The sequence below is a fragment of the Scyliorhinus torazame genome, chromosome 12 (assembly GCF_047496885.1).
Source record: "Scyliorhinus torazame isolate Kashiwa2021f chromosome 12, sScyTor2.1, whole genome shotgun sequence".
Taxonomy (NCBI): Eukaryota; Metazoa; Chordata; class Chondrichthyes; order Carcharhiniformes; family Scyliorhinidae; genus Scyliorhinus; species Scyliorhinus torazame.
The window spans coordinates 199,121,056-199,193,144 of NC_092718.1; the positions used below are offsets into that span (position 1 = coordinate 199,121,056).

At 49.1% G+C, this 72,089-nt stretch overlaps 1 protein-coding gene across 2 annotated transcripts; it reads left to right on the forward strand.

The window, feature by feature from the left end:
- The first annotated feature begins 4,011 nt into the window (after nucleotides 1-4,011).
- Nucleotides 4,012-51,596, forward strand: trarg1a (trafficking regulator of GLUT4 (SLC2A4) 1a). 2 transcript variants are annotated; one of them, XM_072469648.1, is made up of 3 exons: nucleotides 4,014-4,972; nucleotides 14,072-14,204; nucleotides 47,889-51,596. In XM_072469648.1, exons 1-3 carry the CDS (start codon nucleotides 4,562-4,564, stop codon nucleotides 47,897-47,899), a joined length of 555 nt encoding a protein of 184 aa, XP_072325749.1. In that variant the 5' UTR covers nucleotides 4,014-4,561; the 3' UTR covers nucleotides 47,900-51,596. The 2 variants fall into 2 exon arrangements, with proteins under 2 accessions (XP_072325748.1, XP_072325749.1); XM_072469647.1 differs by lacking the exon at nucleotides 47,889-51,596 and having other exon boundaries at nucleotides 4,012-4,972; nucleotides 14,072-16,240.
- Nucleotides 51,597-72,089: the final 20,493 nt, after the last annotated feature.

Consider the following 72,089-nt stretch of genomic DNA (forward strand, 5'->3'; position numbering starts at 1 on the left):
AGCAGTGGTCTGGACCAACTGACATTCATACAAGGTCATACAAGTTTAGAAAGCCAAAAGAGCCCTGCAGCAGTCAGGTCTTGAGGTGACAAAGGTTTGGATGAGGATTCCGTCAGCAGGTGGGCTGACGTAGAAGCAGAAACAGGTGGAAATTGAGTGCCCTGGATATGAGTTTTGAATCTCCTTTCGAGGTTGAATTGGCTGCCAAGATTGTGAAATGTCTAATTCCAGCTGAGATACACTGCAGGGAAGAGAGATGGAATTGGTGTTTTCAGGAGTATGGTGGGGGCAGAAGACAATTGCTGTTGGAAGTGAGGGTGTACGGGGTGTGGAAGAGGGTTCCAAGAAGAGAAATGAGCTCAGCTGGCCACCTTAGTTTGCCACCATGATCCTAAAGAAATGGACAGTTTTGGTAGAGCAGTGGGAGACTTGATAGCACTTGATGTGGTATAGTCCGATCTGGCGATAGCTTGTTATGTGTGTCATATATATTCCTCTGTCCTCTCTGGACATCAGGGAGTCAAGCTAAATATTAGCAGTTTGTGAATCATGGCGTTTATCACAATCAGATCCAAGTCTGTCCTTATCCTGCATCCAAACTTCAAAATGGGCAGCAGAATGCTTGCCTAACTCTTGCCTTCCTATCTCCTACAATGGTGGACTACATCCCAACCAGTGCTCTGGTTACGATTTATTTGGAATCACTATCATCAAGTATCATCTTGCATCATTGGCTTTGACTATATATGCTGTGTTTGTGTAAACTACCTCTTCACTCACCTGATGAAGGAACTACGCTCCAAAAGCTAGTGATTCCAAATATACCTGTTGGACTTTAACCTGGTGTTGTCAGACTTCTTACTGTGCTCACCCCAGTCCAACACCAACATCTCCACATCCTGGTTAAGATTGGCTAACAAGACAAACCATAGACCAGACTTGGGGTCCTCCTGGTTTTAATGGTTCAACGTTACAAAGTGCTGAGCCCAAGACAGGCTGAACTATTTTAATTTAGATTAGAGTATAACAATATTGAATTAATACCAAAGTAATGATCAAAATGCAGAAGACAATAAGAGGTGTTGTTACATGATAGATGGAGGGGGGTTCACGGATCAGGCCATGAAGAGTTGGGCTATCTGGTTCCTTTGTATTTGTTAGCCACACAAAGCCATTGACAGTCTGTTAATACAGAACACATCTCCCAGCTTTTTCACTGTAGTTGAAGATTCCAGGTACAGAAGGAATTCTCATTTTTGATGAGTTACCAATGGCATTGAAGCTGTAAAACGGAGGATATTTTGAAATGTGGGTCTTGTGAACACCAATTCTTCTCTCTTCCCAGCAGAGCCTGAGAATCACCATATAACGCTCTTCCCCAACAACCTTTCCCAACACATACTGCTCACCAAGTTGTCTTTTTCACTCTTCCCAGCAGCTCAACAAGCAGACTGCATCCATCCCAATAGGATCTTGTCTGTCAACAGTTTCACCATCTTCAGACAATGGAACCAATGTGTGTGCGGCAGACATAAGGAATAATCTCCCCATAGTGACATTATTCCACAATTGTGAGCGATCCTGAAAGATGTACATCAGTTTCATATGATAGTTAAAGCTTTAGCCCAAAATGTCAGCAAGAATCAAAATATAGAAGGGTTTGTGGGAGTGGGGTTGGAAGGAAGGGGGATGTGTCTGGGAGGTCCATCATCTTGAAAGTATATTAATATCAGTGAACAACCCAGCTCTAGTAGCTGAGTATATGACTCACATTTCCATAGTTTAATTCTGTTTATCAGAAGTTACAGCTACCTGCCTTTTATTTGGGCAATTTGGGAGTTGCTCAGAACATCAATACTTGGATTTGGATTTGGTTATTGTCACGTGTACCGAATTACAGTGAAAAATATTATTCTGCTATACAGTTCAGACAGGTCATTCCACACATGGAAAATACATAGGGCAAACATAAATACACAATGTAAATACACAGACACAGGCATTGGGTGAAACACACAGGAGTGTAGTCCTACTCGGTAGAGAAGATGTGCGACGAGATCAGACCAGTCCATAAGAGGGTTGTTTAAGAGTCTGGTAGCAGCGGGGAAGAAGCTTTTGAATCTGTTAGTGGGTGTTCTCAGACTTTTGTATCTCCAGCCCGATCGAAGAATTTGATATTAGCTCCAGTCTGCTGTTGAGTAAAGAGTGAAGTCCTGCTCCTTTCGCAAACACCTTTATTTTCCTTGAACATACTCTATACAAAACTCCATCACCACCACAAGTGCCACCTGCAACCCCTTTACATATCAGTGTCAATTATTGGATGCTTAACATCAATTTGACATGTAATTGGAATGTCTCTTAACCCATTCCTAACAGTTGGAAGAGTACACATTACAATAGCGGGCAACAATTAAAATGAAAGTTGTTTTAATGGTAAGAAAGAATCTTCTGTAAACAAAAGTGTGAATGAGGGTTCCAGCAATAGTGGAATGGATGGATGTAGAGACTGGCATCAACAAAGGGGATGAATGTAAGCAGTCATGGTGAAGGCTGGTTGCTGTGTTGACTGTGTTCAGCTGCAGAAAGCTCTTATTACTGATGACGTTAAGTCTTACGGCTTAGCAACAGTTTCAGAATCAACATTGTCGTTGGAGGTCTGGATACAGTTGGCATATTGAACATATGAAGCACGCTCCTGTGCTAATAAACGGCAAAAGGCATCATATAAATGAAAATGAGAAAGTGGAGGGGAGGGGGGCTCAAGGGATGGGGCACAGTGGGGGTGGTTGTGCCAGTATGGTGGAAGAATGCATTGGTGGCTGTGTTGGAGGGAACGGGGACAAGAGTCATGTGGGGTGTGCCACCATGGAGGAGACTCAAAGAGGAATCACAGTGAGAGAGGGTGGTGCAATTGATAATCTGCAGTGAGGCCAAACAGACGAGAGCATAATAGTTCTGGAGTGGCAAGGTGGCACAGTAGTTAGCACTGCTGCCTCACAGCACCAGGGACCCAGGTTCCATTCCGGCCTTCGGTGACTGTGTGGAGTTTGCATGTTCTCTCGATGTCTGCATGGGGTTTCCTCCGGGTGCTCCGGTTCCCTCTCAGTCCAAAGATGTAGAGGTTCGGCGGATTGGCCGTGATCACTGCAAAAAGTTAGGGGGATAGGGCAGGGGAGTGGGCTTAGGTAGGGTGTTCTTTCAGAGGGTCTGTGCTGACTCCATGGACCAAATGGCTTCCTTCTGCGCTGTAGGGATTCTATGGATTAACCTATCAACTGAATCCATTTTACAATATATATTCCGGTGCTATCAATCAACGGACACTAATATAGATCATAGATCATAGAATGTACAGTGCAGAAGGTGAGAGATATATGATGAAGTACCTTGGGAGGGAAAGAAAACTTAAGTGGTTTATTTGAAATTCAAATCATTCCGATAGGTGTCGCAATCTTACTCCATCTTCACTGTGTGCAAAAATGACAACCCAGTAGGGTTCTTTGTAAGCGGAATAGTGGTCCATCTGATCCGATTAACTGGTGTGTTTGACAAGCCCATATCAAAACAGGGCATTGACATAATTCTATCTGACAGAACCACCACTTACCTCGAATTGAAACCGACTTTCAGAAGGAAAGTTCAGGACAATTTTGTTGCAGATAGTCAGTCAGGTTCCAACGATCGGGGTTGTGTTTATATATATATACATATTTTAAAAAACGGATCCCATCCGTCCGAATGCATTAGCGGAAGCTATTTGTAATATCGATTTTAATTTTAATGCATGTTCCGATTCGCTGCAAATACAATAGTATAAATTATGCACAGAGCGATTAAAGTGTTGAGAGAGAATCTGTGTGTGTGTGTATTGGGGGGGGGGGGGCGGGGGGAGGGACAGGAGCCTGGAGTAGGGGGGGGGGGGGGGGGGAGAGATGCATGTTGTAGGTGTATGCATTCCCCAGTGTACAGCAAATGAAGGGATCAGCCAGGCAGCAAACCAACTGCATCACCGCCCGCCTTGCCTTGCTGCTTTCCCAAAAGCTTTTGGGCAAAGGCATTTGCGCAGGTAGGGAGGTGGGCAAGGCAGGCAGACAGGGCGCCGGCCACGCACAGCTCCCGATGGGGCTCCGATTGGAAAGCGGTTGAGGCAGGGCTGGTGAAGCAGGGGAGGGGCGAGAGGAGGGGAGTTAGGAGGGGAGTTGTGGTGCGCCTTGAGAGGGAGGCGACACCCCCTCAGCATCGCTCCGCTATTTGTGCCGGTGGATATGAATGGTGTGGTCCAGCGCATCTCCTTGGCTTGGACCCCAGTGTATCCACAACCCACACTGTGTGGGGGCTGCTGCTGCTACTTCAGGAAGCTGCCGCATTTCTATCTCCAAAGCTAGGGAACTCCAAACCTTTCAATCTGGCAATTTTCTTTGACCATTCTTAACTTTTCAGGCAAGTTTTTAAAAAATATATTGTTTTTACTTTTTGTGTGTGTCCGTCTCGTCCCCACATTGGAAAATGAAACTGTAACCCTCCTCCACCCCCACATTTTTTTCCTGAGAGACGAGAGATGGCATTAAACACGGACGTCGCGTTCGAGAAGAACTTGGGCGGATGCGGGGACACGGCCACGGCCGCGGGGCACCGCCAGGAGACCCAGAAGCTGCTCAGCACCTCCGAGGGCAGCCTGGAGAACGGCGTCAAGAACTCCAAGTCGTTCGCCGCCGGCCTGCCGGGCGGGAAGGGGGCGGACAGCGAGCCGAACGGCCACGGCCTGCTGGCCTTCTCCTCGGAGACCGTGTCCAAAGTGGGCGCCCCGCCGACCTCCCCGTCCCGCCTGAGCGTGGGCAGGGCGTCGTCCACCGCCACCACCAGCGGCCAGGACCAGGCCCCGCCCAGAGACTACCTGGTGCTGGCCATCGTCTCCTGCTTCTGCCCGATATGGCCCATCAACATCGTGGCGCTGGTCTACTCCATCTTGGTGAGTGAGTGTGAGTTAGTGAGTGTGAATGAGTGTTAGTGAGTGTGAATGAGTGTCAGTTAGTGAGTGTGAGTTGGTGAGTGAGTGGGACAAGGTCCAGAATCCGCGACTTTGCTCAATTTGCCCGCCAGCAAGGTGGGGAGGGGAGGGAGGGAGGGGAGGGGAGGGGAGGGGGGGGGGGGGAATAAAGTTACATCTTAACCGGTCTTCCTTTTTTTCCCCCTCCCCACACCCAAACAGCCGGCTATTTGGCCCAACCCATCCCTACTGCCCCCAATGCCGCCATCCAGATCTAACTCCCTCTGTCCTAGCCTATCATCCCACTCTCCCTCAGCCACTCTCTGGGCCACATTCTCACATCCAGAGAAAAGCGTTTGACTGCGGATGCTGGAATCTGAAAGCCAAACAAAAAAACGCAGGGCAATCTGGGCAGCTCTGAGGCAGCATCTGTGCCAAGGGGGAGAGAGGAGGGGGAGAGAGAGGGGGGGGGGGAGAGAGAGGGGGGGGGAGAGAGAGGGGGGGGGGAGAGAGAGGGGGGAGAGAGAGGGGGGGAGAGAAAGAGAGGAGGGTGAGAGAGAGGAGGGGGGGAGAGAGAGAGAGGAGAGGAGGAGGGGATGAGGGGGGGAGAGAGGAAAGGAGGCGGGGAAAGGACAGAGAGGGGGAGGGAAGGAGAGAGAGAGAGGAGAGGGGGAGGGAGGGAGAGAGAGGGGGGAGAGAGAGAGGAGAGGGGGAGGGGACGGAGGAGGAGGGAGAGAGAGAGGAGGGGGGAGAGAGAGAGAGGAGGGGGGGAGTGAGAGAGGAGGGGGGGAGTGAGAGAGGAGGGGGGGAGTGAGAGAGGAGGGGGGAGTGAGAGAGGAGGGGGGGAGTGAGAGAGGAGGGGGGGAGTGAGAGAGGAGGGGGGGAGTGAGAGAGGAGGGGGGGAGTGAGAGAGGAGGGGGGGAGTGAGAGAGGAGGGGGGAGTGAGAGAGGAGGGGGGAGTGAGAGAGGAGGGGGGAGAGAGAGAGGAGGGAGAGGGGGGAGAGAGAGAGGAGGGAGAGGGGGGGGGAGAGAGGAGGGAGAGAGGGGGGAGAGAGAGGGAGAGAGGAGGGGGGAGAGAGGAGGGGGAGAGGAGGGGGGAGAGAGAGAGAGAGAAGAGGGGGGAGAGAGAGAGAAGAGGGGGGAGAGAGAGAGAAGAGGGGGGAGAGAGAGAGGGGGGAGAGAGAGAGAAGAGGGGGAGAGAGAGGGGGAGAGGAGGGGGGAGAGAGAGAGAGAAGAGGGGGGAGAGAGAGAGAAGAGGGGGAGAGAGAGGGGGAGAGAGAGATAAGAGGGGGAGAGAGAGAGAAGAGGGGGGAGAGAGAGAAGAGGGGGGAGAGAGAGAGAAGAGGGGAGAGAGAGAAAGAAGAGGGGGGGGAGGAGGGAGGGAGAGAAAGAGGAGGGAGCTAACGATTCCACTCAGGGTGCCTTCCTCAAAGAGTGACCCGGACCTGCTGAGATTGTCCAGTATTCTCTGTCTGTGTTCCAACTTCCCGGCCCCGTGTTCTCCAATCTCAAGCCCCAGAAGTTATGTGGAAAGGTGTGGGGGTTTTTTTTTGGGGGGGGGGCAGGCAGGTCTTGTCCTTGCCCCGGGGATGTACAGAATATAAATCCGGCTGGAGAGGGGCAGTGGAATGAGACATGGTGAGACCCTCCTTTGCTCAGAGCTGCATTTCACTGGGCAATGTCCCGATGCACCACAATCTTTAGTGTGTGTGGGATGGGATGGGGGGGGGGGGGGGATTTCCCATTTGACGTTCGGGGGGGGGGATTTCCCATTTGACGTTCAGCGGAATATCCCCCCCCCCCCCCCCCCCCAATGGGAAACACACTTTTGAAACCCTCTATTTGGAAAATCTCAACCGCAAAATTTTCTTTCCAGGAATAATTTCTCTCACCACCAGCTCTCCCCCCCCCCCTCCCCCACCCCCACCCCCACACACACACACACTCCTCCCAAACACACCCGGGGGGGAAATGCGTCCAAGTGATGTTAAGGCTGTCACCAAAGAGAAAATGCTGGAAGATCTCAGCAGGTCTGACGTGTTAAATTACACCAAAGGCAGGCAGGCTGCGGCGGTCTGTTTTTATTCATTATTATTTTTTAATGCAGACAGGATAACAAAATAACAGCCCGGGTGGGTATTGGCCGAATCTGGGCTGGGCTGAGGGGAGGCTGCGGCGGTGTCTCTGCTGCTGGGGTCACCCCCAGGTGAGGGTGTTTGCAGCGAGAGGCGGATTAAAATCTGACGTTGACTCTTCCTTCACTGCTGCTGACTGCACAGCTGGAAGTGGCAGAAGTTGTGGTGTTTTCATGTTGCATGTGGCAGCGTGCAAATGTCAATTAAAAGGGTGGGTGGGGGGGTTGGCTGACCCTTCAGATCTTGCTGTTTTTCCAGCTCAGGGATGCGGAGGGCGGGGCTGCTGTTCGCAGGCGCTCCCCCAACGGGGGATTTTCCGCCTCTTCCCCACACGGGGATTTCCCTCCCGCCCCGCGAAGTCTTTTGCGGCGGCCCGCAATGTGGTAGTCTTCCGGTCCCGCCGCTGTCAACGAGGGGGGGGGGGGGGGTCCGCCCGCCGACGGCGGGACCGGAAAATCGCGCGCGTCGGCGGGAGCGGCTGGAAAAATTTGCGGCTGGAAAATTTCCACTTGGCTCACGTTTCCTCCCGACTGCTGGGAGTTCCTCACCCCACACCTGGCGCCTATCATTGGTTTAAGGTTGCTTTCCAAGTCCGCCCCCAGGAAAGAGTGGGCGGCATAGAGCCTGAATCAGCAATGGAAACAATAGTCGCCCCCCCCCCCCCCCTTGAAAGGTTGGGGAGAATTTTCCAGCCGTTTGCGCCGGCGGGGTCTTCCGGTCCCGCCACTGGTTTCATAGCTGTGTGTGTGGTTGGTGGTGTGGGGGCATAAAACAGGAAACCCGTCCCACCGCCGGCTAACCCTGTTTCCCTCTCCACAGACGTCGCCAGACCCTGCCGAGTTTCCCCCAGCATTTTCTGTTTTTGTTTCAGATTTCCAGCATCCGCAGCATTTTGCTTTTGTGTCCCTGAATCCCAAACTGCCCCGCCTAGCGGCAGGTTGGCCTCAGGATCGCAACAAGGGACGTTGAAAGGTCGAGCAGCTTTTCCTGCTGGTCATTCCTGTCTATCGACCCCCACCCTCCCTGGACGATCAGCTGGTTGGCACTTTGAGGGGGGGACGGCTTGGGCTCCTCAGTGGTGTTGTCTGCAGGAGATGGGCCCTCAAGCCTCCTGGCTCGTTTATGTGAATGGGGGGGGGGGGGGGGGTGTTGATGAGATACTGGGGATTACATGTCCACGGATCTGAATTCCAACACACATCAGCACCATCTGAAACCTAGGGGTGGGGCACAATCCTGATTTTTTAAATAAATTTACTAGGTTGAGGTTATTCTTTAAAACATTCCTTTGTCTTGCTCCTCCCCCTTAAGCTTAATTACCCATTCCACAATTGGGACTAGCAGGTAATAACAAAACAAGCACTTAAAAGGAATTGCAAAATGTTCATCAGTTTGTCTCTTTAAAGTAACATTGTTTATTATTAACTTTGTAGAGATTTATTGTTGCAGGTTTCCATTATACCTCTGCCAAGGTTCTCCCAATACTATAGAGCAGACAAGATCTTCTGTGTTCCAGAGCACTTCAGCTATTTTAGTGGGGATCAGCATTTAGCTCAAATTCAGAAGCCACACAACCTCACAAAAAATCAGACTGGTTGTGCATCCAGTTAGATCTTATTTTCCCAGGTTCAGTTCCCGTACCAGCTGAGGTTATTCATGAAGGCCCCGTCTTCTCAATCTTGGCCCGTCGCCTGAAGTGTGGTGATCCTCAGGTTAAATCACCACCAATCATCTCTCCCCGCCCCCCCCCCCCCAACTCAAAGGGGAATGCAGTTTATGGTTATCTGCGACTGGTGACTTTACTTTTTACTTTCCTGGTACAGGTGGTTTCAGATCACCCCTCTCTTTCCCCCTATCCACCACCTGTCTCTGCAGATTGTTGATTGCTACATCCCTACAGGGACTCGGGTGCACAGCAGAAACTCGAGGTAGTAGTTCTTCACAAAACTAAAATTATGATTTTAAAAATTGAGATACTCGCTCGAGGTTGGTAGATAGTGTCCATTCCTTTAAATAGACTAGATTGGGGGATAGAAAGTGCTTATTCGATCTTCCTTTAACAAAAAACTATAATGCAATCTATCTATGATTTGACACGGAAATGAGTGAGCATCTAAAATTTGCAGCTCGTTGTGAAACATTTGAATGAATAAGCCATTTTGCGGTTCTGTTTAGCAGGATTGAACGGAGATCAATTTGGAAAATTAGAAATTCTGTGCTTGGAATAATTATTCATTGATTGGCCCTTAACTCGGTGATAATTGCACGCAAGGACAGTATATCTAATTTGCTGGTTCTAAACCAGTACATTACCCAGGTTGCCACTAAATGTCAACATGACACGAGGACAAGAGATGGCATGATATGACTGGTTTACAGTTACAAGGTACATGGCAAGTGAAGCATGTTACAGCTTCTGTTTACTTGGCCTACAGGCAGGTGCATAATAAAGGCTGACAGCTCCCTATTGAAGGAAAGATGTGCCATTTAATAAGTAATATAATCTCATGTTTGTAAACTGACATCTGACCACAGTTATGAACTTTTTAAAGGATTGATCTATAGATGAGTTAATTGCTCAGATATTTACATTTTTCTTAGCTGTTTGTGTGATTAATTTGAACATACAGGTTAAATGGAAAGTGACTGAAATATGTGTCACTCCAGTGATGAAACAACTTTGCTCAGCTATCAGTAAAAATGCAGGGATGTATTTTCTAACATTTTGAATTGAACGATTTTGTAATCAGAAGAGTGAGGCAGTAATTATTATTGAGTCATAAAGGACAAGGAAGATAAAGTTAGGATGTGGTAACGTTAGATCAAAGGTGTTCCAGCAAAATCATCAAAACAGAAGTATTTCTGACAAATGGGATTACCCATTTCCAGGCTTTGAAAGTTACAAAGCACTGCCATTAACCTTAGTGTCCCTTGATCAAAGTGTAGGAAACTTGGTCAGGGCTCCTGCTCCTAATTGATATCCCATGCATGGTCTCCGCTGAAATGTGTACTGACAGTGGGAGTTTTGCTGTGATGTCCTCATCATGTTAAATAGCTTGATACCTGTCAAGTCTTGTCATTTAAGGCAGCAGGTGGCGCAGTGGTTAGCACTGGGACTACAGCGCAGAGGACCCGGGTTCGAATCCCGGCCCTGGGTCACTTGCCATGTGGAGTTTGCACATTCTCCCCGTGTCTGCGTGGGTTTCACCTCCGCAACCCAAAGATGTGCAGGTTAGGTGGATTGGCCATGTTAAATTGCCCCTTAATGGGGGAAAAAAAGTCTTGTCATTTAGCAAAATGAAGGATACCAGATAAATGCTGGTCAATGCTTGTGAAACTGTGCTCTATCGCGGAATCAGGTATTTCCATAAGAGGAAAGTTGGGTGTAAACATTCCGTTGAGTTCTATAATATAAAATTTATTTGTGGAGTGAAAAATAATCTTGCATACGATTAAGAACAAATGTACATTTTGTTTAATTACACCTTGATTAATATTTCATTTTATTCTAATCTGTGCATCAGTAATAAAGAAGATACCCCCCCAGGTTCATTGGGGATTTTAGCACACAGGGGTTCTGTTGTAAAGTTAGGGCTGCCGTTAGCCCCAATGTGCTAAATCCTCAATAAACAATACAGCTTCTAGCCCAATGTTGCCTTTAAAATGAACTATTTATGTTCACTGCTTTTCAAAAAACAATCCTGGTGCTTTGTTTGGTAATTCTGACAGCACAGTCTTTACGTTGAACAAGTTAGTAACGTTCAGACTCGATGAACTTCTACTCACAGGAGCTCCTTTAATATTTTTCAGCTAGTTGGATAATGTCCAACTTAATGTTAACATGCAGGTTCAGTGGGCAGTTCAGAAGGCAAATTCAATGTTAGCATTCATCTCGAGAGGGCTAGAATACAAGACCAGGGATGTACTTCTGAGGCTGTATAAGGCTCTGGTCGGACCCCATTTGGAGTATTGTGAGCAATTTTGGGTCCGATCCTGTATCTAAGGAAGGATGTGCTGGCCTTGGAAAGGGTCCAGAGGAGGTTCACAAGAATGATCCCTGGAGTGAAGAGCTTGTCGTATGAGGAACGGTTGAGGACGCTGGGTCTGTACTCGTTGAAGTTTAGAAGGATGAGGGGGGATCTTACTAAAACTTACAGGATACTGCGAGGCCTGGAAAGAATGGACGTGGAGAGGATGGTTCCACTTGTAGGAAAAACTAAAATCAGAGGACATCATCTCAGACTAAAGGGGCGATCCTGTAAAACAGAGATGAGGAGGAATTTCTTCAGCCAGAGGGTGGTGAATCTGTGGAACTCTTTGCTGCAGAAGGCTGTGGAGGCCAAATCACTTGAGTGTCTTTAAGACAGAGATAGATAGGTTCTTGATTAATAAGGGGATCAGGGGTTATGGGGAGAAGGCAGGAGAAACGGGATGAGAAAAATATCAGCCATGATTGAATGGCGGAGCAGACTCGATGGGCCGAGTGGCCTAATTCTGATCCTATGTCTTATGGTCTAAGACCACCTCTAATTTAACACAGTGGTCATTATTCAACTTCTTTCCATCCTGTGGTACAAGTACTCCCAGCAACATAACTGTTAATGAGGAGCACTTATCTGTTCTCCAAAAATTTGCAAGGAAGTGCAAAATTGTGAATCCAGACTGCTTGGCTGAAGTGATGTTACAGTAATGAGTGTATTGATTTACTGTAATGACCAGCTGCATCAACCAGTCCTGATTTAATCTCTAATGCAGTGTTTTGTGTCTTGGCCAAACATACCACACCCTTTCCCACCACCAGCTGCAACCATACATTTTGAAATTGAGATTAATAAATAAATATTTTACTTCATGCGAGAGATAAAATCAACCAAAAATATCACAAAAATCTCCTGTTAGCAATTTTTCTGAAAAAAATCATTCTGTTTAAAAAAAACTCTCCATTTTGTTTCCTTTGCCTCCTTGTTCCTTTTAGAGGCCTTTTCCTGATTGAGAGATTGGGGATGTACCCTTCTCCCCATGCTACAAGCAGTATAGGGTTCTTTCTGACCAACTCTATCAAAATGGTCCAAAGTGGCATAGGTTTCCTTGTCTTGCAAGTGACTTTGAGCATATGCGATAAATTTGGACACATCAGGCAATGGTTTCAGTATGGATAAATTAATTTTACTTAAGACCCTTTCACTATTTGACACATTCATCCAATTGTTCTGAGCTAAAATGAAATTCAGGACCGGGAGGTGCAGCAATAGTACACGCAATGACCCACTGAGCCACCACATTCTTAGCAACCTTTATCTCAAGATGATAGTTGATGGTGAACTTCTTTAATGGCCTTATCCGAAAGCCTCTTTAATATTAATGAAACTTGGATGTCTTTAAATTCTGATCAAGGAGTTTAAAGTGAACATATTAAAATGTCCATAGTCCCTGGCTGCCCTGATGGGTGGAGCCTTTATTTTTATTCCAGGAGGGAGACTGAAGCTCTGAATGAAATGAAAATCACTTATTGTCACAAGTATGCTTCAAATGAAGTTACTGTGAAAAGCCCCTAGTCGCCACATTCCAGCACCTGTTCGGGGAGGCTGGTATGGGAATTGAACCGTGCTGCTGGCCTGCCGTGGTCTGCTTTCAAAACCAGCAATTTAGCTCAGTGTGCTAAACAGCCCCTAAGTCATGTCATTAAGTGCTTGTCCAAGCATTTGTTGCAATTCTGAGCAAGAGAGAGGACCCACAGACCAACCAGCTCCAAATTCACTTTGATATCATACTGATACTAATGTTAAGATTTTGAAGATCCAGTCAATAGAGGTGAGCATTATGTAAATCAGAGTCTATTCTGCAGCGTGTCAGCAAAATGCAAAAACACTTAATGCCCCTCTATAAAGATTGAATCCACCCAGTGATCCCATAAAAAAATTCTTCAAGTCTAATCATAAAATAAAAGTGACTTGATGATTTGAACGCACGCCTTTGTTCTGTCTATGGAATGACGCATAAACAGTTCAGACAGCAGGCAGAGCAGCAGGAAGATTCAGCCAGGCGTAAAAGTGTTGTAGCTCAGTGACTCAGCTATCCCTAGAAACAGGGAATCACCAGGAGAATGACAGATCAGATCGCGGGGCCAACCTCATTATAGGGCAATTTTCACAAGTTTAGATTAGAATCCTTTTGTATTAATGAATGAGAGACTGTATCAATACAATTGCAAATCCAGAAAAAGGCTGGAGAGTTTTTCTTTGCACCTCTGACTGGGTTTTGTAGTTTCCGAGGGGCCGTTCCGTCCCTTGTATGAAATTGCAACGCTGCTGAGCAATCAATTAGCCAGCAGTCTTGTAAATTGATTGGAAAATCGGAACATAATAAAAGTTATATTATTACGAACCTGTTATTTCCTTAAGTTATACAGTAATGACTTTTGAGAGAAGATACAATTATATGGATTCCTCTTTGAGGTTCTGTAATCGTATCATTTCAATTTACTTGAAGGTTCTTTTTTCAATTACATTACACCAATCCATTTAGTAAAATCAAGTCCAGTGCAGGACGATCATTGGTCCATTTAAAATGCTTTAAAATCCATTCAGAAGCCTGCAATTATTGTGGGGACACTATAATATTAATGTTTCTGGACCCAAGTGTAAAATAAATGAATTAGCCTTTTATAACACACTTAAGTGGCTGCAAAAATAAAGACCAAACAGACTCGTCCCTTCCTCGCTTTGCATTCTTTTAATGGATAGTGGATTTATGCTTTAGCAATAATATGCTCAAATATTGGATTTGTTCACCAGGACTGTACCTGAATGGTTTTACTTGCAAAAGGTTCAAGAATATTGCCATAACTTTAATCCATATTTAGCTACCTAATGAAAGAGTTGCTCACAATTTCAAATGTGTTTAAAAAAAAAAATCTAACGCTTTTTTTTATTTATTCACCCACAAGTCCAGAAACAGTTTGCAACAAGGTGACACAGATGGAGCCAGGAGACTGGGACGGCTTGCCAGATTACTGAGTATTGTAGCAATAGTCCTGGGAGCACTCATCATTATCACCTCCTGTATTGTCAACTATGCAGGTAAAAGAGATTAGGAAATAGGATACATCTGAGGCACTGTGCATTTGAGCAGCCTTACATTTAATAAAAGAAATAAAACAGCTTTCAGGTTCACTTCAGCTAATTTTGTAAAATCGATATGCATTGTTGTAAATCTAGGACCACTGGAGGTGTGTGGGGTGGGGGGGGGGGAATTAAATGTGAAATCGGGTACTTGATAACTGTATAGCAATTTCAGTAACGCACGTTTCGCATCCAAAGGTTTTACTCTCCAGAATGTTCATCATTATAATTGCACTGTATCTAAACGAGTCATTGAATAATTGTTCACCATTTGCAACTGGAGATGTGTGTACAGAAGATGCTCACCTGAATAGAATGGGGTTTTGATTTGCTTGACTTGAGGCTGACTTGCAAATGGAATGAGAAACCTGCACCACAGGGAGCCACTGGGTATTTTGTTGTTCCCACTTACTGTGCTTTACTTGCATTTTAAAAATAAGTCTTATTTCTTTCATATCAGATAAGCAACACTGAAAACCAATAGGTCATGTAAAGATTTATATTATAGAAAGTATTTCCATGGTTGCCGGTTACCATATGCGATTATAATGCCGTGTCTAGCTGAAAACACTCTGTTAAAGGGTTAAATGATGCAAATTAAGAAATAAAATCAGTGTTTTTAATTAAATAAGGGAGAGCCGTCTAAGATCAACTTAATTCAGAGTTTCTTTAATGGTGGAACCCTTGCCTGCCACAGAAATGTGAGATAATGACCACCTTCAACAAAAGGTCCAAGTACCTGCCCCCTGAGATTCAATAATGTCAGCATTGCTGAATCCTGCACCAGCAAGGTTCTAGGGGTAATCATTGACTGGATCAGCCATACCAACAATGTGGCTCGAAAAAGCAGGCCAGAGGCTGGGTATTCTAAAATGATTGACTCATTTTTTGATCATTTGATGCCACTCCACTGTCCGCAAGCCTCAAATCAGGAATGTGATGTGTACAGCTGCAGTAACACTCGAGAACCCTGCCAACATCTAGAATGAAGAACCTGCTTGATCAGCACCCTCTACCGAACTTAATATCCATCCCTTGCACCGCCACTATGATTATAACATGTATGGTGTACAGGATGCATTGCAGCTGTGACCTCCGCCATCCGAGAACATGAAGGCAGCAATGCAATCACCTGAAAGATTCTCTTAGTTACATACTACGTCACAATGGCTGGACTATCCTTTCAATCGCCAATGTGGAAGTACCATTAGCACAAGCACTCAGTGGTTCCAAGACAAGGCCCATTGCACAGAAGGACAACTATTGATAACAGTAAATGTGTGACCTTACCAGTGTTGCTCACAATTTGAGAATAAATGAACACAGGGTTATGGAAATGTTAGCATAGTGGTTCTCTCACTGGACTAGTCATCCAGAGGCCAAGATTAATGATTCAGAGAAATGAGATCAGATCCCACCACAACAGTTGGGGAATTTAAATTCATAAACAAATCTCCCTTGTCACAGAAATGGTGACCATGCGATGACTGGATTGTTGCAAAAACTCATCTGGTTCACTAATGTCCTTCATGGAAGGACATTTTCTATCCTTGCCTGGCCTGGTCTGTATGCAACTCCAGACTCACAGCAGCAGGGTTGACTATTAACTGTCTTTTGAAATAGCCAAGCAAACTACTCCGTAAAGAGCAATTGGGAATGGGCAATTCTGCTGCCCTGTCGGTGTAGCAAATCCAACTTGCTCCTGTTGATGAACTAACCTATTGAGTTCTGAATAGCAATGTTATTTAAGTATAATTATATCCTACAATAAACATTTCCAATCTTTTATCTTTGTAGACCAAATGAGTGTAGAGACACAGTCTTCGCGGTCACACAACAAACATTTCTGTTCATTCTCGTGCTGTCTAAGTTGCTGATGTTGCCAGAACTTGATATTCTCGTTAACTGTCTGTGGAGTCTGCATGTTCTCCCCGTGTCTGCGTGGGTTTCCTCTGGGTGCTCCGGTTTCCTCCCTCAGTCCAAAGATGTGTGGGTTAGGTGCATTGGCCAAACTAAATTGCCCTTAGTGTCCAAAACAAGAAGGTTAGGTGGGGTTACTGGGTTACGGGGCTAGGGTGGAGGTGTGGGATTAAGTGGGATGCTCTTTCCAAGGGCCGGTGCAGATTCGATGGACCGAATGGCCCCCTTCTGCACTGTAAATTCTATGATTCTGAGTATAATCCACCAATAAGACAAGAGCATGAATGAAAAATCACCATTGTCCAGCCTCCTTGCTGACATAAGTAAAATTAGTCAAGCTAGTGAGTAAGAAGTATAGTGCAACAGGACCGAGGTCCTTGGGGCTTTGGGGACCAGCTTGCTTGAGGCTGCATGTGGCCTTACAGCCAGAGATTGGGCATTCCTGCTGTTATAAAATAGGTCTATAGGCACAATGATGCAAGGGAGATAGATATCTGCATTGGCATCATCTTACTACATCAAACTGCGAATTAAAGACTGTCAGGGAGCCAGTGTGTGGATTGAACTTCCCAGATCAAATGTCTAAATCAGGAGTATGCTGTCAGTCCAGTGTTTACCCTCTGATATCACAGAAGATGACGACTATATTATACAGTGTAAATGATTTGCCAGGTCCCTGCTCATTTCTTCACACCTCACGGTTTTACACTTTACTCTTTGATTGCCTGTAGGAGCCTCCCGTTTTCAATTTCAAATTGTCTAACAACATTCTCTTGCCTTATAAGCCTGTAATTGTCCTTTTGTACAAATTGCCTGCCTAAAGAATATAATACTGTTACAACTGATCCAAGATATTAGATATCTCTTCTTGTAATGTTTAGATTAACACACAAATTCAGTATAGTATATTTGACTTTCAAATGGGATCAGATCCTACTGAAATGATGGGCTTGATTCTCCGATTGCCGGCGCCAAAATCGTGATTGGCCGGAGAATCCGTTTTTACGCCGTAATCGGGGGCGGCACTGTTTTTGGGATGCTCCGCCCCAATGGTCCGATTTCCCAACGGCGTCGGTCACAAGTCCTCTCAATTTACGGGGACCTCAAGTGGCAGCTGGGTAGAGTCCAGCGCCGCCACAGTCGGGAGGGGGAGCCGTTCTGCTAGCAGGGGGGCCTTCGGCGGGGCTAGGGGGACTGGTGGGGGGTGGCGAGGAAGGTTACAGGGTTGGCACTATCTGGCAGGCCGTGTCCCCCCACGGCCGGCGATAAGTTGTATGGCGCGGCCGCCGCAGGTCACCGCCGTCTGCATGTGCGGCCGCAGAGCCGGCCATTCTCTGTCCGTGTCTGCAGGTAAAGCCGGGGGCTTTATGTAGAGCGGCTGTTAGCCCCCCACCGGGCGGATCATCGGTGCGGGGGCGCCGCCGACTTTTTGGTCGTGAGACCAGACTCTTCCTCCGGACATAGCTGCAAAATCAGAGAGACCAGCCCGGTATGTTTAAATAATGAAGTGTTACGTTTCCCTTACATCATCATCAGTAATATATTAAAATTCTTCCAACTACACAAATTTCATGTTATCATACTTTCTTAGAATGATTGAATCATAGAAATTTACAGCGCAGGGAGAGGCCATTTGGCCCATCATCCAACAAGAAGCCATTCAACCTACTGCCACTTTCCAGCTCTTGGTCCCTGGCCTTGTAGGATATGGCATTCAAGTGTATTTCCAAGTCTTCTGAAATGTTGAGGTATTCTGCCTCTCCCCTGTCAAGCAGTGACTCCAGATTCCCACTTTAGAATCTCAGAATTGTTACGGTGCAATAGGAGGCCATTCAGTGCATCGTGTCTGCACCAGCTCTCCAAATGAGCGTTATGGCTTGGTGCCATTCTCCTGCCTTTTCCCCATACCCCTGCGCATTTTTTCTGTTTTGATAATCATGTAATGTACTCTTGAATGCCTCCATTGAATTGCATCCACCACACTTCCAGGCAGTGCATTCCACACCTGAACCAATCTGTGCCCACTCATTCTCGATCGTTTTGCGAGCGGGAACAGTTTCTCCCTATCTACTCCATCCAGCCTCTATCACCTCTACCAAATCTCCTCTGAGCCGCCTTCTCTCCAAGGAGAATAATCCCAATTTGCAATTGTCGCTGGATTACTAGTTCAGTGACATTACCATTCTCCTCTTGTAGTCTATGCCCCTATCAAAAAAGTCTGGGATACTATAGGTTTTATTGACTTCTCTTTCCACCTGTCACCTTTAATGACTTATGTGCATATACACCCAGGTCCTTCTGCTCCTGCACCACCTCTAGAATTGTACCCCTTATTTTATATTGTCTCTCCGTGGTCCGAAGTCAGAGAGTGGTGGTGGATGGCAAATATTCAGCCTGGATCCCAGTTACCAGTGGCGTACCGCAGGGATCAGTTCTGGGTCCTCTGCTGTTTGTGATTTTCATTAATGACTTGGATGAGGGAGTTGAAGGGTGGGTCAGTAAATTTGCAGACGATACGAAGATTGGTGGAGTTGTGGATAGTAAGGAGGGCTGTTGTCGGCTGCAAAGAGACATAGATAGGATGCAGAGCTGGGCTGAGAAGTGGCAGATGGAGTTTAACCCTGAAAAGTGTGAGGTTGTCCATTTTGGAAGGACAAATATGAATGCGGAATACAGGGTTAACGGTAGAGTTCTTGGCAATGTGGAGGAGCAGAGAGATCTTGGGGTCTATGTTCATACATCTTTGAAAGTTGCCACTCAAGTGGATAGAGCTGTGAAGAAGGTCTATGGTGTGCTCGCGTTCATTAACAGAGGGATTGAATTTAAGAGCCGTGAGGTGATGATGCAGCTGTACAAAACATTGGTAAGGCCACATTTGGAGTACTGTGTACAGTTTTGGTCGCCTCATTTTAGGAAAGATGTGGAAGCTTTGGAAAAGGTGCAAAGAAGATTTACCAGGATGTTGCCTGGAATGGAGAGTAGGTCTTACGAGGAAAGGTTGAGGGTGCTAGGCCTTTTCTCATTAGAACGGAGAAGGATGAGGGGCGACTTGATAGAGGTTTATAAGATGATCAGGGGAATAGATAGAGTAGACAGTCAGAGACTTTTTCCCCGGGTGGAACAAACCATTACAAGGGGACATAAATTTAAGGTGAAAGGTGGAAGATATAGGAGGGATATCAGAGGTAGGTTCTTTACCCAGAGAGTAGTGGGGGCATGGAATGCACTGCCTGTGGAAGTAGTTGAGTCGGAAACATTAGGGACTTTCAAGCAGCTATTGGATAGGTACATGGATTACGGTAAAATTATATAGTGTAGATTTATTTGTTCTCAAGAGCAGCACGGTAGCATTGTGGATGGCACAATTGCTTCACAGCTCCAGGGTCCCAGGTTCGATTCCGGCTTGGGTCATTGTCTGTGCGGAGTCTGCACGTGCTCCCCGTGTCTGCGTGGGTTTCCTCCGGCATTCTGCTGGCCTTCTCTCCATACTCATAGATCGCCCCCTCGCCTTTCTCAGCTGCTCCACTGCCCTCCCTGTGGTTAACAAGCCGAACTCCACCTGTAGTCTCCGCCTTTCCCTTAAAAGCCCTGCCTCTGGGGTCTCCGCATACCTCCTATCGATCTGTAGTATCTCCTTTACAAGTCAGTCTGTCTCTGCCCTGTCCACCTTCTCCCTAGTGGCCCGTATCGAGATCAGCTCCCCTCTGACTACCGCCTTCAGGGCTTCCCAGACCACCGCTGCTGAAATTTCCCCCTTGTCGTTGACCTGCAGGTAGTTCTGAATACATTTCCTCAGCCGCTCGCACACCCCTTCGTTAGCCAAAAGTCCCACATCTAACCTCCAGCGTGGGCGCTGGTTACTGTCTTTACTAACCTGCAGGTCAACCCATTGCGGAGCATGGTCTGAGATTGTGATCGCCGAGTACCCATGTCCACCACCCCTGCCAATCCGGGAGTACACTTTATGCATGTGTGAGTTGAAGGAGAGCTCCTTCACCCTCGGCTGACCAAATCTCCATGGATCCACCCCCCATCTGCTCCATGAACCCTTTTAGTTCCTTTGCCACTGCTGGCACCTTGCCCGTTTTCGAGCTTGACCAGTCCAAGCCAGGGTCTATAACTGTGTTGAAGTCCCCTCCCATGACCAACCTGTGCGAGTCCAGGTCCGGTATCTTCCCCAGCATCCTCTTTATAAACTCCACATCATCCCAATTTGGCGCATACACATTCACTAATACCACCTGCACCCCCTCCAGTTTCCCACTGACCATAATGTACCGACCTCCCACATCCGAGACTATTCTACCCGCCTCAAACACCACCCTCTTATTGATCAGGATCGCGGCCCCTCTAGTCTTTGAGTCTAGTCCCGAGTGAAAGACCTGACTGACCCAGCCTTTCTTCAATCTAATCTGGTCAGTTACTCTAAGGTGTGTCTCCTGCAACATTACCACGTCTGCCTTCAGTCCCCTAAGATGTGAGAGCACACGCGCCCTCTTGACCGGCCCATTTAACCCTCGAACATTCCAGGTGATCAGCCTAGCTGGGGGACTCTTTCCCCACCCCCCCCCCCCTTCTCCGATCAGCCATCCCCTTTTTTGGGCCCGCCTCCAGCTCATTCTCCGTGCCTCCACCGGCCCGCCCCCAGGCAACCTCCGCCCCCAACCTCCTCTCTGTCCCTTAGCCCAAGTCCCTCCCTCACCAACAGAACATTTACCCCTCTCCCCCCCAGTAACAACACTCTGTAACCCAACCCCTTTAATAAATCGAACATATGCACCCCCCCCCCCACTGCGCTTCCTTGAGCTAGCCAGCCCAGCTAGCTTTGTGGCCCCCATCCCTGGCGCCGGATAGTCTCCCACCTATTGTTCCCTCCCCATCCCCCCCCGCTCATTCAAACATACTCCAACATCAAACAATCCCCACACAATTGCCCGACAGAAAAACACCAAGATCTGAACAAGCACACCTCCATCCCCCAACAGTGCAAATGAAAACCTTAACTCACTCAGCTCTGCCGCTGATCCCAAATCAATGCAAAAGGCATTACAAACAGCTTTGACAAAATGAAAAACGAGAATTTTCTTTTTAAAAGAACAGAAAAAAAAAAACATAAACATTGCAGCAAAGTTCAAAAGTTCTCAGTCCAATACCAGTCCTTTCCTTTTCGCGAAGTCCAGCGCATCCTCAGGCGACTTGAAATAGAAGTGCTGTTCCTCGTGCATGGCCCAGAGACGGGCCGGATACAACAGTCCAAACTTCACCTTTTTCTTAAAAAGGATCGACCTAATCTGGTTGAAGCCTGCTCTTCTCCTGGCCACCTCCACACTCAGGTCTTGGTAAACCTGCAGGATACTGTTGTCCCATTTACAGCTCCCTGTCTGCTTGGCACACTGTAGAATACGCTCCTTATCCAAGTACCTGTGGAATATCTCCACCATTTCCCTCGGGGGGGGGTCTCCCATTCATGGCTTCCTCGCGAGTGCTCTGTGAGCTCTGTCCACCTCCAAGGGCCGGGAGAATGCCCCATCCCCAACAGCTTTCCAAACATGTATGCCCCAGCGTCCGCTCCTTCGGACCCCTCCGGGAGCCCAACGATTCTCAAGTTCTGCCGGCGGGACCTATTCTCTAGGTCCCCCACCTTCTCCAGGAGCTTCTTCTGCTGGCCTCTCAGCGTCCCCACCTCCAACTCCACCACAGTTTGATGTTCCTCCTGCTCAGCCAGCGCCTTCTCTACTTTCTGGATCGCCCGATCTTGGGCGTCCAATCTAAGCTCCAGCCGCTCAATTGACTCTTTTATCGGGTCCAAGCAGTCCTGTTTCTGCTTAGCGAAGCCTTCCTGAATAACTTGCATCTGCTGTCTCCTGCTGCAGCTTCAGCCCAAGCCTTCTCTGTCTTTCTGTTTCTGTCTTTACGAGCACTTGTCCTTCTCTCCATGCCTTAATTTTCTTTTTAATCCGTGGTTAGCACTGCTGCCTCATGGTGTCAAGGACCTGGGTTCGAACCCGGCCTCGGGTCTCTGTCCGTGTGGAGTTTGCACATTTTCTCCCCGTGCCTGCGTGGGTTTCACCCCCACAATCCAAGGATGTGCATTGGCCACACTAAATTGCACCTTGATTGGAAAAGTTTTTTAAAAATTCTTCTTAACTTCGCTCCTGCACTTTTTCAACTAATCTGGGTTTCCTGCAGTTGAGCCCTTGATATGTGTCATAAGTTTCCCTTTTTATCTTTATTCTCTCCTTTTTTTAAAATTCCCTCCTTTAAGTCTCTTGACATCCAAGGGGCTCTGGATTTTTTAGTACCACCCTTTTCCTTTAAGGGAAGATACTTGCTCTGAACTCTCACTATCTCGTCTCTAAATGCCCCCTATTGACCTGGCACTCTCAGAGTAGCCATTTACAGTCCACTTCAGCTAACAGGCTGGTTTAGCTCAGTGGGCTAGATAGCTGGTTTGTGATGCAGAACAAGGCCAGCAGCGCGGGTTCAATTCCCGTACCAGCTGAGAATTCTGAATTCTTCCTCCGTGTACCTGAATAGGCGCCGGAATGTGGCGACTAGGGGCTTTTCTCAGTAACTTCATTGCAGCGTTAATGTAGGCCTGCTTGTGACAATGAAAAGATTATTATTATTAACACACATTTTGGCATGGTAAAATTAGCCTTGCCCCCAATTGAAAGTTTTTGTTCCTGGTATGTCTTTGCCCTCTTCCATAACTACCCTAAATGTAACTGAATTCTGACCACTTCGATCAAAGTGCTCCCCAGCTTCCCCCCCTGCGCAACTTAATTCCTTAAAATTAAGTCCAGACCACCCCCACTTTGGTTGGACGTACTACATGTTTGCTAAAATGTTCTCCTGAATGCATTTTTAAAATTATGCTTGCTTTGTGCCTTTCACAATAATTCTAACCCAGTTATTAATAGGATCGATAAAACCAGCAACTAACTACCCTATTGTTATTGCCCTTTATCTCCCTCTGACGGTGCGTGGGTCTATGATATAGGTCTTCTGGTAGTGTGATTGTCCCTTTTTTGTTCTTTGGTTCAACCCATATGGCCTCATTTGATGATTCTTCTACCATATTATCCATCCTCACAGCTATAATTGTTTCTTTTATTAATATTGTGAATATCGTATCTGAAAACCCGGTAACCAGGAATGCCGAGCTGTCATTCCTGCGCTTTCAGTAATGTCTCATTAATAGCTACATCATACTCCCGCAATCTGTGTTCTCTGCTCATATGCCTTAGTCCCTAGACCTCTTGCATTGAAGTACATACTGTTTAGCATTGATACACACACGCCCTTGTTGTTTATTTTGTAGCCTTCATTTCCTCTGACTTTCAAACATGCATACTGATTTTCTGCCTTTCCTTCTTTCCCAACTGTATCTACTCTCAGGTTCCCATCTCCCTGCCAAGCTAGTTTAAACCCTCCTCAACAGCACTAGCAACACCCCCCCCTCCCCCCAGACAGGGTATCGATCTAAGCCCTGGTGAAGAGCAAGTCCCCTGACTTGTACATGTCCCGCTTCCTCCAGAAACGATCCCAATGTCTCAAGAATCTAAAACCCTACCTTCTGCACCATTTCTCCAGCCATCTATTCATCAGCTTTATCTTTCTATGTTTGTACTCACTAGCATATGACATCAGGAGTAATCCAAAAATTACTACCTTCAATCTTTCTCCTAGCTCCCTAAACTCTGCCTGCAGGTCCTCATCCCTTTTTCCACCCATGTTGTTGGTGTCAATATGAACCACAACTTCAGTTGTTCATTCTTCTGGCCCAGAATATCCTGTAGCCGCTCTATGACTGGGGAGGCAACATACCATCCTCGAGTAATGTCTATGACCACAGAGGTGTCTGTATGTTCCCCTCACTATAAAATCCTCTACCTCTATTGTTCTTCTACTCTTCTTCTTACCCTCTGGTGCAGTTCCCTGTATCATGGTTCCTTCATGCCTTGCAGCATTAGGTACTGTCTGCTTTTAATGGGAACTGCTGTAATGCTTGTTGAAGATATCATTATATTTGCTGTTCATTACTTTTCAATCCTCCCGCCAGTGGGGGCACTGTAGTACGAGTCAGTTCTCTGGCTGGCTCACTTTTTGTTGACCTCGCAAATATGATTGTTCATTTGGTCTTCACCACATTTGATTGTTGCCCCACTCCTCGTTCCTCCCTCTCCCTTACTCTGCATTAGGAATGGCTTTCTCAACCTGCTCTTCTTATTTACCACATCGTGATCTGCCGCCCCCCCCCCCCAACCTTCCGGCTGACAATCTACTTCTCTTTGCTGCCTCTTGTGGCATCGGGACGATTTCTCGATACCGTTGGTGCCCACTGTAGGGTTATTTTAATGCCATGCTCCCAGCGAAATATTTAAAAGAACTGGAAGTTTCAACTCCAGTACTTCACGCAGGATAGTTACATTACAGACAACGACAAGAAGGGGATTTTCCCCCCTCTTTTCCTAAAGCAGACATACCTATGAACATCAATCGAAAAGCAGTGAGGGTTTTAGGGACCCTAGCAGCTTCTTCAAATAACATTAAAACCATGTAACTGGAATCAGTTCTCAATATTAATCCTGCCATTTTATGCGGGACTTCTAGTGCAAATTATTTCTTGGACATGTATTAATTCATTACAAAGAAGAAAGAGAAGCAACACTATGTGCTCTTCGGGGTACCAAAAAACACTACTGACATAGAATCCCTACAGTGCACAAAGAGGCCACTCAGCCCATCAAGTCTGCACTTACCCTCTGAAAGAACACCCGACCTAGACCCACTCCCCCGCCAATATCCTCACCTAACCTGTACATCCCTGGACAATAAGGGGCAATTTAGCATGACCAATCCACCTAACCTGCACATCTTTGGACTGCGGAAGGAAACCGGAGCACCCGGAGGAAAACCACGCAGACACGGGAAGAAAGTGCAAAGTCCAAAAGACAGTCACCCGAGGTCAGACTCGCGCCCAGTGCTAACCACTGTGCCACCGTGCTGCCCTTATCTTATCTTATAATGAGTAACACCAGAGAAGGTCTTTAAAATTTGCCTGGTATTTCATGAACTATGGTTCTTTTGCTGAGTGCTCAGATTGGTTGTGACCAATTTTGTCATTGGTCTGTAGTTAACTGGTACTCATTAGGCTGGGTATTGTTTTGAACAGAGGGGTTTTTCTGAGCACTGTTTGATCTGTGGGGCCAATTCGGTGGGAATAACATAAGAACTAGGAGTAGCCCATCTGGCCCCTCAAGCCTGCTCCACCATTCAATGAGATCATGGCTGAACTTTTGTGGACTCAGCTCCACTTTCCAGCCTGAACACCATAACCCTGAATCCCTTTATTCTTCAAAAAACTATCTATCTTTATCTTAAAAACATTTCATGAAGGAGCCTCAACTGCTTCACTGGGCAAGGAATTCCAGAGATTCACAACCCTTTGGGTAAAGAAGTTCCTCCTAAACTCAGTCCTAAATCTACTACCCCTTATTTTGAGGCTATTTTGATGCATTGTAATGGGTGACATCACATTACCGATTCAAGATGGCCGTGCCTTCTTCCAGTTGTCACTTTTCCCGAGCATGGCAGCAAGCAGACCAAAAGACAGAACCTATTGTAAAGATAATGGTGCTCACCATTATTCATGCACAAATCACACAGCAACTTTGGACGAAGGCAGATGCACAGAAAAGGCAAAGAAAATCTAGAAGTCACTGGCAAAGGCGGGCTGCTCCACTGTGAGCTTCCCAGAGGTGACACGACACTGACACCCTATTCAAATATATTCAGCAGTGCTCAGTCCTGTATTTGCAGCAGAGGCGAGGAGTAAACTCACCACAGAAAGATATTGTCCATTTCAGTACCCTCTTTTAACTGGGTGATAAGCCTTCATTATTGCTGAACACCCTCTTTGGCACTGAAGGTCAACATTTATATGTTTTGTTTTATTCGTTCCACTTTTAATTGTTGGAGATTTTTAAATGTGTATGTATATACATATATGTATTTTTCTTCTTTTAGAATCATAAAATATTACACCACAAAAAGAGACAATTCTGCGCCTGTCTGTCTATTTTAAAGAGAAATCTGAAGAGCAATCTTCCCCCTCCAGGACAGTCGCCAGTCTGTCCATGGATGAAGTTTGGAACTCACAGCGGATGATGGTAGTCAACATGGCCTGGATGGACACCTCCGCAGTTTGGCCAAGAGCTCCCTACCCTTCTTCCACGTCCGTCAAATTTCCCCACACCTCGCAGCAGACATCCAGCATCCGCTGCCTCACCGACCACTCCAGAGGCTCACCATCCGACTTGGGCCCAGTCTCTGGATCACCTGGGACACTCCTCTCACTGCCCGAGGGCTGCTTCAGCACGCTCTCCGGCAGCTGCATGTGTGATTGTGAACTGCCCACACCAGATTGTGCCTGCCCTGTGCTCATCACTGCCAAGGTGCTGGTGCTTGGAGCAGAGAGAGAATATGAGGGTTCTTCCTCATCCTGGGTTGGCGCCGGGGGCTTGGGTTTGGTGGTGCCTGGCTGGCATCAAAATGCTGAGCCTCGAGGATTCGATGGACGAGGCATCAACTGCGCATGGGAGACAGAAAGAAGGCCATTAGTTGGCTTTCCAAACCTTCCAACAGCTGTGCAAGGTTAACGCAAACACTGTACACATTTGCAGTAACATCAGAACCTTTCCACTAGGAAGCTTCCCTGGCTTTTAGCTCCGGGTGGTGAATTTTAACTTTCATTGAATTGTGACAAGCATTAATCCACCTCCCACTTGCCCTTTCTCCTGGTTTCAGCCATTAGCTTTCTCACCAGCCTCACGCCTTCCTCCAATCTCCCCTCTGCCAAGTGGTCTGGGCTGATGAGAGCAGGAGAACCTCCTCCTCTCTGGCTCAGGACATCACCTCCAGTTTCACCATTCTCCTGGGCATTGTGTAAAAATGCAATGATTAACATGGTTAGTCATTAACTATGAATGATCAGCAAAATGCTTGGCAGCCTAGACGCTGTCCACCTTCCCCAGTCTCCTCCCGCTCCTCTCCCACTGGCCCAAAACAAAAAGTACACACAGACATTGGCACTAAGAACAATGTCTCTGCTGAATCTTGCTGCTGTGGACCTCCCAACACTCACAAGCTTCCAGCATGCGTGACAGTACCCTGTCCCTTCCTGGCACAAGAGTACACATACTTACTCACCCAGGCCAACCCCAGGTAGATCATTAAGCCTGGCATTACGTGCAAATGCATCACACTAGCCCTCCATTGCAGACCGCTGCTGCAACCTCCTCCCAGTCTGACCAGGGGAGCTCTCCTCTTCCCGTCAGCTGGCATCACTCGCTCACATCTGGTGAGCACAGCCTGAGATATTCGCCGTCAAATCTCAAGGCTGCTTTGTTCCTTCCCTGCCTGTCCCCTCACTCCATTTCTTCATGATGTGGAGATGCCGGCATTGGACTGGGCTGGGGACAGTAAGAAGTTTTACAACACCAGGTTAAAGTCCAACAGGTTTGTTTTGAATCACTGGTTTTCAGAGCACTGCTCCTTCCTCAGGTGAATGAGGCAGGAACTCCCAGGCGAGACAACAATTGGAGGTCTGCTGAATCTCTGGACCCAGCTGGGTCCCAGCCTGATGCTGAGTCTCTGGAACAGAGTTACCTGATGGGGACGATAGGGAGCAACCTGGACGTTTAGGGGCGATGTCAGCGTCACTCCAGCAGATCCATAGCTGTTTGGAGGAGTCTCAGAGGCCACGAGCGCAGGAGATGCCGCCGGCAATGAGTGGCACGAAGGTCAACACTGCTAGCGTGGCAATCGTGGTGGAGAGCCTGGTGCACAACGTCGGCACCATGAATGAAGGTGTCCAAGGCATTGCTCAGGCAGTGGCAGCCATTGCTAAGGGTCTCAGCAGTATGGCTGCCTCACTGGGGGATGTCACCCAGTATCGGTCTGACCTTGATGAGGTTCTGCGGGTCCCAGTCGCAGGTGGGCATGGCTGAGGAATGTGTCCCAATCACTGAGGAGCATCGCTGAGGGCGTCGACATGATGGACTCTGGGGAGCCACCAGGCCCGCAGAGCCAGATGATGCAGGGGCAACCGGGGCTCGAACCAGCTGCCCCTCCGTCCCAAGGTGAACCCCAGGGCCCTATGGGCACCGACCAGGAGAAGGGGACGCTGAGTGCGAACCTGGGCCCATCCCATGGGGCCACCAGTACTCCCGGGTTCCACCCCCCTGATGAGACCATGTTTCGAGGTCAGCTCACGGAACATGGCGGCACGGCTGTGCATGTGCCGTCGACAAGTGAGCTGGGGTCCTCCGGCCAAAGAGCCCCAGGGACGCCCGCCAGGTAAGCAGCCGGCTGCCTCCACCGCCGATGTGCATCCTGGGGGCACACCTAGACGTAGTGGTAGAGCTAGGAGGACCAGGCATGTTGAGCATCACTGAGGGCTCCAGGGGAGGGGTTAGGCAGGGGGTGGGGTGGGTTGGGCTGGGGGCTGCAGGACTATTGAGAATGGGGTATCGTACAGCACATTAAACAACTTTTTGCACAAACATTATGATGCCTCTGTCACTTTTTATCGCAACGTAAGATGATCCCCGGACCCTTTGCCCATCTCCAGGCAATCAACCCCCCCTCTCCGTGCACTCACCCACCCTCCAGCCGTGGTTGTGTTCCGGGAATTGTGTCCCATCCCCTGGGTGTTCGGATGTTGACTGCTGTGTGTGTGGTTTGGACTCCCACACAATGTCCAGGCATCAAGGTGCGATCGGAATGGCTCCCACATGCTACATGGCCCGTCTACCCACGGGAACCCACTTTGCATGTGTCAAGTGCTCACTTAACCACGACTGCCAATTCCCTATTAGTGAAAGCTTTCAGCTGCGCAGCCGGAGGCCTCAGCAGTCGGTGGGGGTTAGGGGTGATCGGTGGGGCAGACAGGCAGGGACAAGGGTTGCCCCCAGAATGGGGTTGGGATCCAGGGGTTGGCATGGTGCCGCCCCGAGCAATTCCCTCCCCCCACCCCCCCAGTTGCCCCTCCCCGGTGCTCCCCCCCCATGGCGGCCTACCCCTGCGGAGGAGGGTCTCCCACCCCCTGCTGTGCACTGGGGTGGCAAGCCCTGGTGGCCTAGTCTCGTTGCTTGTGAGCAAAGATGGTTACTCCCCTCTTCAGCTCCCCATGGAAACCCTTCCGCCAGGTTCGCGTTTTTCAAAAGGAGCACTAATCGGCGCCAGCGTGAGCACTTGCCGTGGAGGCCGCTGAATGGCAGGAGGCCATTGGATGACGGGTAGCTCTCGTTAATTGTATGGAAATGGGGCTTAAGTGGTGATAATTGGTTTCGCGCCACACTACGGCGAGATCCCGATTTCACCGACAGGAGCGGGCCGGTTGCACCGCAAACTATTTGGCGCCTGATGCGGTTCCTGTTTTTGGCCTCTCCCGCTATTCACCAGCCTCATTACACTGGAGCGCAAGTGTAACAAGGCCAGAAAACCACGCCCTGGGTGTGGGCTAAACCGGTGATAAACCGCCCCGCCTTTTTTCTTATTGCCTCTGCTGACAGTTAATTTTCCCCGAAGAAGTCGACAAATGGCTGCCACCTCCGGACGAACCCTGGCATTGACCCTCTTTAAGGCAAACTTAATTTTCTCAAGTCTGAAAAACTCGGCCATGTCGCTACCCCAGATCTCTGATTTTGGGGGCTTCGAGTCCCTCCACGCTAGCAATATCCATCTCCGTGCTACCAGGGAGGCAAAGGCCAAGACGTCGGCCTCTCTCGTCCCCTGGACCCCCGGACCCCCGGATCCTCCGACACTCCAAAAACCGCCACCTCTGGACTTGGCACCACCCTTGTTTTTAGCACCATGGACATAATAATAATAATCGCTTATTGTCACAAGTAGGCTTCAATGAAGTTAATGTGAAAAGCCCCTAGTCGCCACATTCCGGCGCCTGTTCAGGGAGGCCGGAACGGGAATTGAACCCGCGCTGCTGCCTTATTCTGCATTGACAAGCCAGCTGTTTAGCTCACTGTGCTAAACCAGCCACATGACCTCTGCAAATCCCTGCCAGAATCCCCTAAGCTTTGGACATGCCCAAAACATATGGACGTGGTTTCCTGGCCCTCCCGCACACTTCGCACACCTGTCCTCTATCCAAAAAAACTTGCTCATCTGGGCCACCATCCCGTGTGCCCGGTGTACCACCTTGAACTGTATCAGGCTAAGCCTGGCACATGATGAGGATGTGTTGGCTCTGCTCAAAGTATCCGCCCACAGACCCGCCTCTATCTCTTTCCCCCCCCCCCCCCCCCCCCCTCCCCACCAGCTCATCTTCCCATTTGGACTTGAGTTCCTCTATCTGAGTTACCTCTGACTCCATGAGTTCTTTATAGATATCCGAAAATTTCCCCTCTCCCACCCAGTTCTAGAAACCACCCTGTCTTGTATCCGCCGTGGCGGTAGGAGCAGAAAGGTCGAAACCTGCCTTCGCAAAAACTCCCCTACCTGCAGATATCTAAACCCTTTCCCTCCAGACAGGGAGAGCTCCCACCTATGAATAAATCTCCCATCCCTGCTCTCTGCCATCTCCAAAACCCTCCATCTAGCCTCCCCGGAACAAACTGATGATTGTTACAAATCGGGGCCCAGACCGATGCTCCCTGTGATGAATGATATCTGTATACACATGTACCCTTAATGCGTAGGATCCTTTAAGATCGGGCTTGGAACCCTGGGGGACTCCGCCTCAGCTCCGCCCCCAGGGAATTGTATATAAGGTTATGTTCAGTAGGCAGCGTGCAGTGAGCACACTTCTCGGCAGCTGTCTGGTTCTCTGGTAATTAAAGTCTTTGAATTATCAATCTCCTCCCCTGAGTCGTAATTGAGGGTATCTCAATTTAATTACCAGACTACATCATGATGGACAGCGATCTAAAGCCGGAGAAGCTCAATTTGGACGCTCGGTCGCCGGAGGCCACTGAAATTTTTAAATACTGGCTCCGGTGCTTTGAGGCCTATCTGAATTCCTCAGAGACTGAAGTTGACGGACCTCGCAAGCTGAGTTTACTACATTCCCGGGTGGGCCACCGACTATCCTCCGTGATCGAGAAAGCTACGACGTACGAAACGGCGGTCAAAATCCTACAGAAGCGCTTCGTAAAGCCGATAAATGCGGTACACACCAGACATGTGCTCTCGACCTGCCGCTAGTGCTCCGGGGAAACGCTAGATGAATACTTGGAGAGACTCACCGCGCTCGCCAGGAACTGCGACCATAAAGAGGTGACTGCAGAAGTCCATATGAACTTACATATTCGTGATGCTATCCGATCCACGTACATCCAGCAGTGGCTCCTAGAAGACGGAGCGAAGGACCTCCAAGGCACGGTAGCGCTCGCCTCTTCCCTAGAAGCAGCCCACCATAATCTCCGCACTTACTCCGCGGACCTTGCAAACCCCTCTCGATCCCCTCCAGACTCAGCCACGCTACAGGCCTGCGCCGCGCGGCAACCCGCTCACACCGGGGGCCCCCCATGCTATTTCTGTGGGCAAGGCCAGCACTCACGCCAGCGTTGCCCGGCCCGCTCCGCTATCTGCAATGAATGCAGAAAGAAGGGGCACTTCGCGAAGGTCTGGCGGGGTCCAAAGGCCAGAAACAAAAGTCTCATCGGGCCCAGAAATCGAACTCCCAGGACCACAGGCCCCACAACGCGGCCGCGCGGCGGCCGGACACGCCTACTTCTGACGCGTCATTGGCCTTGTGCCAGTTATGGGGGCGGCCATCTTGATGGCGGCCATCTTTAAAACCCAAAACGTGCGACCGACGGCGGCGGCCATTTTGCGAGTCCGATTCAACTGAGGACTCTGACTGCCCGCAACTAGGAGCGATCACGCTCGATCAATCTCGGCCGAAGCACCTGCGAAACTCAATGATGCAGGTTCAAATCAACGGCCGCACACACCCTGACTTTTTGACTCCGGGAGCACGGAGAGTTTTATCCATCCGGACACGGTAAGGTGCTGCACCCTGCGCACCTATCCCGCCTCCCAAACTATTGCCATCGCATCTGGGTCTCATTCGGTCCAAATCACGGGGTATTGTGTCGCGAACCTCGCGATCCAGGGCGCCGAATACGCCCGTTTTAAACTTTGTCCTCCCTCACCTCTGCGCCCCCTCTGCTGCTCGGTCTGGACTTTCAGTGCAGCCACTGAAGCCTGACACTGAAGTTCGGCGGACCCCTGCCCCCGCTCACGGTATGTAGCCTGGCGACACTCAAAGTTGCACCACCCCCCCTCTTCGCGAACCTCACTCCCGACTGTAAGCCCGTCGCCACCAGGAGTCGGCGGTACAGTGTCCAAGACATGACCTTCATTAAGTCAGAGGTTCAGCGGCTACTAAAAGAAGGGGTCATAGAGGCTCGCAACAGCCCTTGGAGGGCACAAGTGCTGGTAGTCCGCTCCGGAGAAAAACAACGCATGGTGGTGGACTATAGCCAGACCATAAACCACTTTACGCAACTCGGTGCGTACCCACTTCCCCGCATAGCAGAAATGGTGAACCAAATCGCCCACTAACGAGTATTCTCCACGGCTGACCTAAAATCGGCCTATCACCAACTCCCTATCCGCCCAGAGGACCGCCCCTATACGGCCTTCGAAGCAGCCGGTCAGCTCTTCCACTTCCTCAGGGTCCCTTTCGGTGTCACAAACGGAGTCTCCATTTTCCAAAGGGCAATGGATCAAATGGTGGACCAGTACGGCTTACGGGCTACATACCCGTACTTGGACAACGTCACCATCTGCGGCCATGACCAGCAGGACCATGACGAAAACCTAAGGAAGTTCTCCAGACCGCCCAGCACTCAATCTGACATACAATAAACAGAAATACGTGTTCCACACAACCCGGCTAGCCATCCTCGGCTATGTCGTGGAAAACGGAGTCCTAGGCCCAGATCCCGACCACACGCGCCCCCTTAAGGAACTTCCCCTCCCCCGTAGCCTCAAGGCACTCAAACGGTGCCTGGGGCTCTTTTCCTATTATGCCCAGTGGGTCCACAGAAATGCGGACAAAGCTCGTCCACTCATTTAGACCACGGTTCTTACCCTGACGGCTGAGGCTCAGTCGGCCTTCAGTCGTATCAAGGCCAATATCATCAAGGCCGCCATGCACGCGGTGGACGAAACCATTCCCTTCCAGGTAGAAAGCGACGCATCAGACGTCGCCCTGGCTGCTACCCTCAACCAGACGGGCAGACCAGTAGCGTTCTTCTCCCGAACCCTCACCGCCTCGGAAATTCGACACTCTGCAGTCGAGAAGGAGGCACAAGCCATAGTGGAGGGCGTGCGGCACTGGAGGCACTACCTAGCCGGTAGGAGGTTCGCCCTCGTCACCGACCAACGGTCAGTCGCCTTTATGTTCGATAACGCACAACGGGGCAAAATAAAGAATGATAAAATTCTGAAGTGGAGGAGCGAACTCTCCACCTACACGTACGACATTACATATCGTCCGGGGAAGCTCAACCAGTCCCCAGATGCCCTGACCCGCGGCACGTGCGCCAACGCGCAAAAAGACTGCCTGAGGGCCATCCACGATGACCTCTGTCACCCGGCTTGCCCATTTCATCAAGTCCCGCAACCTACTTTACTCCACCGAGGAGGTCAAGGCCATGACCAAGGCTTTCCAGATTTGTGCGGAGTGCAAACCGCACCTCTATCGACCAGACAAGGCTCGCCTGGTAAAGGCCTCTGGGCACTTTGAGCGACTAAGCGTGGACTTCAAAGGGCCCCTCCCGTCCACCAACCGCAACAGTTATTTCCTCACTGTCATCTATGAATTCTCCCGCTCCCCTTCGCTATCCCCAGCCCCGATATGACGTCGGCCTCCGTAATTAAGGCACTGCACAGCATCTTCACGCTGTTTGGTTTCCCCGCTTATATCCACAGCGACCGGGGTACATCGTTCCTGAGCGATGAGCTGCGTCGATACCTGCTCAACAAGGGCATCGCCTCGAGCAGAACGACCAGCTATAACCCGTGGGGAAATGGGCAGGTGGAGAGGGAGAACGCAACAGTTTGGAAGGCTGTCCTTCTAGCCCTACGGTCAAGAAGTTTCCCAATCGCCCACTGGCAGAAGGTCCTACCCGATGCTCTACACTCCATTAGGTCGCTCCTCTGTATGGCCATGAACGAGACCCCTCACAACCGTTTGTCTTCCCCAGGAAGTCCACCTCTGGGGTCTCGCTTCCACGTTGGCTGACGACTCCGGGACCAGTTCTACTCCAGAGGCACGTGAGGAGCCATAAGACAGATCCACTGGTCGAGAGGGTCCAACTACTACACGCAAACCCTCAATACGCCTACGTCGAGCACCCCGATGGCAGGCAGGACACCGTTTCCCTGCGAGACCTGGCACCCACTGGCTCGCCCACCGACGCCCCCCTTCTACTGACTCTCCCCTCCCCGCACCGGCTGTCGACTCCGACAGCGCCCCCCCCCATAGCGCCCCCCAGCCGGCACCAATCACCCTAGTCACCCCGGATACCCCCTCTGCTCCAACGCGGGCAAAGGCTCAGACAACTGTGCTCCCGGATATACTGTTATACGTTTTAGTTACCGTTGTATGAAGTGTCAGAAGTCCTGTTCTTTTTCACCAAACACCATTTATTTCACTTCCACAGCCTCTGCACAAAACACCAACAACACACCACCTGACACAAGGGCCACCTGAAGCCACTTTACATATCAGTGTCAATCATTGGATACTTAACATAAATGAGACAACTAATTGCAATGTCTCTTAATGCATTACTTAAATCTTAACCCATTGCTTAACATATACCACCACCGAGGACGACCGTATCCACCGCACCACCACCGGAGCTGAGAAGGTCGACACGGGCAATAAGACCACCCAAAAGACTGAACTTGTAATTCCACTTCACCCCCGATGGACTATGCGTTTTTTTTTTAAACAGGGGGTGAATGTGATGAATGATATCTGTATACACATGTACCTTTAATGCGTAGGCCCCTTTAAGATCGGGCTTGAAACCCTGGGGGACTCCGCCCCTAGGAAACTGTATATAAGGTTACGTTCAGTAGGCAGCGTGCAGTGAGCACACTTCTCAACAGCTGTCTGGTTCTCTGATAATTAAAGCCTTTGAATTATCAATCCCCTCTCCTGTGTCGTAATTGAGGGTATCTCATCCCTCCACTCTCATATGCTTCCTCCACTGCCCCCAGACTCTCAGGGCCGCCACTACCACCGGGCTTATGGAGTATCGGGCCGGCGAGAACGGCAAAGGTGCCGTTAAGCTCCCAGACTTGTGTCCTTACACAATGCCACCTCTACTCGCTCCCACACCGATTCTCCCCCTACCCCACCCCCCCTACCTACTTTCTAATCATGGCTATGTTTGCCGCCCAGTAATAGTTGCTAAAGTTCGGCAGCGCCAACCCACCCTCCCCCCCCGGCCACGCTTCAGCAGCAATTTCTTCACTTGCTGGGTTTTACCCGCTCGCACAAAACCAGCAATCACCTTATTTACCCTTGAAAAAAGGCCTTTAGGATGAAGATGGGGAGGGGCACTGGAAAACAAACAGAAATCTCGGGAGGACCGTCATTTTCAAGGTCTGTACCCTCCTCGCCAGTGAAGAAAGTTCTTCATTTGTTCCACTGGCCGGGTCAACTTTAGGTTACGTAACAGCCTCCATTCCCGTGCCGCCTGGATTCCCAAATAGCGGAAACTCCCTCCCATCACTCTGAACAGCAGCTCTCCCAGTCTCCACTCCTGTCCCCTTGCCTGGATCGCAAACATCTCACTTTTCCCCATATTCAATTTGTACCCCAAAAGCCGGCCAAATTCCCCCATCCCCCCTAACGGATCGGAAACATACAGGAGCAGGTCGTCAGCGTATAGCGAGACCCTGTGTTCTACACCACCCCAGACCAACCCCTTTCAGTCCCTTGATGCTCTTAGCGCCATCACCAGTGACTCTATGCTAAAGCAAACAGCAGTGGGGAGAGGGGACATCCTTGCCTTGCCCCTCAGCGCAGTTTAAAATAGCCCGATGTCGGCCGATTAGTTCGAACACTTGTCACCGGTGCCTGGTACAACAACCGGACCCAATCGCGAACCGCCCTAACACCTCCCACAAATTGTTCCACTCCACCCGGTCAAAGGCCTTTTCTGCGACCACTACCTCCACCTCCCTTCCCTCTGAGGGCATCATGATCACATTTAAGAGCCTTCTAACATTGGTTGTTAGCTGCCTGTCCTGAACAAACCCCGCCTGGTCTTCCCCTATCACCTCCGGGACACAATCTTCTATCCTTGAGGCCAATATTTTAGCCAACAGTTTGACATCTACATTCAATAGGGAGATTGGTCTTATGGCCCGCATAGCTCTGGGTCCTTCTCCTGCTTCAGGTTCAGTGAGATCGAGGCCTGTCCACATTGTTGGGGGAACACCCCGCTCCCTCGCCTCATTAACTGCCCTCACCAACGGCAGGCCCAGCATCTCCGAGAACCTCTTGTAAAATTCCACTGGGTAGCCATCCGGTTCCGGCTCCTTACCCGACTGCAAGGCCTCCAGCCCTTCTGCTATTTCTTCAATCTTAATCGGAGCTCCCGACCCCTCCCAACACCCCTTCCTCCACCTTCAGAAACGTCAACTCTCCGAAAAACTGCCTCATCCCCTCCACCCCAGCTGGGGGTTCCGACTCATATAGCAGACTATAAAACTCCTTAAACACCCCGTTCATCCCTGCTGGGTCCAAGACCGTATTCCCTCCTCTGTTCTTCACTCTTCCTATCTCCCTGGCCACCTCCCTTTTCCTTAGCTGGTGTGCAAGCATCCTACTGGCCTTCTCTCCATACTCGTAATATCACCCCCCTCACCATCCTCAACTGCTCCACCGCCTTCCCTGTAGACAACAGACCAAACTCTATCTGTAACTTCTGCTGGTCCTTCAATAACCCTGCCTCCTGGGCCTACGAATATCTCCTGTCTACCTGGAGTATTTCCCCAACCAACCTATCTATCTCTGCTCGCTCCACCATCTCCCTATGGGCCCGTATCGGTATTAGCTCCCTCCTCACCACTGCCTTCAGCGCTTCCCAAATCGTTGCTGCCGAGAGGCCCCCAGTATCATTTATTTGCAGATAGTTCTGGATGGACTCCCTCACCCACCCGTACACCCCCTCATCCACTAACAGTCCTACATCCAATCTCCATTGCGGGCGCTGACCACCCTCCTTGCTCACACCCGTACATCCACCCAATGTGGGGCATGGTCTGACACTGCAGTCGCCAAATGCTCGGTATCAACCACCCCCGCCAGTAAGCCCTTTTGAAGATAAAGAAATCAATCCGGGAGTATACTTTGTGCACATGGGAAATGAAAGAAAACGCTTTCGCTCTTGGCCGCCTGAACCTCCATGGGTCTACCCCCCCCCCCCCATGCCATCTGCTCCATAACCGCTTTAGTTCTTCGCCACTGCTGGCACCTTCCCTGTCTTTGACCTTGACCAGTCCAACCTTGGATCAATGACCGTATTAAAGTCGCCCACCATCATCAGCTTATGCAAGTCCAGGTCCGGGATCTTCCCTAACACTCAAACTCCTCATCGTCCCAGTTTGGTGCGTAAATATTCACGAACATCACCGGCATCCCCTCCAGCTTCCAGCTCACCATGATGTACCTACATCCCGCATCTGCCACTATATTCCCGGTCTCAAATGACACCCGCTTGTTGATCAGGTTCCCGAGACCTCCGAGTCTTAGAATCCAACCCCGAGTGAAATACTTGCCCAACCCACCCCTTCCTCAATCTGGTCCGATCTATTACCCTCAGGTGTGTCTCCTGTGGCATTGCCACGTCCGCCTTCAATCCCCTCAAATGCGCAAACACGCGAGCCCTCTTAACCAGCCCATTCAGCCCTCTAACGCTCCATGTGATCAATCTGGTCGGAAGCCCCCCCCCCCCCCCCCCCGCCGATCAAACATCATCAACCTCCCATTTGTCTCCGAACAACAATTCTGTCAGCAGAGCAATCCCCCCCCCCCCACCCCCACCCACCCTCCCTCCCTATTAACAGCACAAAAATCCCAACCCTGTCAACAAATTTATCATCTGCTCGCCCCCCCCCGGTGCTTCCAGGAGCTAGCCCGCCCAGCTAGCCTGGTAGCCCCCGCCCATGGCACCAATCATCCTACCTATCATGATATTCAGATAAACATATCATGGTGCAAACACACATACACACTGATGGACAGATCAACGGACCAATCAACACACACGCAACATCACAGCCAATCACCAGTGAGAGCACACAGACTATAAAACGGGGAACACCACAGTTCCCGCTCATTCCAGCAGGAGACAGCTCAGGGCACAGAGCTCACAGCGTGCCACTCAGACATACACCATGTGCTGAGTGCCTCTCTAAGATAGTGTTAGGGCTGGGTCCACAGGTTAAAGGGTAAAGTACGAACCACAGTCGTATGTTTACAGATGTAGTTATTAAGAGTAATAAAACTGAATTGTACCATCTACAACCGTGTTAGTTCATCTGCATAGCGGAACACCCAACTCGACATAGTACCAGGTTTGGAACCCAGCAACTGTGAGACCTACCTGCACATCTTCAGGGATCCGCCATCCTGCGCCATGGACACCATCAGCCCGTCGCAGCCGCTCCAAATAGCTGGAAACGTCGGCGTCAACTGGAAACTGTTTAAACAGCGCTTCCAGTCCTCCCTAGAAGCCAAAGAAAGAATGCATCAGACACCAGGAAAATCGCCCTCCTCCTCTCCATGGCAGGGCGACACGCCATCCATATCTACAACTCCCTGGCGTTCGCGGAAGATGAGGACAAACAAAGTACAAGACGGTCCTTCTCAAACTTGAGCAACACTTCAGCGTCGAGGTGAACGAGAGCTTCGAGAGGTACCTCTTCCAGCAGCGCCTGCAGGGTCAGGATGAGCCTTTTCAATCTTTCCTGACACACCTCCGTATCCTCGCGCAGTCCTGCGGCTATGAGGCCACCTCCGATTCCATGATTCGGGACCAGATAGTTTTTGGGGTCACCTCGGGCACCCTACGCCAGCAACTCCTCAAGATTAAGAGCCTCAACCTAGCCACCGCCATCGAAGCTTGCGTCCTCCATGAAAACGTGACCAGCCGGTACTCCCAATTCCAGGCGGCTGAATCAGCACGGCAGGGGTCCTACGAGGCCGAGCGGGTCCAGTCGATCGAGTTCCTCCCAGCTCGCAGCCCGGATGAGGGCGGCCATTTCGCGCGCTTTCCGCGGCCTCCCGCGCTTGTACGCACCAAAAGAGACATCGACGCAGAGGAACATGACGCGCAGGCGCGCTCTAATCAGGACCGAACTAAGCATGCGTGGTGGCGCAATGAACGCCATGACATCACGACGTGCGGCAACTGTGGATCTGCACATTTAAAGCGGCAATGCCCAGCAAAGAATCGACAATGCCTCCGCTGTGGCAAGATGGGACACTACGCTGCCTGCTGTCGAGCAGCTCAACCTGCCAACGCTCCCCAATTCTGCCAGCCTCGCTGGGACGTGCGGGCCATTCAGCCTCCATACACTGAGTCATACCCTGACGACGTACAGACCGGTAATACCGACGACCGGGAAGCCTTCCGCGTTGCGGTCATTGACTGGAATCGGATGTCCCCAAGTAGGACCCACCAGCCGATGCCAGTCAACAGCGTTAATCCGGGTGATGAATGGTGTGCCACGCTAACGGTCAACCGATCACCAATCACATTCCGTTTAGACACTGGTGCCTCCGCCAACCTTATAGCATGGTCAGCCTTCTACGCCTTGAAGGTCAAACCACCGATTCGGCCATCCCGCTGTCAGATGGTCAATTACAACGGGAATGTCATCCCGGCCATGGGATCCCACCAGCTCGAGGTTACACACAATGCATACACAGCCACACTGTCCTTTGAGATAGTTGGATCATCGAAGGACTCCCTGCTAGGCACACAGGTGTGCAAGGTTCTCCACCTCGTTCAGCGGGTACACACTCTGTCCCCAGAAGGCATGTCCGACTTCCCGGATGCAGACTTTAGGGCACAGCTCAACTCGCTCCTCGCCCACAACCAGGAGGCTTTCGAGGGCATGGGCACACTGCCCTACACTTACAGAATACGGCTCAAACCGGACGCCACCCCGGTCATTCACGCACCTCGTAGAGTCTCAGCACCACTCAAAGACCGCCTCAAGCAGCAGCTGCAGGATCTCCAGGACCAAGGAGTGCTTTCCTGGGTCACGGAGCCCACGCCATGGGTCAGCTCCATGGTGTGCGTAAAAAAGCCCTCTGGCGAACTCCGGATCTGCATCGACCCGAAAGACCTGAGCAACAACATCATGAGGGAACACTACCCCATACCCAAACGGGAAGAGATCACGAGCGAAATGGCCCGGGCTAAAATTTTTACAAAGCTTGATGCCTCAAAGGGTTTTTGGCAGATTCAGCTGGATCAGTCCAGCAGGAAGCTGTGCACCTTCAACACTCCCTTTGGCAGGTTCTGCTACAACATAATGCCGTTTGGCATCATCTCGGCATCCGAGGTGTTTCACAGAATCATGGAACAGATGATGGAGGGCATCGAAGGGGTGCGCGTCTATGTTGACGACGTCATAATTTGGTCCACCACACCACAGGAGCACATCAGTCGTCTCCAGCGCGTCTTTGCTCGGATACGAGAGCACGGCCTGCGCCTCAACCGAGCAAAGTGTTCTTTTGACCAAACCGAGCGAAAGTTTCTGGGGGACCACATATCCCGGTCAGGTGTGCGTCCGGATGTAGACAAAGTGACAGCTATTACAGCCATGCTGCAGCCGGCAGACAAGAAGGCAGTGCTACGCTTTCTCGGGATGGTCAACTTCCTGGGGAAGTTCATTCCCAACCTTGCCTCCCACACAACGGCTCTTCGCCACCTACTGAAGAAGACCACGGAGTTCCAGTGGCTGCCCACACACCAGAAGGAATGGGAGGAGCTCAAGATTAAGCTCACCACAGCCCCGGTATTGGCGTTCTTCGACACTTCTCGAGATACGAAGATCTCGACTGATGCCAGCCAGTCCGGCATTGGGGCGGTACTCCTGCAACGGGACGACACTGCATCATGGGCCCCGGTCGCCTATGCCTCGCAGGCCATGACCCCCAGAGAACAACGCTATGTGCAGATTGAGAAGGAGTGCCTGGGTTTGTTAACCGGCATAGATAAGTTCCACGACTACATGTATGGTCTCCCTCAGCTCACCGTCGAAACCAACCATCACCCCCTGGTCAGCATCATACAAAAGGACCTGAATGAGATGACCCCCCTCACCCCCAGCGCATTCTGCTCAAGCTCCGGAGGTACGACTTTCAACTGGTCTACATCCCGAGAAAGGACCTCATCATCGCGGATGCCCTGTCCAGAGCAGTGAGCACATCGCCCGAATCGGGGGGGGTTCATATGTCAGGTCGAAGCGCATGTGGCCTTCACTTCGGCCAATCTGCCAGCTAATGATTGAAGTCTGGCCCGTATTCGCCGGGAGACTGCGGCTGACCCCCTTCTACAGCATGTGATGCGCCACATGACGGAAGGGTGGCTCAAAGGACAGTGCCCACAATTCTACAATGTCCGGGACGACTTGGCCGTCATTGACGGTGTCCTCCTAAAGCTGGACCGGATTGTGATCCCACACAGCATGCACAGGTTGGTCCTCGAACAATTACACAAAGGCCATCTCGTGGGTTGAAAAGTGCAGGCGGGGGGCCCAAGAAGCTGTATACTGGCCGGGCATCAGCGACGACATTGCCAACATGGTGCTCAACTGCCCCACCTGCCAAAGGTTTCAGCCGGCGCAACCCCCTGAGACGCTTCAGCCCCATGAGTTGGTATTTTTCATAATTGATTATTTTTCAAATTATCCAGAGGTCATATGCCTGCACGATTTGACGTCGTCAGCTGTCATCAGGGCACGCAAGGAAACCTTCGCTCGCCATGGCATTCCACTTACCTTCATGTCGGTCAATGGGCCCTGTTTTGCAAGCCAAGAATGGTCTTCTTTTGCCGCTTCGTATGGCTTCACACACGTGACGTCCAGCCCTCTGCATCCCCAGTCAAATGGCAAGGTGGAAAAGGGCGTCCATATTGTCAAGCGGCTCCTCTGCAAGGCTGCTGATGCCGGATCGGATTTCTGTTTAGCCCTGCTAGCCTATCGCTCGGCCCCACTGTCCACTGGCCTCTCACCAGCCCAGCTGTTGATGGGTCGCGCCCTCAGGACCACTGTACCGTCCATTCATGTTCCCAAACCCAGTCATGCTCCAGTACTGCAGAGGATGCGACAGCAGCGTGCTCAGCAGAAGGTGGCACATGACACTCGGGCAACTGATCTTCCTGCCTTGGCGCCTGGAGACAACGTCCGCAACCACCTACCAGAGGGTGGCTGGTCGGCAACTGCCAAAGTTCTCCGCCGCGTGGCTCCCCGCTCGTTCCTGGTTCGCATGCCTGATGGCTCCATTCGCCGGCGTTATCGCCGGGCTCTTCGGCTGCTTCCGCGCTCGCTACGTGATCATGCGCCGGTGCCACGCCCTCCTCTTGTCCCTGATGTCGACTTCGTGGAGCTTCCTGCCACTATGCCTATTCCTCTATCGCCCGTGGCCAGGCCCATTCCTCAGCCGGTGGATCCTGACCCACCCTTGAGGCGGTCAACCCAAATTCGTCGCCCACCTACTAGGCTGGACTTATGTGCCTGTTTGCACATTGGACTCACTAAAGTGTTATGCCACAATGTTAATGTGTTTCTCTTTTTGTCGTTACAGGAGTTCGCTTTCGATGTTTGATAATTGCACTTGTTTTGTTTATGGTACAACCTCGTTGCTATGTTGCACCTGACACCTTCCTATGTATATAGTTTAGCCACATGTACATGTTGTAGATATTGCACACACATATTCAGCTGCACTCAGTACACACCAATATTTATTACCACATAGGCACATATTCTTGTAAAAAGGGGGATGTCATGATATTCAGATAAACATATCATGGTGCAAACACACATACACACTGATGGACAGATCAACAGACCAATCAACATACACGCAACATCACAGCCAATCACCAGTAAGAGCACACGCACGATAAAACGGGGAACACCACAGTTCCCACTCATTCCAGCAGGAGACAGCTCAGGGCACAGAGCTCACAGCAAGCCACTCAGCCATACACCATGTGCTGAGTGCCTCTCTAAGATAGTGTTAGGGCTGGGTCCACAGGTTAACGGGTTAATTACGGACCATGGTCATAAGTTTACAGATGTAGTTATTAAGAGTAATAAAACTGGGTTGTACCATCTGCAACCGTGTTGGTTCATCTGTATAGCGGAACACCCAACACGACACTACCCACTACATTTCTCCCTCCCCCCCCCCCCCGCTCGAACATACATATTCCAATTAGCAGTCACCAACAAACAAACAGAATAAAAAATCCACCCCCCTTACAGAATTGTATCATAGAATTTACAGTGCAGAAGGAGGCCATTCGGCCCATCGAGTCTGCACCGGCTCTTGGAAAGAGCACCCTACCCAAGGTCAACACCGCCACCCTATCCCCATAACCCAGTAACCCCACCCAACACTAAGGGCAATTTTGGACACGAAGGGCAATTTATCATGGCCAATCCACCTAACCTGCACATCTTTGGACTGTGGGAGGAAACCGGAGCACCCGGAGGAAACCCACGCACACACGGGGAGGATGTGCAGACTCCGCACAGACAGTGACCCAAGCTGGAATAGAACCTGGGACCCTGGAGCTGTGAAGCAATTGTGCTATCCACAAGGCTACCGTGCTGCCCCATTGACTTCCAGAACTGGCTTACAGAACTTGACTTACAGAACTGAGCAACGCCCCAAACATTGATACAGAAAGCACTCCATGTACAGTTCAAAACGAAAATAACTTTTACAGAATCGATACAGCATTACCCGCCCCCAGAGTTCAATGTCTTCAGTTACCTGCCAGCCTTTTATCTTTAACAGAGTGCATCGCCTCGTTCGGCGATCCAAAATAATGCTCCTGACTCTCAGAGGTGACCCACAAACGAGCTGGATGTAGCATTCCAAACTTCACCCCCTTCTTGACAAGGGCCGATTTTACTCTATTAAATCCTGCTCTTCTTTTGGCCAGTTCCACACCCAGGTCCTGGTAGATGCGCAGCCCGCTGTTTTCACACTTGCAGCTCCGTGTCTGCTTGGCCCACCGCAAAATCTGTTACTTATCCGGGAACCGTTGCATTCGCACCACCATCGCCCTCGGCGGCTCATTCAAACGCGGTTTCCTCGCAAGCACTGTATGCACTCTGTCCACTTCCAAGGGTCAAGCAAAATGCCCCATCACCTATTAACTTTTCAAGCATACTTGCCACATATGCCCTCGTGTCCGATCCCTTGCTGCCCTCCGGGACGATGATCCTCAAGTTCTGTCTACGGGACCTATTCTCCAGGTTCTCTACCTTCTCCTGCAGCCTTTTCTGGTGGTCCTTCATCAACCCCACCTCCGCCTCCAGCGCGGTTAGCTGGTCATCGTGCTCGGCTACCTTCTCCTCCATCTTCTCAATCGCCAGTCCGTGGGCTTCTAGACCCTGTTCCACCCAATCGATCGATGCCTTGATCGGGTCTAAACCTTCCTTCTTTTGCTTGGCGAAACTCTCTGAATGAATTTCACCAACTGTACCGCTGGCCATTGGGCCGCCAAGCCAGGATCCTGCACCTCCGCCATGTTTTGCTATGCTGTAGGTTCTGCACGCGCCTTCTTTTCTCGGCTATTTCTTCTTATAAGACCACTTCTGGTCCACGTCTCCATATACTGGTGGGGGATCCCTCCTCACTGTCTCACTCGCCACTGACCTTTCTAGTAAAATTCCACAAAAATCGGGAGAAAAGGTCCGTCACGAGTGGGAGCTACCAAATACGTGACCTCCTACTGCATGGCCGCCACCGGAAGTCCCATCAGCCATGATCTTATTGAAAGGCGGAGCAGGCTCAAGGGACCAAGTGGCCTTCTCCTGCTCCTAATTCATATGTCCGGATGTATTAATCATTTTAGTGCAGAAGGGAAATATTTTGTTTAATTTTGTTTTGTTTTTACTGCCTTTACTATTGTGGTATTATCATAAATGTAAGAACTGCAAGGGTTAATGAAGTGTCTAGAGTAGCCACTGAAGGGAGCTACAGCTACAAGTATGTAAGGCATTGATGCTTAGCCTTGGGGAGAATGTGCAGAAGTTAGCTAGAGAGAGTCAGAAGTACAGATAGTGTGAGTAAGAGCAGATCATAGTTTATATCAGTATAAAGGTTAGTTGTAGATGAGTGTAGTTAATAATCAACTGTGTATTCTTTAGGAGTATGTGTCAAATCCAAATTAGTAGTGTTAATAAATTTATAGCTTTGTTCAAGTTAAAGCTATGTTGTGGTCTTTGTGAGCACTACGCCAATCATCCTGAATTTAGCAACACAAAGAACACCACAACTATGAGGTTGCAAAACCTTTTGTGGACCAAGATCGTTTTGATGTTGCACTACAAACTATTCTCGGGTTGAGATGTTAACAATCACGTGCAGTGACAGGAAAATATAGCGCATGCCCCACGTTAGGGTGGTTCCAGACAGGTATTGTAAGAGGTCATCTTCAGGCAGTTTCATTCGACAAAGATTCTGGGAGTTGGACAGAAAGGAAAAAGAAGAGGGCACGAGCTTGCGTTGTTCGTGACTATTGATATGTTATATTCAAATGCTGGCATGTTGTCAGGGAAAAGTTCAAACTGCATTTCTGGCACATCCAGTTGACACTAAATGTTACATTTATATTGGAGCACTGAAATCAGCTGGCAGAAGTGGGATAGATGCTGACCTCTGGCCCAGATCAGTGGGATCTAGCCAGAAACAGACTTGTGAAATAAATAACCTCAGCTCGTTTTATCCCAGAGAGGTAACATGGCAAGCCTCCATGAAATTGTTTGTACACCAGATAAAGAGTGGGTATCTCATGGAGGAGACATCGTGATTTTTATTGTCGCATTTAAGAACTAACAACTGTGCACCATTAACTCTAATATAACAGAGTACACTAAGGAAAATTTCTTAACTATATTTGAAGCAACAACATCTCAATAGCTCATGCTGCAGTGTACACACACAACCTGATATTACAAAAATAGATACAAAATTCAATAACGCCTCCTACCTAACTTAACAGTACATACAAAAGATTATCAGTGTTCACTATTTTACATAAACATGTGCTTAATATTCTTATCCGTGATTTCACTGCAGAGGAAATCGCCTATTCTATATATATCACTGATTAGTTTTTCCAAAATCAAGTTAGATAAATAAAATGTCCCAGAGGACTATAGGCTGCTCTCTCCTTTGAGAGAGACAGCTGGCTTGTGGTGATTTAATCTGAGGGTCACCACAGCTCAGGCAAGGGGCAAGGTTGAGAAGGCGGGGCCTTCATGAATAACCTCAGCCAGTACGCAGCCAACTGAGCTAATCGATCTCCCAAGTGTGATTGAAAGGACTGATTTTTTTGAAGAGTTCAAATGACTAAGAGAGATATCTGTTTTTATGATGACCTAAGGGCAGGCACGGTAGCACAGTGGCTATCACTGTTGCTTCTCAGCTCCAGGGTCCAAGGTTCGATTCCTGCTTGAGTCACTGTCTGTGCGGAGTCTGCACGTTCTCCCCGTGTCTGCGTGGGTTTCCTCCGGGTGCTCCGGTTTCCCCCACAAATCCCGAAAGACGTGCTGTTAGGTAATCTGGACATTCTGAATTCTCCCTCCGTGTACCCGAACAGGCGCTGGAGTATGGCGACTAGGGGCTTTTCACAGTAACTACATTGCAGTGTTAATGTAAGCCTACTTGTGATAATAAAGATTATTATTATTATTTTGTCAATGGAGCTGGTGGTGTCTGAAATCTAAATGGTTTTTTTTTAGGGCCCAATGAGCCAAAGGACCCATTTCGAACTGGGTCTTCATGAAGCCACTAATGTGCCTTGGGTAACATTGTTGGCAGCGATCGGATGGCTCAGTGTGATGACATTCCATCTCCGCATGCAGACCGTTCCATTTTAACACCAAGAAATGAAACAATTGCTATTTAAAATCATGCTTTGCTTGAGGCCATTCCGTCACATCCTGTCACTTAGTGCGCTATGGCTCTTTTCCACGTGCATTCCTCGATAGGACCTTTCCCTTGTGCGCCCACCCAGTTGTCTGCAATCCCAATTAAAACCAGCCTCACTGCGTCCGGTGCCTGAACGTTCACTAAAAATCCAGATGTTCCCGACAGCTGCATTCAGCTGCCAACCACAAGATCCGTCAGGAACCGAGCGGCACAAGTGACGATCTCATGTGATGAAACCTCGACCAGTCTTTTACCCTATATCACCGGGGCCCCACCATGTTACCCGGCCTCCCCCACAAGAAAACAGATTGCCATCGTTTTGAAATCTAAACTCAGCTGAACCCTGCTGACCATCTGATAGTTCCTCCATTCATCACAACATAACCAACAGAACATTAGAAACAGATATGAAGCAATGAGCTAGAATGTGCTTTGTTGAATCATTTCAAATGTCTTCTTTATGTTTCTTTCAGTTTCTGCATAGAAAATATGCCACGCAAGCAAGAGGGTTTTGGATTAGTTCCTTGTGGGACATGACTAGAAGAAGTCCATCTCTTTATGGAAAATGCGGTTTATCAACTCCAGGACAAGAGGGTCTCCATCGAGGGCTACACAGCCAAATCCACTTTAGCTTAATGTGCACCACTTGCAACTCAGCGTAATGAGTGCCGGAAACAAAGTTCCTTTTCAGTTGACGTCTTACAACAGATTTCAAAGCTACTCAAAGCCAACTCCAACGAGATACCTGAAAATAGAAGAGCTCTGCAGAATCCTTCTTGTTAAGAATGGCATAAATGCATGCGCCTGAAAGCAGAGAAACCTCTCACCATTTTAGATATGATTACAAACCCCTTTCCGTGCCATTCCACGAAGACTGCGATTTTTGTCCTCTTTTTGTACAAAAGGAAAGGACAGAGTGTTGTCTACAGAGCTAAAACCTGCCAGTGGCAAAATATAAAGCAAATCGCGGGAGAAATGGAGACAGGAAGCCAAGAATTGAAGATATTGGAACAGGGAGTGGAACCAACATTTATATCTTTGGTTACTTACTGGGTGTTGTGATGCAAGTTTTGGTAAATAGCAGGATTTTGTACTTTTTATGAAACATCTGTTACTTGCATGCGGAATATGAATGCATAACGATTAAATTATGTGGTTGAGGTACCTTGTGGGTGTGGATTTAATGGTCATATTCTCTGCTGTTGTATTATGCTCATTTTTGCGGCTGCCTTTGCCAAAGAAGAAATGGGTGTTCTCCAAATATGTTAGTCCCTTCTGATTCGTTTTGCCATTTTCACAAAATGATGTTTTTTAAATGGCCAAGCAATTTCTAGGCCACAGAAACATTAGTTGCTTGGCAATTTATTGGGAATTGAATAAATTGAGGAAGTCCAATTCAAGGGACTTATGCTTAAAAGTAGTTGCACGTCATTTTAAAAGGAAGGTTTATTTTTTGGAAGTTGCCAAATGGGCTAGTCTTCCCACCTAATTTATATTGAGTTAGGAACTGGCCCAAACAACAGTTCTGAAAATATAATATTTGGAACAGGGGCTAGGAATTTTCTTTTGGTGTAATGAAAATTAAATACATTCTGATTGCAACATTTCTTTAAACTCCATATAAACAAGCCATTACAAACTTGACAAGTTAAATAAATTGTGTGTATAGAAGATTACACATGGAGTTAAATCTGAAGTTTTTACTGAATCACTCATGCTTAATTAAGCGACATTTGGAAGCGACCTAATTGCAACCATTTGTTAAAGCTGTTCTCAAAGTTGGGCGGATTGATTTCTCCTACCCCCATTAATTGTTGCCCCCCCCCCACCCAAGTGGGCTGTTTGCTGCACTGTTGCAACTGTGCGCACCTCACAACCTCAGCATGTATCATGGCTCCACAGCCGGGATGGGGAGTCCTGCTATAAGAGTAGCAATGCGCTGACTGGTACCATAAGTGGACTGTATATAAATGTCCACCTCCATCATTCCCATTGGACATTCATTACCGAGTTATGGAAGGCTAAAGGTTTCATTTACTCTCAGCTCTCAAATTGCATTTTAAGCCCCCAACGTGAAATTCCTCTTTTGTAATACATACCGGTAATTTTATTTTAAAAACCTGCCCTTGTGGGGTACGTGGGTGACACACTGGGCTCAGATGACACTGAGACTTTCAGAGACTCATTGATATCAGTGCCACTGATAATCAGCCACTCCGCAGGATGGCGCAATAAAGATATTAATTTGTAATTCCACAGCAGGATCATTGAAGTCATTAGTGTTCACAAATGTTTGGCTCGATCACTGTTCCTTGTTTTTTGAGGGGAGACATTACAGAGGCCAAAACCATCCTTGCCCCTTTAAAACAGATTAAACAGACTGCTTTAAGGTCAATGATGGCTCACGGGATTGGTATATAATGCAGGTTTCCTAGATACATGGTTTGAATTCATTCAATATCTTAATAGAGAACCTCACTGGCCATTTATTGTATTTTACACTCATTTCATACCTTTCATGTCTGCTTCTTCCATCTATTGTTTACTCAGAGATCCATTAACGTCCACATATTTCCTCGAGAATCCAGATATAAAATACACTTTAAGCCTTAATGGCTTCTTCCCTAGAGTCAACTCTCTGCATATATTAAACTCGGTGCAGGATGTATTGCAGGCTGCACGACTGAAGCATTAAATAAACATGACTCACAAAACATTATTTCCTGGCAAGTCAGTCACCATTTTTAATATCCTTTTTCTTAAAGATTCACAAAACACATTTGAACAAACCAATAAGTAGCAATACCACATTAGATTGGATCTCATATTGGCATGAACCATATCTGGGTGGGGGGGCACTAAAGGGCAGCTCTTACACAGCTGAGTAAGAGAAAAGACTTGTTTGATGGCTCCTACCTCACCATTCACTAAAACCTTTTCTTCTGTACCAATGCCGTTGGTCTAAATTCTCTTTTCCCTGTATCCCTCACTACATTAAAATCAAGTCTTGCTGCTCTGTCTCTTTCTCTGATTCATTCTTCTCTGGTACTACAAAACCATCCTCAGACCGCCGTCCTCTCTTATGACCTAAAAGTTCTAGTTTGACAGCAACTAATTACTATTTCTTGACCTTACTCATCCCTCCTGCCAGTTTCAACATTGATGCTGTGCTGCCAATATAGTTTTCGGTTCTTCAATAAACAAGGGATTCGCTCCAAATTACCAGAACTTTATGAGCTGATTGTATTTCTTCCAACATTCAGATTTGCTGCGTCATCCTAAATGACTGCTAGATAAAGCTGGGGTGACTCGGATTTATTGAAAGAATACATTGCACTTCTCACCCAACTGAATGTCATAATTCGGTAAACATGTATTTAATTTCTAAACATTCAAAATCTTCGGGATTGGAACTAGTTGATAAAAAGTACATGATAGTTTCTCAACCCTTCAAAAAAATCATTTGCACAGTGGCAGTTTAGCACAGTGGGCTAAACAGCCGGCTTGTAATGCAGAACAAAGCCAGCAGCGTGGGTTCAATTCCCGTACCGGCCTCCCCGAACAGGCGCCGGAATGTGGCGACTAGGGGTCTTTCACAGTAACTTCATTGAAGCCTACTTGTGACAATAAGATTATTATTAATATTATTGTCCATAACTATACACTAAAGCCGGTTTGTTAATTGTCACCATGAAACACCATCCATAATTAAGACAGAAATTTCCAGCCACATAGCATCGAGATGTTTTCATTTATTTCTGCACCTATCTTTAGACTTTGCATATTGCTGTAGGAATAGTCTAACTTCAATGTTGATTTTATTACATTATATCATGATTACTGCTTTACTGCAATCAATGTATAAGCATGAACATTTTCTATTATATAAGGTTGTATGACCAAATCTTTGGGTGAATGGCTGAATTCACACAGCAACTCTGCTAAAGCATGAATCCGCTGGTATCTTTGACCTGATACTTTGATGTGTCTGTTGACTATTTTCTTGCAAGTTGAAAAAAAGGAAAACTCTGTACATATACTTATTTTGTATAACTTTGCATGGGATGGAATAAAATGTAACATGCATGGTTACTATTTGTGAATTACATTTGACGTACCTTAACGAAAGCAAATTTGCTAATGTGTCCCACCAGTACACTAATAAAACTTCAAACACAGAATCAGTGCTTAAAAATATGATTATCTCAAACCAAAAAAACTTTGCAAATGCTGGAAATCTAAAGCGAAAACGTAGGAAATTAACTCTGTTGGGTGCCAACCCTTTATCAAAACATTATTACAATCATTCTTAGTTGACTGATAATGACACCATCCCATAACCATTAACGATCCAGATTTTATCGAAGCTCACTGTCATAATGCAGCAAATCTGACAGCAACCTCTGGTGTCCGCACATGCGCAGTTAATTGCAGAAATTCCCAAGTTGCTGTCAGAGTTACCTTCTCAGTGCTTGTAGATGGACTCAACACCAAAATCACTGGAAGGAGGGAAGTTGGGGTATATACCCACTAGTTCATCAGTAAAGATATCAGAAAAAGTTAAGCTATTGCATTTAGGTCTAAGTGAATATTTAATGGCATGTTAAGTGACATAATGGTCAAACAACTTTTCTGTCTTTGAAAATTTAATTTTACAAGTGTGGGGTGTCATTGCTTCAGAAATTAATTAGTGTTGCAGAATTTGCTTTTACTTTTTTAACCTCTCCCTTTTGTACTATCTGTCTTTCCGTGTCTTTATTTGGCATTCTGTACATGGATTACATCTAATTCATGTTTTCCTTGCTTTACATTCTGTAGGGGTAATTTTATTCTGCAAAACAGGCAGGTGGGAGTCAGTTGAGATTTAGGGCTAGATTCTCCGGTCCCCCAGCCATGTGTTTCTCGACCTCACGCCGTTCACTGACGGCGGGATTCTATCTTCCCGCCACATGTCAGTGGGATTTCCCACACCATGCAGCCAGGAAACACTCTGCAGGTTTCTAAATCTAGATTCTTTAAATCTAGAAAACCTGCTTTCTAGATTTAACCTGGGCTGGTTGGGTTTCCTGGTACTTGGAAAACCCAGCAGCCCAAGGAAAGCCAGAAAAGCTTCAGGGAAAAGGTTAATGCCTTTGCAGCACTGCACATGGGCCAGGAGTAGTAGCAGTGTTTCCAGCCACCATACTGCCTTCGTTCCTGCTGTTGAACCACTCCCACTCCAGGCCCTGCCATTGGACCAGGCCTCCAGATTGGAGATCTAGGCTCTATGCCCCTGGTAATGCAGCAGCAGATTCTTTTACCTGCTTCTCATGTTTTAGCCTCCGCCAAAGTGTTCCATCCACATATGGAGCCAAGCCTCTCAATAAGACTGCCTTGCATGAGTGGAATTTGGGAATTACAGGTTCACAGCATGTGGAGAAACATTGGCCAGAAATGTTTGCCCACCGGGCATGTGAACTCGGCAGGCCCAGATGCGCATGTAAAACGCGTTCCCTGCCACGATCTGTCCCAAAGCGAAATTTTCCAATGGCTGGCCAATTAGTGTCCACTCAGCATGAAACACGCTCTGTAAGAAGCTGAGCATGCTGGGGAGGGCAGACATCAAGAAAAGGGATGGTACAGGCTGGGGCGTCTACTATGCTCCCTCAGGGGGACAGCCTCTGGGTGCTGCAGATCTGTGATAAATAAATAGTGACTGTAAAACTATGCAGAGTGTCTCGACAGCACATTCAAGTAGGGACCTCTGTTCCTCAGACCCCTTAAAATTTTTTATTTCAGCCCTGACGGTTCACGCTGCCCTGGATCGAGGTGGCAGCTGAAACGTAAAGGCCGTCTGGCCAATCGGCCCAGGCACCAACCATAAAAGCAGATGGGCCATGTGAAATTGTATTCAATTGACCCTTTAATGAGCTGAATTGCCTGCTCAATTGTCGCTGGGCGCAGTTCTGACAGCTACGTGCTCCTGCTGAGCAAAATATTGCGTGAGTGCGCAATGATGTCAGGATGCACGCCTGATTATTTTCTCAAGCAACTCCACGCGCTTCTGGGTCGGTCAATGTAAAATTCTGGCCATGGACCCTTGGGTTTCCCTGGCAAAACTTATCCCATTTTTACGTAGCCCACCCCTTTAGATATTGGGGTTCACGTGTCCTCGTGAAGATTCTTCACCCTGGTTGATTGAAGAGCCTTCCTGTTCCTTGCACGGTCAAAAGATGTCCCAAATTCCATATTGTTGAGCATTCCCCGCTGCACCAGACACCCGATTACAGAGTCTTCACTCTGAAGCCCACACTGCAAGGTGAACAGCCAGCAGCAGTCCTTCAGCACCGACCGTAAAATCCAGGACAGATCCATGTTTTGTAAATGTAGCAGAAGGCGGCGGAATGAATTGAAACACTTTCCTTTCCCCTCATCATCTGGTATTGAATCCACTCTAAGCTAATGGAATGAAAATTTCATTCTGATAGCTGAAGGGACAAAGGCAAAATGAGTTTGGCAGTTTCAATTCAGCCCCCAGGGAACACAAATCCACAGAGCATAACAGCTCTCAATTCAGTTTCAAATTGGTCATTCAAGCTCAGAATCCACAGGATGGTTGATGGGATAAATGTGAAAAATATGTTACATTGGTGCAACCTGGGTATTTTTTCCCCCCCAAGGTCAGATTCCAGTGAATTGTCCAGGCTGTGTTGGACTATACGATTCTACGTTTACAGCCTGATCCATGAGTACGTGACACCATGTACAAAATCTGGGAATAAAAGCTTTTTCCCCAGTACTGACACGTTTAAAAAAACATTTTAAGTACCCAATTCTTTTTTCCAATTAAGGGCAATTTAACATGGCCAATCTACCTACCCTGCACATCTTTGGGATGATACCCACGGAAACACAGGGAGAATGTGCAAACTCCACCACATGGACAGTGACTCGGGGCCGGTGATCGAACCTGGGTCCTCAGCACCGTGAGGCAGCAATGCTAACCACTGCGCCACCGTGCCGTCCTTGATACAGTGTTCAATGTCATTCATTACACATACAATATTGGACCGTATTTGAGTAGTGTGATCAGGAGGTATATAAATTCAAGTCAGGTTTTTTCACCTTTTATACATATAATGTCCACAAAAATGCTTTTTGCGAAATTAAGGGAATTGCTGCCTGGTCTTAAACAGTGGATTGATTTTACTTGGTTACCGTAAGCCCATTACTTAATTAATAATTATCTGTGCAGGACAGTAAACAACCTCTGCAGTCCGTTGTTGAAAATGCAGTCAAACATTTGTGCTTAAAATTTTAATTATCTCGTAAATTGAATTGAGCAACCAAATAGTGCCACAGAATGAGAGCTTGGCATTGTAAAAATTGAAGTATTACTTGATTTTGAATTAATAGAAATAGGAACAGGAGTGGTCCATTCAGCCCCTCACACACACTCTCTCACTCAGACTATGGCTGATCTGTGCACCATACTACACAAATTAAGGTTTCAGTAAGTTCATCAGAGTATATGACTGTTGAGTATTATTGTATACTCGTATCCAGCTGCAACAAGCTGATGGCTTTTTGTTAAGTATGCCAAATCCATTTAAAGTTTGGTATTGAATTGCACAATATTGTGGTACTGACCCACCAATCACCCACCGACCACGGCAGAAAAGGCCAGGGTTTGTGTATTTAAGTGGAGCCAAACTGTTCACAGCACAAGTTTTTCAAAATACTAAGTTTCCATTTTGTGACATTATTTGTGTGGCTCAATTCAATTCACAAGTTTTTCACAGCATGCCAAGTCTTAATTATTATCACACAGCCTCTCTAGCATTGGAAAATTCATTTTATTAGCATGGAGTCTCATTCCTTCAAAATGTAATTGTTGGTGTTATTTTTAAATAGTATGTTTTATTTAACTTTTTCTTTCTGTCTCTTTTATCTCGCGCTCCCTCTCTCAGAATCCTGGGCGGGATTCTCTGGTCTGCGCTTTCCTGTGAGGCACCACCCCCCCCCCCCCGCCGGCAGCGGGATTCTCCGTTCCCACAGCCGGCCAATGGGGTTTCCCATTGTATCCACCCGACACCGTCGGGCAACCCGCGGGCGTGGGTGCGCTGCCAGTGGACTGGAGGATTCCGCCAATCAAGAATTCCGCAGCCTCTCTTTCTTTCTCTCTATTTTACTTTCTGTATATGATTTTTCCATCAAATAAGTATTCTAATTCATACTTCCTGGTTTACGCTCTGCCTGTCTCAGTGAGGATTCTTCAATCTGATTGGTTGAAGAAACACACTGCTGTTTGTATTTCTCACAAAGAAAACAGGTTCCCTATTGGGAGTGCCCTACTGAAAATGATCTCTCAGAACATTAAATTGCCGCTTAAAAGAGAAATATCTGCAGGCTGCAGTAAACAAATTGAATAGCAAGTACCATTCTTCAGTCACTAACTGAAAACTCTGGGACATATAACCCATATATTAACATTGCATCGAGATACTGTGTCTGAAGTACTTAGATTACAGCTATATGGGGCAGCATGGTAACATAGTTGTTAGCACTATGGCTTCACAGCACCAAGGTCCCAGGTTCAATTCCTGGCTTGGGTCACTGTCTGTGCGGAGTCTGCACGTTCTCCCCGTGTCTGCGCGGGCTTCCTCCGAGTGCTCCGGTTTCCTCCCACAAGTCCCGAAATACATGCTATTAGGTAATTTGGACATTCTGAACTCTCCCTCTGTGTACCCCAACAGGGTGTGGCGACTAGGGTTTTTTCACAGTAACTTCACTGCAGTGTTTTTTTTTTTAAATATGTTTTTATTAAGAATTTTTCAACAAGATTTTCCACCATACAAACAACCTTCCCCCCCCCCCCCCCCGCCCCCCCCCCCCCACCCCCGTAACAAAGAAAAGAAAGAAAGCTTGCGTGGCAAGACATGAACATGGCAAGTCAATAAGATACAGAACTTTGTACATTGGATTCTTCCCGTACATGTCAGTTTCCGGATCATTCATGTGTTTTCTTGCTCAAATGCCCCCCAGAGAAACCCCCCTTCCCCCTCCTTCCCTCCCCCCCCCCCACCCCACGAACGATGTCCCCGTCTTCCCCCCTCCCCCCTTGGGTTGCTGCTGCTGTCCGACCATCATCTAACGCTCCGCGAGATGGTCTAGGAACGGTTGCCACCGCCTGTAGAACCCCTGCGCAGACCCTCTCAGGGCAAAATTTATCCTCTCCAACTTGATAAACCCTGCCATATCATTTATCCAGGCCTCCTCGATGGGGGGCTTCGCCTCCTTCCACATTAGCAAGATCCTTCACCAGGCTACTAGGGACGCAAAGGCCAGAATGCCGGCCTCTTTCGCCTCCTGCACTCCCGGCTCGTCCACTACTCCAAATAGTGCTAGCCCCCAGCTTGGCTTGACCCGGACTTTCACCACCTTAGATACTGTTCCCGCAACTCCCCTCCAGAACCCCTCCAGTGCCGGGCATGACCAAAACATATGGACATGGTTCGCCGGGCTTCCCGAGCACCTCCCACATCTGTCCTCCACCCCAAAGAACCTACTCAGCCTCGCCCCCGTCATATGCACTCTATGAACCACCTTAAATTGTATCAGGCTAAGCCTGGCACACGAGGAAGAGGAATTAACCCTACTTAGGGCATCAGCCCATAGCCTCTCCTCAATCTCCTCCCCCAACTCCTCTTCCCATTTACCCTTCAGCTCCTCTCCCAAAGTCTCCCCCTCTTCTTTCATCTCCTGGTATATCGCCGACACCTTGCCCTCTCCGACCCATACTCCCGAAATCACCTTATCTTGAATCCCCTGTGCCGGGAGTAGCGGAAATTCCCTCACCTGCCGCCTCACAAACGCCCTCACTTGCATGTACCTGAAAGAGTTTCCCGGGGGTAGCCCAAACCTCTCCTCCAGCGCCCCTAAGCTCGCAACCATCCCGTCAATGAACAGGTCCCCCATTCTTCTAATCCCTGCCCGATGCCAGCTCTGAAACCCCCCATCCATCCTTCCTGGGACAAACCGATGGTTGTCTCTGTTCGGGGACCACACCGAAGCTCCCGTCGCACCCCTGTGCCGTCTCCACTGCCCCCAGATCTTTAGCGTTGCCGCCACCACCGGGCTCGTGGTGTACCTTGTCGGCGAGAGTGGAATGCATCCCAGAGTGCTAAAAGTGATGGCTAGGGAAATTGCAAATGCACTAGTGATAATTTACCAAAATTCACTAGACTCTGGGGTGGTCCCGGCGGATTGGAAATTAGCAAACGTGACACCACTGTTTAAAAAAGGAGGTAGGCAGAAAGCGGGTAATTATAGGCCAGTGAGCTTAACTTCAGTAGTAGGGAAGCTGCTGGAATCTATCATCAAGGAAGAAATAGCGAGGCATCTGGATGGAAATTGTCCCATTGGGCAGACGCAGCATGGGTTCATAAAGGGCAGGTCGTGCCGAACTAATTTAGTGGAATTTTTTGAGGACATTAACAGTGCGGTAGATAACGGGGAGCCAATGGATGTGGTATATCTGGATTTCCAGAAAGCCTTTGACAAGGTGCCACACAAAAGGTTGCTGCATAAGATAAAGATGCATGGCATTAAGGGGAAAGTAGTAGCATGGATAGAGGATTGGTTAATTAATAGAAAGCAAAGAGTGGGGATTAATGGGTGTTTCTCTGGTTGGCAATCAGTAGCTAGTGGTGTCCCTTAGGGATCAGTGTTGGGCCCACAACTGTTCACAATTTACATGGATGATTTGGCGTTGGGGACCAAGGGCAATGTGTCCAAGTTTGCAGACGACACTAAGATAAAAGTGAAAAGATAAAGCAAAAAGTGCAGAGGATACTGGAAGTCTGCAGAGGGATTTGGATAGGCTAAGTGAATGGGCTAGGATCTGGCAGATGGAATACAATGTTGACAAATGTGAGGTTATCCATCTTGGTAGGAATAACAGCAAAAGGGATTATTATTTAAATGATAAAATATTAAAACATGCTGCTGTGAAGAGAGACCTGGGTGTGCTAGTGCATGAGTCGCAAAAAGTTGGTTTACAGGTGCAACAGGTGATTAAGAAGGTAAATGGAATTGTGTCCTTCATTGCTAGAGGGATGGAGTTTAAGACTAGGGAGGTTATGCTGCAATTGTATAAGGTGTTAGTGAGGCCACACCTGGAGTATTGTGTTCAGTTTTGGTCTCCTTACTTGAGAAAGGACGTATGGCACTGGAGGGTGTGCAGAGGAGATTCACTAGGTTAAATCCCAGAGCTGAAGGGGTTGGATTACGAGGAGAGGTTGAGTAGACTGGGACTGTACTCGTTGGAATTTAGAAGGATGAGGGGGGATCTTATAGAAACATATGAGGTTATGAAGGGAATAGATAGGATAGATGCGGGCAGGTTGTTTCCACTGGCGGGTGAAAGCAAAACTAGGGGGCATAGCCTCAAAATAAGGGGAAGTAGATTTAGGACTGAGTTTAGGAGGAACTTCTTCGCCCAAAGGGTTGTGAATCTATGGAATTCCTTGCCCAGTGAAGCAGTAGAGGCTCCTTCATTAAATGTTTTTTGTTTTTTTTAAAATATTTTATTGAAAATTTTTGGTCAACCAATACAGTACATTGTGCATCCTTTACACAATATTATAACAACACAAATAACAATGACCTATTTTATAAACAGAAAATGAATAAATAATAAATAACAAAAATGAAAACTAACCCTAATTGGCAACTGCCTTATCACAAGTAACACTCTCCAAAAATATAATTTAACAGTCCAATATATAATTATCTGTAGCAACGGCCAATACATATTATACAGTATATATTAACAACCCTGAGAGTCCTTCTGGTTCCTCCTCTCCCCCCCCCACCCCCACCCCCCCTCCCTACCCCCCCCCCCCTCCACCCCCGATCCTGGGCTGCTACTGCTGCCTTCTTTTTTCCATTCCATCTATCTTTCTGCGAGGTATTCGTCGAACGGTTGCCACCGCCTGGTGAACCCTTGAGCCGGCCCCCTTAGGATGAACTTAATCTGCTCTAGCTTTATAAACCCTGCCATGTCATTTATCCAGGTCTCCACCCCCGGGGGCTTGGCTTCTTTCCACATTAGCAATATCCTACGCCGGGCTACTAGGGACGCAAAGGCCAAAACATCGGCCTCTCTCGCCTCCTGCACTCCCGGCTCTTGTGCAACCCCAAATATAGCCAACCCCTAGCTTGGTTCGACCCGGACCCCTACTACTTTTGAAAGCACCTTTGTCACCCCCATCCAAAACCCCTGTAAGTGCCGGGCATGACCAAAACATATGGGTATGATTCGCTGGGCTTCTCGAGCACCTCGCACACCTATCCTCCACCCCAAAAAATTTACTGAGCCGTGCTCCAGTCATATGCGCCCTGTGTAATACCTTAAACTGAATCAGGCTTAGCCTGGCACACGAGGACAACGAGTTTACCCTGCTCAGGGCATCTGCCCACAGCCCCTCCTCGATCTCCTCCCCCAGCTCTTCTTCCCATTTCCCTTTTAGTTCATCTACCATAGTCTCCCCTTCGTCCCTCATTTCCCTATATATATATCTGACACCTTACCATCCCCCACCCATGTCTTTGAGATCACTCTGTCCTGCATCTCTTGTGTCGGGAGCTGCGGGAATTCCCTCACCTGTTGCCTCGCAAAAGCCCTCAGTTGCATATACCTGAATGCATTCCCTTGGGGCAACCCATATTTCTCGGTCAGCGCTCCCAGACTCGCGAACTTCCCATCCACAAACAGATCTTTCAGTTGCGTTATTCCTGCTCTTTGCCACATTCCATATCCCCCATCCATTCCCCCCGGGGCAAACCTATGGTTGTTTCTTATCGGGGACCCCCCCAAGGCTCCAGTCTTTCCCCTATGCCGTCTCCACTGTCCCCAAATCTTCAGTGTAGCCACCACCACCGGGCTTGTGGTGTAGTTCCTCGGTGAGAACGGCAATGGGGCTGTCACCATAGCCTGTAGGCTAGTCCCCCTACAGGACGCCCTCTCTAATCTCTTCCACGCCGCTCCCTCCTCCTCTCCCATCCACTTACTCACCATTGAAATATTAGCGGCCCAATAATACTCACTTAGGCTCGGTAGTGCCAGCCCCCCCCCCCCCTATCCCTGCTACGCTGTAAGAATCCCTTCCTCACTCTCGGGGTCTTCATGGCCCACACAAAACCCATGATGCTCTTTTCGATCCTTTTAAAAAAAGCCTTCGTGATCACCACCGGGAGGCACTGAAACACAAAGAGGAATCTCGGGAGGACCACCATCTTAACCGCCTGCACCCTCCCTGCCAGTGACAGGGATACCATATCCTATCTCTTGAAATCCTCCTCCATTTGTTCCACCAACCGCGTTAAATTTAACCTATACAATGTGCCCCAATTCTTGGCTATCTGGATCCCCAGGTAGCGAAAGTCCCTTGTTACCTTCCTCAACGGTAGGTCCTCTATTTCTCTACTCTGCTCCCCTGGATGCACCACAAACAACTCACTTTTCCCCATGTTCAATTTATACCCTGAAAAATCCCCAAACTCCCCAAGTATCCGCATTATTTCTGGCATCCCCTCCGCCGGGTCTGCCACATATAGTAACAAATCGTCCGCATACAAAGATACCCGGTGTTCTTCTCCTCCTCTAAGTACTCCCCTCCACTTCTTGGAACCCCTCAACGCTATCGCCAGGGGCTCAATCGCCAGTGCAAACAATAATGGGGACAGAGGGCATCCCTGCCTTGTCCCTCTATGGAGCCGAAAATATGCAGATCCCCGTCCATTCGTGACCACGCTCGCCATCGGGGCCCTATACAACAGCTGCACCCATCTAACATACCCCTCTCCAAAACCAAATCTCCTCAACACCTCCCACAAATAATCCCACTCCACTCTATCAAATGCTTTCTCGGCATCCATCGCTACTACTATCTCCGTTTCCCCCTCTGGTGGGAGCATCATCATTACCCCTAACAGCCTCCGTATATTCGTGTTCAGCTGTCTCCCCTTCACAAACCCAGTTTGGTCCTCGTGGACCACCCCCGGGACACATTCCTCTATTCTCATTGCCATTACCTTGGCCAGGATCTTGGCATCTACATTTAGGAGGGAAATAGGTCTATAGGACCCGCATTGTAGCGGGTCCTTTTCCTTCTTTAAGAGAAGCGATATCGTTGCTTCAGACATAGTCGGGGGCAGTTGTCCCCTTTCCTTTGCCTCATTAAAGATCCTCGTCAATACCGGGGCGAGCAAGTCCACATATTTTCTATAGAATTCGACTGGGAATCCATCCGGTCCCGGGGCCTTTCCCGCCTGCATGCTCCTAATTCCTTTCACCACTTCTTCTACCTCGATCTGTGCTCCCAGTCCCACCCTTTCCTGCTCTTCCACCTTGGGAAATTCCAGCCGATCCAAGAAGCCCATCATTCTCTCCCTCCCATCCGGGGGTTGAGCTTCATATAATTTTTTATAAAATGTCTTGAACACTCCATTCACTCTCTCCGCTCCCCGCTCCATCTCTCCTTCCTCATCCCTCACTCCCCCTATTTCCCTCGCTGCTCCCCTTTTCCTCAATTGGTGTGCCAGCAACCTGCTCGCCTTCTCCCCATATTCGTACTGTACACCCTGTGCCTTCCTTCATTGTGCCTCTGCAGTGCCCGTAGTCAGCAAGTCAAATTCTACATGTAGCCTTTGCCTTTCCCTGTACAGTCCCTCCTCCGGTGCTTCCGCATGTTGTCTGTCCACCCTCAAAAGTTCTTGCAGCAACCGCTCCCGTTCCTTACTCTCCTGCTTCCCTTTATGTGCCCTTATTGATATCAGCTCCCCTCTAACCACCACCTTCAGCGCCTCCCAGACCACTCCCACCTGGACCTCCCCATTATCATTGAGTTCCAAGTACTTTTCAATGCACCCCCTCACCCTTGGACACACACCCTCATCTGCCATTAGTCCCATGTCCATTCTCCAGGGTGGGCGCCCTCCTGTTTCCTCCCCTATCTCCAAGTCTACCCAGTGTGGAGCGTGATCCGAAATGGCTATAGCCGTATACTCCGTTCCCCTCACCTTCGGGATCAACGCCCTTCCCAGCACAAAAAAGTCTATTCGCGAGTAGACTTTATGGACATAGGAGAAAAACGAGAACTCCTTACTCCTAGGTCTGCTAAATCTCCACGGGTCGACAACTCCCATCTGCTCCATAAAATCTTTAAGTACCTTGGCTGCTGCCGGCCTCCTTCCAGTCCTGGACTTCGACCTATCCAGCCCTGGTTCCAACACCGTATTAAAATCTCCCCCCATTATCAGCTTTCCCATCTCTAGGTCCGGAATGCGTCCTAGCATCCGCCTCATAAAATTGGCATCATCCCAGTTCGGGGCATATACGTTTACCAAAACCACCGTCTCCCCCTGTAGTTTGCCACTCACCATCACGTATCTGCCCCCGTTATCCGCCACTATCGTCTTTGCCTCGAACATTACCCGCTTCGCCATTAATATAGCCACCCCCCTGTTTTTCGCATCTAGCCCCGAATGGAACACCTGCCCCACCCATCCTTTGCGTAGCCTAACCTGGTCTATCAGTTTCAGGTGCGTTTCCTGTAACATAACCTTAAGTTTCTTAAGGTGTGCGAGTACCCGTGCCCTCTTTATCGGCCCGTTCAGCCCTCTCACGTTCCACGTGATCAGCCGGGTTGGGGGGCTTCCTACCCCCCCCCTTGTCGATTAGCCATCCCCTTTTTCCAGCTCCTCACCCGGTTCCCACGCAGCTGTATCTCCCCCAGGCGGTGCCCCCCGCCCATCCCCTCCCATACCAGCTCCCCCTCTCCCCAGCAGCAGCAACCCAGTAATTCCCCCCTCCCCCCCCCCCCCGCTAGATCCCCCGCTATCGTAATTACTCCCCCCATGTTGCTCCCAGAAGTCAGCAAACTCTGGCCGACCTCGGCTTCCCCCCGTGACCTCGGCTCGCACCGTGCAACGCCCCCTCCTTCCTGCTTCTCTATTCCCGCCATGATTATCATAGCGCGGGAACCAAGCCCGCGCTTCTCCCTTGGCCCCACCCCCAATGGCCAACGCCCCATCTCCTCCACCTCCCCTCCTCCCCCCATCACCACCTGTGGAAGAGAGAAAAGTTACCATATCGCAGGATTAGTACATAAAACTCCTCTTTCCCCCCTTTTTAACCCCCCTCTTCGCCCCCCACATTCGCCCCACCACTTTGTTCAAACGTTCTTTTTAATAACCCGCTCATTCCAGTTTTTCTTCCACAATAAAAGTCCACGCTTCATCCGCCGTCTCAAAGTAGTGGTGCCTTCCTCGATATGTGACCCACAGTCTTGCCGGTTGCAGCATTCCAAATTTTATCTTCTTTTTATGAAGCACCGCCTTGGCCCGATTAAAGCTCGCCCTCCTTCTCGCCACCTCCGCACTCCAGTCTTGATAAACGCGGATCACCGCGTTCTCCCATTTACTGCTCCGAGTTTTCTTTGCCCATCTAAGGACCATTTCTTTATCCTTAAAACGGAGGAATCTCACCACTATGGCTCTGGGAATTTCTCCTGCTCTCGGTCCTCGCGCCATCACTCGGTATGCTCCCTCCACCTCCAACGGACCCGCCGGGGCCTCCGCTCCCATTAACGAGTGCAGCATCGTGCTCACATATGCCCCGACGCCCGCTCCCTCCACACCTTCAGGAAGACCAAGAATCCTCAGGTTGTTCCTCCTTGCATTGTTCTCCAGTGCCTCCAACCTTTCCACACATCGTTTCTGATGTGCCTCATGCATCTCCGTCTTCACCACCAGGCCCTGTATGTCGTCCTCATTCTCGGCTGCCTTTGCCTTCACGACTCGAAGCTCCCGCTCCTGGGTCTTTTGTTCCTCCTTTAGCCCTTCGATCGCCTGTAGTATCGGGGCCAACAGCTCTTTCTTCATTTCCTTTTTGAGCTCTTCCACACAGCAACTCTTGTTGTTCAGGGCCCCATGTTAAACTGCCACCTTCCGACGCCATCTTGGTTTTTGCCATTAAATGTTTTTAAGATAAAGATAGATAGTTTTTTGAAGAATAAAGGGATTAAGGGTTATGGTGTTCGGGCTGGAAAGTGGAGCTGAGTCCACAAAAGATCAGCCATGATCTCATTGAATGGTGGAGCAGGCTCGAGGGGCCAGATGGCCTACTCCTGCTCCTAGTTCTTATGTTCTTATGTTCTTATGTACGTCAGCTCCGCAAGAGGATGGCAGCGAGGGAAATAGGCGGAGTCAAAGATGGCAGGGTAACTACGGTGAGGAGTGCGGGGAAAGTGAATGAGGCTTTTAAGGCCTTTTACGAGGAGCTGTATAGGTCCTAGCCCCCAGGGGGAAAAGAGGGGATGCGGCGGTTCTTGGACCAATTGAGGTTCCCAAGGGTGGAGGAGCAGGAGGTGGCTGGTTTGGGGGCGCCAATTGAGGCGGAGGAGCTGGTTAAAGGACTGGGGAGCATGCAGGCAGGGAAGGCCCCGGGGCCGGATGGGTTCCCGGTGGAGTTTTATAGGAAGTATGTAGACCTGTTAGCCCCGTTGCTGGTAAGGACCTTCAATGAAGCAAGGGAGGGGGGGACCCTGCCCCCGACAATGTCGGAGGCGACGATCTCTTTGATCTTGAAGCGGGATAAGGACCCACTGCAATGTGGGTTGTATAGACCGATCTCGCTCCTTAGCCTAGATGCCAAGTTGCTGGCAAAAATGTTGGCCACAAGGATTTGTTTTATGTATTTGTAGAAACAGCATCCGACTCACCTTCTCCCCATATTCATATATCGCCCCCTGTGCCTTCCTCCATTGTGCCTCTGCCTTCCCTGTGGTCAACAGGTCGAACTCCGTCTGGAGACTTCGTCTCTCCCTGAGTAGTCCCTCATCAGGGGCCTCTGCATAGCTCCTGTCCACCCTTAAAATCTACCCCACTAACCTCTCCCTTTCCCTGCCCTCTCTCTTCACCCTATGAGCCCTGATGGAGATTAACTTTCCCCTGACCACCGCCTTCAGCGCCTCCCATACTACTCCCACCTGCACCTCCCCGTTGTCGTTGGCCTCCAGATACCTTTCGATACACCCCCGCACCCTCCCGCACACTTCCTCGTCTGCCAGCATTCCCACATCCAACCTCCACAACGGGCGTTGGTCCCTCTCCTCCTCCAGCTCTAGCTCCACCCAATGCGGGGCATGGTCTGAAATGGCTATGGCCGAATACTCCGTTCCCTCCACTTTCGGGATCAGTGCCCTGCCCAGAACAAAAAAATCTATCCGGGAGTAGGCCTTATGTACGTGGGAGAAAAAAGAAAATTCTCTGGCCAAAGGCCTGGCAAATCTCCACGGATCTACGCCCCCCCATCTGGTCCATAAACCCCCTAAGCACCTTGGCCACAGCCGACCTCTTCCCCGTCCTAGATCTGGAGCGATCTAATGCTGGGTCCAGCACCGTGTTAAAATCCCCACCCATTATCAAGCTCCCTACCTCTAGGTCTGGAATACGCCCCAACATCCGTTTCATAAATCCAGCATCGTCCCAGTTCGGGGCATATACATTCACCAGTACCACCTCCGTCCCCTGCAACCTACCACTCACCATCACGTATCGGCCTCCCTTGTCCGCTACTATGTTCTTGGCCTCAAACGACACCCGCTTTCCCACCAGTATTGCCGCCCCTCTATTCTTCGCATCCAGCCCCGAATGGAACACCTGTCTTACCCATCCCTTCCTTAACCTGACCTGATCTGCCACCTTCAGATGTGTCTCCTGAAGCATGACCACGTCTGCCTTCAGTCCCTTTAGGTGCGCGAACACTCGGGCCCTCTTAACCGGCCCATTTAGGCCTCTCACATTCCACGTGATCAGCCGGATTGGGCTTACCCCCCCCCCACCGACTAGCCATCTCCTATCTTAGGCCAGTCCCGTGCCCGCGTCTCCCGCACCCTCCAGTCCCCCAGACGGGGAACCCCCGCCCCGACCACTTCTTCCATTTTCAGTTCCCCAACGGACAGTGCAGCAGCAACCCTAAAATTCCCCCCTCTCCCCTCCTTCCCTCCCTCCCAACCCCCACTAGATCCACATCTAGCTCTTTTGCTCCCCCCATATTACTTCCGTGAGTCAGCTGACGTCTGCTGACCCCGGCTTCCCCCGCCTTCCCGTTGATCTCCCCCATGTGGGAGTCTCTCCTCCTCCTTACCTTCCTCCATCCCCCCCCCCCTTTTGCACGGGAAAAAGCCTGCGCTTTCCTGAACCAGCCCCTGTGGCGCAGCTCCTGTTGCAGCCATTATCCCAGTTCCCTCATCCCCAAGTCTCACCTCCCTCCAGCACCGACGCCCACATTCCCCATCATCATCATCTCGTCTACAGAAAAGAAAAAAGGAATTTTAGGAATTTTAACCAGAACTCTACCCACATCCCCATCCATCATCCCACCCATAAAGTATTCTTTACCCGTATTTACAACCCCATATACAACCAACATCTCCCCCCACAACCACATCCCCTCAGTTCGAGTCCAGGTTTTCCGGCTGAATAAAGGTCCAAGCCTCTTCTGGCGTTTCAAAATAATGGTGTCGGTCCTGATAAGTGACCCACAGTCGCGCAGGCTGCAGCATGCCGAACCTGACTCTTTTTTTATGCAGCACCACCTTGGCCCGATTGAAGCCAGCTCTCCTCCTTGCCACCTCAGCACTCCAATCCTGGTAAACTCAGATCACCGCGTTCTCCCATCTACTGCTCTGCACCTTCTTGGCCCATCTCAGCACACTTTCTTTCTCCGCGAAGCGATGGAACCTTGCCACTATCGCCCTTGGCGGCTCATCAGCCTTGGGTCTCCTCGCCAGGACCCGGGGAGCCCCTTCCAACTCCAGGGGGGTCGGAGAGGCCTCCGCTCCCATCAGCGAATGGAGCATCGTACTCACATACGCCCCGGCATCAGCTCCCTCCACTACTTCGGGAAGACCCAGAATCCGGACGTTCTTCCTCCTCGACCTGTTCTCCAGGACCTCGATTCTCTCGGCCCACCTCCTGTGCACCGCCTTGTGCGCCTCCATTTTTACCGCCAGGCCCAGGATCTCGTCCTTGTTATCATTCATTTTATCTTTCACCTCACGAAGCTCCACCGCCTGGGTCTTCTGGGTCTCCTTCAGCCCCTCGATCGCCAACAGCATCGGTGCCAGCCCCTCCTTTTTAAGCTCCTCCACACAGCGCTTAAAGAACTCCTGCTGGTCCGGCCCCCATGCTGCTCGATCTCCGCCCTCCGCCATCTTGCTTTTCCCCCCTCGTTTTTGCCGCTGCTCCAGAACCTCTTTTCTCGCCGCTCCACCTCTGATCTCGGCCATATACCACACGGGATCAAATTAAAAAAGTTCCGTTGGGGCTCCTCTGGAGAGCCCGACAGTCAGTTGTCGCGGGAGCTGCCGAAACGTGCGGCTTAGCTCCACATCGCCGCTACCGGAAGTCCTTCACTGCAGTGTTAATGTAAGCCTACTTGTACTTGGGGCAGGGGATGGGAAGCTTCACCAGGGATTCTGCTCCTGATTGATAATCAATGAGTCCTGTTGGCTTTGCAAATGTACGAACACAGGAAGTTCAGCAGGAAAATCACTCACAGTTCAAAAATGTTTACCCCTCAGCAGCTATACAGAAACCTGGGATCAGGCCTGTGGTCTCTTTGTAAGGAAATCATTTGTCGAATGGGGAGATATTAGCTGAGTTAGAATGCAAAATTAGTTACATTTAAAATGTATACAGAAATGGCGGTCCCCTTTAAATTGACATCTTTTATCAACTACGAATGAGGAATATTAGCTATCTCGGAATTAAAATTCTATGAAAGGGATAAAGAGAGACATAAAAAGAGAACTTTGAGGGAGGGGCATGGGTTGGTTTTATGACTTTGCACAGTTCAAAAGCTAGATTGCTGATTTAAAATAAAACTTGTCAAACAACTGTTTCAAATCTAATTTTCCTGTTGTGCTATTTGATAAATGTGTTCAATTCTAAAGGGATTGGATTACTTTTTTATTCCCAAGACTTTATAATTTAATTAATATTGACTAAATGTTTAATACATCCTTCAACGGAAGTCCCTTGAAAGCACTAGGTTTAATTATACAGGTGCAATTATGCAACCAATGGTCCCAAAACAAAATAAAGCTGTATAATTATGCGGGACAAATTGAATTTTCCTCTTCCAGTGTTACCCCCTCCACATGTAACATCACAGATTATATCCCTTTTCACCAATAATACTCAGTAACTGGTGTATCTGGAAATGGGTCGTGTCAGATTGATCAAAGCCATCTCGTCGCCAAACATTCCCAGCGTTCCAGGGGAAATGTAGCTGTGTTGCTGCATTCTGATCAAAGTTTACTCCCATAGGAGTAGGCCATTCAGCCCATCGAGCCTGCTCCACCATTCAATAAGATCATGCTGATCTGGATGTGGTCTCAACTCTACTTTCCCGCCTGCCACCCCCCCCCACCATAACCTTTGACTCCCTCAAAAATCTGTCTAACTCAGCCCTGAGTAAATTCACGACCTAGCCCCACAGATTTCTGGGGAAGAAAATTCCACACACCAATGACCCTCTGAGAGAAAACATTTCTTCTCACCTCCATCTAAAAAGGGAGCCCTCGGGCAGCACGGTGGCACAGTGGTTAGCACTGCTGCCTCACGGCACCGAGGTCCCAGGTTCGATCCCAGCTCTGGGTCACTGTCCGTGTGGACTTTGCACATTCTCCCCGTGTTTGCGTGGGTTTCGCCCCCACAACCCAAAGATGTGCAGGCTAGGCATATTGGACATCCTAAATTGCCCCTTAATTGGAAAAAATGAATTGGGAACTCTAAATTTTTAAATAAAAAAATAAAAGGGTGACCTCTTGTTCTTAAACTGTTCCAGAAGAATTCTAGTCACAGTCTCTTCCACAAGTGGAAACATTCTCCCAGTACTCACCCCATCAAATCCCCTCAGGATCTTATGCATATGGCACGGCGGCACAGTGGTTAGCACCGCAGCTTCCCAGCTCCAGGGTCCCGGCTTCAATTCTGGCCTCGGGTGACTGTGTGGAGTTTGCACATTCTCCTCGCGTCCGCGTGGGTTTCCTCCGGGTGCTCCGGTTTCCTCCCACAGTCCAAAGATGTGCTGGTTAGGTGGATTGGCATCGTTCAAATTGCCACTTAAGTGTCCAAAGATGTGCAGGTTTGTTTGGGTTACAGGGATAGGCTGGGGGTGGGGCTAGGATTGGGACGGGGCAGGGGAACATGCGGGGGCTGCAGTGCAGGTTGAGACCACCATGTCGCCCGTTGGACCTATTTGGGCACGTGACTATGCACCATGGTAACATGTCTGCCCTTTACCCCTTGCAGGAAATGGATTTTTGTGTACAGCCGGGTGTGGGTGGCATCTGCCTGGTGCCGCAACCCTGGTGGGTGCACTGAGGATGCACGAGCAGGGGCATCTTGGAGAGGACCCTGCAAAACAAGAGCCTGCCCCAGAGGAGCTTGAGCCAGCCGGTGAGGATAGAGAGCCGGCCGCCCAGCAGACTGAGGAGGAAGTGGGAAAGCGGTGTCACATCAGCCTCGTGTGTACCGGCAGCACCTGTCATGCATGGACGTACCAGACCGGGCGTGTCGCCGTGACTCCCACTGAGCAGTGCGACCATGCAACATCTATAGCGGATCATGGCACATCTGGAACCGTGGAGGTGGGGGGGGGGGCTCACAGCCTCTGCACCCAGGCCCTGTTGATGCTGGCGGGCGGCAGCCACCTTCCCACCCTGGGGGTTGTCATGATATCCACATTAGCATATCATGGTGCAAACACACACACACACTGATGGACAGGTAGTTGGACCAACCAACACACACTCAACATCGCAGCCAATCACCAGTGAGAGCACACGCACCATAAAACAGGGAACACCACAGTTCCCGCTCAGTCTACCAGGAGATAGCTCAGAGCACAGAGCTCACAGCGTGCCACTCAGACATACACCATGTGCTGAGTGCCTCACCAAGATAGTGAAAGGGCTGGGTCCACAGGTTAGTTGGTGAAGCACGAACCTCAGCCAGCAGTTATTAGTTTATAATTGTACAGGACAATAAAACAGAGTTGTACCATCTACAACCGTGTTGGTTCATTTGTGTATCGGAACACCCAACACGACAAGGGTCAGGGTGTCCTGCCTCTCACCCACGGCATCCAGCAATGTCTCCAGCTCTGCATCTGCGATCAGGGTCGTTCCCCGAGGTGGCATCTTCTTGGTTGGAATAAGAGTGTGTGAGGAGTGGAATGCTTAGATGCAGCACCAACTTGTCGGGCTCTCCAGTGTCAATTCCAAGCCAAGTGAATCACACACCGGCATGAGTTGGAGATGCATTAGTTCCACGTAGCACGAGGGTTGTCCCATGTCCTGAATTGCTCTGGGACTGGCTCCACCATTGGGACCGTGGAATACCCGCCGTCCAGCCCCGGCGTCAGCACTTAGTCTCTCAAATGGAGAATCCTCCCAGAGGAGTGTGACGTGCTCTCACAACTAACCAGGTTAATTTGTCATTTGCAATAGCCTTCAGCTGTGAAGCTAGAGGCTGCTCACAGTCGAAGGGAGTGAAATTGACTTTCAGAATTGAAGCCACAGTAACGCTTTGTCCTGGAAGAGTTTGGTAGGACAGACAGTCTGCAGCTAAAGTTGCCCCTGTTATAGGTCTTCACAATATTTAAAGATGGCTTGAAGCCTCACAGACCCAAAGCCCCTCACCACTCCACGGCCCAGGGGCGACCCCCGCCCTGGAATGCTTAAGCTCCCCTGACCAAGCCCAACTCTTCTGAGGGAGGCCCCGCCCCCCTTCCCTCCCACCCCTCCCACTGGGCCAGCAGCTCCGGTGCCTTTGAGCTGCATGCTGGTAAATGGAAATGGCTACTCACCTCCTCACTTCCCCTCAGCAGCCATTGCACCAGCTTCACGTTTTTTAAAAAGGAGGACTAAACGATGCCTATGTGACCTCCCGCTGGGGAGCCGGATAATTCCCAGGAGATCGCTGCATTTGACTTCAATCGCATTAATGAGATTGAATGAATGCAATTAAGGGTTAACGACGTGCTCTCTATATTTGGGCAAGATCTGGACTTGACATCGGGCCCGAGCTGGGTGAATTGCAAACTGGATCGTGCCCGGTGCGAATCTCGAGTTTGGCCATTCCCGCTATTTACCCGGTGTACCCAGATCCACACCAAGCGCAACCTGGTGGTTAAATTGTGCCCATTTCATTTCATTTTTCATTTTCATATCTGTCACTAAAAATGTACTTTTAGGACCATGTAATCTCATTCCATTAGATTTGAATTATTGTTGGAGATTCAAATTTCCATTTTGTTTTACAACTTTTACTGTGACTCTTACCTCTCTCCCTTAATTCCCATCGTTGCTCCCTTCTCTTTATTTTACTTTCTGTATATAACTTGGCGTTGAATGAAATATTCCAATTTACAATTCCTCGTTTGGATTCTGTGTGGCACAGTGAAGAATTTCAAACCGATTGGTTAAGGAAGCACACTTACCCGGTCCACATAGGTTCCCAGATCCCCATTCTAGGGTGCTGTGCTGTTTAGAGCTTCCAATTACTGCAAGTTGCAATGCCAAAGCCTATACGAAGTCTCTGGACAAATGTAAGGTTAA

Excerpts from the sequence above, each read along its gene's own strand:
- trarg1a (XM_072469647.1), top strand. The coding sequence starts at position 4,562 with ATGGCATTAAACACGGACGTCGCGTTCGAGAAGAACTTGGGCGGATGC. Across the intron at positions 4,973-14,071 it reads CGCTGGTCTACTCCATCTTG|TCCAGAAACAGTTTGCAACA; the intron begins GTGAGTGAGTGT and ends TTCACCCACAAG.